This window comes from Syngnathus acus, chromosome 1 (assembly GCF_901709675.1).
Source record: "Syngnathus acus chromosome 1, fSynAcu1.2, whole genome shotgun sequence".
NCBI classification, from domain to species: Eukaryota; Metazoa; Chordata; class Actinopteri; order Syngnathiformes; family Syngnathidae; genus Syngnathus; species Syngnathus acus.
Window position 1 is genome coordinate 14912302 of NC_051087.1, and position 53670 is coordinate 14965971.

A 53670-nucleotide genomic window follows, 5' to 3' on the forward strand; every position below is an offset into this window, starting at 1 on the left:
ACCGAGGCCTCCTCCTGAACCCGAGATTCGACCTCCCGACGGACCCTCCTCTCCAGCACCCCTGAATAGACCTTACCAGGGAGGCTGAGGAGTGTGATTCCTCCGTAGTTGGAAAACAGCCCTTCTTAAAGAGGGGAACCGCCACCCCAGTCTACCAATCCAGAGGCACCGTCCCCGATTTCCACGCAATGCTGTAGAGGCGTGTGAGCCATGACAGGCCCACAACATCCAGAGCCTTCAAAAACTCCGGGCGGATCTCATCCACCCCTGGGGGCTTGCCTTTGAGGAGTTTTTTTTAACTACCTCAGTGACTTTGACCCCAGAGATTGGAGGGTCCGGCTCAGAGTCTCCAGGCCCTGTTTCCACAATGGAAGGCGTGTCGGTGGAATTGAGGAAGTCTTCGAAGTATTCTCTCCACCGACTCACGAAGTCTCGAGTCGAGGTCAGCAGCGCGCCATCTCCACTGTAAACAGTGTTGACGGTGCACTGCTTCGCCCTCCTGAGACGCCGGACAGTAGACCAGAATTTCCTCGGAGCCGTCCGGAAGTCGTTCTCCATGGCCTCGCTGTACTCCTTCCACGCCCGGGTTTTTGCAGAGAGAGGCATGTCTTTCATTTTCTGAATGATCTCGGTTTTGTTTTTGACGTACGAAAATAGGCTCTCTGATATTTTAACGAATGAATCCTTCATGTACTCGCCATCAGTGAATGGTTTTCCGCGCTTTATTATCTCCCGGGCTGCAACAAAACTTGCCGCACACTCTACAGTGTGGAGATGCAATCCACTTATTGAAACTGTTTTTTCGTTCCTCAAATTGCACCTTTCCTCTCAGTTCCAACTGGGTGATCGGCAGCAAATTTAGCATGCTTTAGCTGGAAATGTCGCTCCAAATTGCTCTTCTTGTTATATTTGACAACTTCTCATTGCAAATCAAACATTCAGGCAATCCTTCAGCATTGGCGATGAAAGCAAATAGTTGAGTCCATTCTTTCTTAAAGCCTCTGTTCTCATCAGCAATCTTCCTCTTTTTGCCTTTTGAATCCATGGCCCGTCACTCACACACCTGTTTGTTTACAACTCGCCTGTGCTGTGTCGCTTGCTATGACGCAATTTTGCGCCATTCTGAAATTCGGTATTTTTAATATATTTACAACTACATACATTTTCTACAGCATAAGAATGTTTGTGTCATGATTACCATCTAAAAACCATATTTTAAAAAACTAAACAAAACAACATCTTTTTCCATTTTCACACATTTTTGCAAGAGCTCCAGGGAGCCGCAAGGGGTGTGCTAAAGAGCCGCATGCGGCTCTGGAGCCGCGGGTCGCCGACCCCTGGGCTAACCAGTCGACCAATGTGCTACCCAATTTGAAGCCATTTAGCTCATTTTCACTGCTTTTTTGCTAACGTTTTAAGTGGTATTGTTCCTTTTCTTTTTTAATCTAAAGTTATAGAACAGGGGTTGAAAATTGGGAAATTTGAAAATCTTGTCTTTTGAGATGCGTGGACATAAGCGTTGGCGTTCATCATGCCAGCATTGAGTTCTACGAGGCCAGTGTGTCTTATTTAAGACACTAGCTGCCAGTGATCATGCAAATCTTTCCCACTGAGGTGTTTTGGATGCTGTTTTATCTGCAGATTTCTTACCTATTTAGCAAACAATGTTTGCACTTTAATTTCCATGTTGAAACTTGAATTTTTTAATGGAATTGTTTGTATCCTACGGTTTTGGGTTGTTTGCCAAAAGGTTTGTTTGTTTGCACAAAGTCGTACTGCTTTGGCAGCCGCTGCTTGTTGCACAAAAATATGTTTCAGTATAATATTTTGTAAATCTATCCTCCAAATTGTAAAACTATTGTAAATGTATCCTCTTACAATATTTTGAGGACGTATATGATCTGATTGGTTGTGATCCCTGATTGGTGCCCCTCGTACCCAGCCGACCCATCAGTGCAGGGGGAGTGGCTTCATCAGTGATTGGTTTCAGATGTGCCACCAGGTGCACTGATTGAACCTCCTATTTAGAAAGGACTCTGTGCATTCAGGCTGGCTGTTTGTGTCGTGTGAGTTATGTTGCGGAGTCAATCTGTCTCCATAATTGCTTGGGTGTGTTTGTGCTGGTGCCCTTACTTTGTGTCAGGGTCCATTCACCTTGTGATGATAAGATAACCTTCTTAACACAATAAAGCATTCCAATCTAATGATGGCAAAATGAAGCTTAAGCCATGAACCATTTCAGAAAAATGTATGAAGAAGTTGTGATTCATGTCTTGAGACATCGTATGCTCATTAGGGACAGCTATTTCTAGCAATCGTGTGGAAATCTTTGATAGCCAAAAAAGGAACAGGCTAACCGCGGCTGTACCGCAGGGATTGCTTTTATGGCAGACAGTCGTTCCCTATGCTCATCTAGAATAAAAATGCTTCTCTTTGCTCTTACTTGTCTGTAAAGAGCCACACAGGCAACTCAGTCACAGGCCACTCAATTTTAACAATGGCAAATTTACCAGCCTTTTTGTCTGCTTTTTGAAGCGTTTACAATGTCATAAGTTCCTTTAGTCTTAACATTATTGGCAAAATTTCATGACAGTTTTGTTCCTTCATTTTAGCTTTTTCCGATGTAATTGATCTTGATAGAAATTTAGAAAAAAATAAAGACATCATAAAAACACGTCCCAAACTCGCATGAGTGGGGAATTCAGTTGGATTCTGTCAGAATGTGAATTATGCTGGGGTGAAAATATGAATATTTTGCTGTGGGAATATTGAAACTATGTCCCTAGGTAAATCGAATGACCTTATCATGTATATAGATCATTCCTTGAATGATTATTATATACATTGTTTATCGCAGGCCACTGAACAGGCGTGCCGTGGACCAATCGGAATGCTCATCTCCCTGGTTCCACTGTTTTATATGTATTTGGCGCCAGCCATGATGTTCAGTTGAAATAAACTACAGTAACGGCAACCCTGGTGTGATCATTGACTCACTCGAGAGCAAACTTTTACATGGTGTCAGGAATAAGATGAGCCATCTCGCCGGCGAGTTTTTATCTTTTCTTTACCGTGTACGTGTAGTGCTTGTTTATTACGTTACGTTTTGTTCGCGTTGGCTACCATAACGCCAACAAGCTGCTCTTCTTCCCTGTAATGGCGGACGTATTTTGCAGACCCGACCCCCTAATTTTCAACAAGAACATCGGAGAAAATTGGCGTGTTTTTGAAAGGAAATATGATGTCTTCATTGCCGCGGCACAGCCAAGACCAGGCTTACATCCTCCTCAACATCGCTGAAACAGTGGCCATCGAGCGGGAGCGTTCATTTGTCTATGCCCCAAAGGTGCGGGTTTCTGACAGTGAAGGATGGTTCAGGATTGTCACTACCGACGAGTCCAGAGAGGATCCGGTGTGCCTTAAAAGAAAGTTCGCTGAAATCGGCAACCCACAAAATAACAGGATGATGACAAACACAAGTTTCAGAAGAAACCAGAAGCAAGATGAGACAATCGAATAGTTTATTAGCAATTTGAGGATCAAACTCATTGAAATGAAAGTTGATACAGGGGCAAAATGCAATTTGATACCACTGAAGAATCACAGAAGAGTGACAAATGGATGACAACTAATCAAGCAAGGGAAAACAGTCAACCTCGTCTTTTGTGCAGGCACCAGACATCAAATGTAGCCTTGATGTCCACCAGGTCACCATGGAAAGCAACACTGACTTCAGCTTACAAGTACTAGCTCAGTACAAGGACCTTCTCAGCAATGAGCAGGGAGAACTTCCTGTCACGTACTCCATGAAGCTGGATCCCAATGTGCAGCCTGTGGTCCGCCCTGCCCGCCGCGTCCCTATTGCAATGCGCGAGAGAGTAAGGGGCGAGCATGAGCTTATGCAGTGCATTGACGTCATAACACCAGTCACAGTGCCAACCGACTGGGTCTCATCCATGGTAGCGACACACTAGAAGGACAAGAACAAAATCAGGCTGTGTCAATTCTGAAAGTGCTGAGAAAGATGAGGGATTTGTCACTATGGACATAAACGACAAACACGTTGAAATGAAAGTAGACACGGGTGCAAAATGCAATGTGATATCACTAAAGACTCACAGAAGAGCCGTGTTGAGGTCTTTTGGACCTGAGGTCTTGTTGAAGATGCTCCACCACCCAATGCGCAGCGTGGAAGAAGTTGCAGCACAGATGTTGAGAGCGACAGTATTCTCTGTTTTTGGATGCCAAGAATTCTTTCTGGCAGATAATAATAATAATAATAATAATAATAACTATAAAATGCAATTCCTGGAGAAATTGCATGTGAAGGCAAAGAAGTTGAATAAATACTTGGGGAATGCTGCAGAATGATGTTTAAAGTTGGAATGGGTTGAATCGGTTGAAAAATGTAGAAATTAGAAGTGAAATATGAAATTTTGTGAAATTTTGCGCAAATTTTAAATGTTAAAACGTGACATTTTTGAATTTGGCAATTTTGGGAATGTCCTCAGTATGATTTGAATGTGCTGAATGATGTCAATTTCAAACTGGAAGGATGTAAATGAGTTAGAATGGGTTGAATCGGTTGAAAAATGTAGAAATGAGAAGTGAAAAAGGAAATTTTGCAAAGTTTTGCGCAAATTTTAAACGTGAAAACGTGACATTTGCTAGTGGGACGTCCAACGCTGCGCGTTCCCTTCTCTTCCGGCGGGGGTGGGGGTGCTAGTGGGACGTCCAACGCTGCGCGTTCCCTTCTCTTCCGGGGGGTGGGGGTAATCGGACGTCAAGCGCAGCGCGTTCGCTTCTCTCCCGGGGTGGGGGGGCGTCTAGTGTGACGTCAAATCAAACGCTGCGCGTTCGCTTCTCTTCCGGGGGTAATCGGACGTCAAGCGCTTTGTGTGGCGGGCTCCATCTAGTGTGGAAACTGAGAAGTGCTCAAGCTGTTGTGCGGGCCACATTCAATTATGTTTTCAGAATTTGCTGCGGGCCAATAAAAACTGGACCGCGGGCCGCAGTTGGCCCGCGGGCCGTAGTTTGGACACCCCTACTCTAGACTTTCTTGCTAAGTATCACACAATAATAAGGAGTAAATAATCAGATACCTCTCATGCATACACTAACAAATGTTAAGTAGATGTGAGATAACTTGCATGAAATCTACTTAAACATTGAGTAAATATGGGATAACTTAAAAACTGTCCCGGTCAACAACAATTTATGAATAGAAACTACAAGGTATAAAAGAGAAAGAACTTCTCTTGAACTAAACAAAGAACAAAGGTGTTCTGTTCATAACTAGTGAGGGCCTCTCACAGATAAGAAAAGGAAGGGAGTCTAAGAACTCCCCGGAGCCAGACAGATATGTTTGCTTGAGCGAACATATGAGGCCTCCGATTCAGGCCGACCAGCGCTTCTACAACAATAATTATTCCAACATGAATTTCAAACTGGAACGACATAAATGTGAAATGTTGTATGTGCCATTAAGAATGAATGGGGAAAAATGTCCTGGAAATTTGTGAATTTTGTGAAAACGGAAAATTTTTTGAATGAAAAAAAGGAGAACAATGGTGTCAATATTTGGAATAAGTTAAAAGTGGAACGGTGTGAATCGGTTGAAGTGTGTAGAACTAGCTAAACGTCAAAAATGTGGACAGAATAAGTAGAATAACTAGAAAAGAGATTCCTGGAGAAATTGCGTGTGAAGGCGAAGAAGCTGAAAAAATCTTAGGGAATGCTTTTTGCGTTAAGCGCGAAAAATGAAAAACGGGTCGCGCGAAAAACGGTAAGCGGGAAAGCAATAAGCGCGAAAAACGGTAAGCGGGAAAACGGTAAGCGCAACAAATGGTAAGCGCAAAAAACGGTAGGCGAGAGAACGATAAACGCGAAAAATGGTAAGCTGGAAAGCAATAAGCGCGAATTTGGTTAAGTGCGAAAAACGGTAAGCGACAAAACGGTTAACGCGAGAAACGGTAAGCGGGAAAAATGGTACGCGAAAAACAGTAAGCGCGAAAAACGGAAAGCGAGAAAATGGTAAATGCGAAAAAACGGTAAGCAGGATAAGCGCAAAAAACGATAAGCCCAAAAAAACGATAAGTGCAAAAAACGGTTATTGTGAAAAATGGTAAGATAAAGTTGGAACATGTCGAAAAAAAAGGATTCCTCTCCAAAAATCCAGTGGAAAATGAGGATGCTGAGGACAAAGGATACTGCTGCTGGGACGTTGGGGAGTTCTGGATATCCATCCATTCTACCATCCATCCATTTCCTATACCACTTGCCCCCCCTCAAACACACATACAGGGGTCACGGGCTTGCTGGAGCCTCTTCCAGCAGTCATCAGGCAATAGGTGGGAGACACCCTGAATCGGTTGCCAGCCAAACACAGGGCACACAGAGGTCTGAATAATCTGCATGCAGCAAAATCAACTGCATGTACAAATAATATGCATATGCCTTTGAACTTGTTACAAATGTAAGGCTGTTTGTGCAATTGTAAAACAGACAGAAATGATGGGCCAGCTCATCCGTTATGCGACATATTTCTCTTCCGCGCCCTCTGCTGGCAAAAATACATATTGCATCTTGACATAAAGTACACAGGTTTCTTCCTCTAAGTCAGGGGTGCTCAAACTTTTTCAGCTTACGAGCTACGTACTTTTAAAATGACCAAGTCACAAAGATCTACCCACTACAATAAATAAAATAAATAAATTAATAAATAAATAAAATAATATAGTGCATGTATTTTTGTAACGCACTTAGAAAATGACATTGTGAGAAATAAGTCCAACTCCCATTCCGTATGAAAGTGATACGTTTTTGGCTTCTTACTTGGTCCAGCAACCCCACTCATTTTTGATGGTCATAAACTTTCTTTTGTTTAAAAGAAAAAAGCGAGTGCGTGCGTTGATTAGCTTATAAACTTTGGCGCTTTGTGTGCGCGGCGGTTAAACTTGCTGCGGTGAGGGGTTGTAGTCACTGTCTATTGCGCATGTGCGGTTCACTGTGATTGCCTCCCGACAGGCCTACCTGTATGTCAATCAAGCGATGGGCTGGATTCTAGCATACAGCAATTTATTTATTTTTTTTTAAACGTCATGCGATCAACCAGTAGTAGCTTGGCGATCGACTGGTCGATCGCGATCGACGTATTGAGCACCCCTGCTGTACTGTATACAATGTACTAACAGACCACCCCCCAGGCTGAAATTACAGTTGTAATTGTGCATTTCAGGCTACGATGCCTGTACGTTGCAATGTGCGCCTCTCAAAGAATCAAATTAATTCAGCATTAACTACCTACCTCATTATTCTGAATTGGACCCTCCAGAGATTCACTTTACACTTTGCTGCAAATTTGTCCTAAAAGTTGGTCTTCATTACTTTGATGCATCTGACAAAATATAGCAGTCAAATATTTAAGTAGCACGAAGAGCTATGCTTTCAAACAGAAAATTTAAACTCTTCCCAATAAAAAGTGCAACTGCACCCCATCCAACCCCAAACTCTGGCAGAAATCAATGTAGGCAAATGGACAGCATTGGCTAAATAAAATGTTTATTTACATATTTCCACCACTTCGCCCTGTGAGTACACCACTTTTAGTGGGAGTCTACCACGTGGTATAGTGGGTGGCTCAGTGAAGGTCTTGCTCCACACAGTCAATGGAATAATCTTTTCTTCCCCCTCCCCATCCACCAACTTGACCTCATCTTCAATCATCAGTCCAATAGCAAAGAATTCTAGAGTTGACTCGCAGACCTAGTGAATAAAAACACAATTAGGTTTGCTCAGGTGAAAACTGAGAACAATTATATAAATTAAAGGTCCCAAATAAGTCTATAAAGTTAAAGATCAATTCATCACAGTCACATCACATGCCATTACTAGCCGGCATTCGTAGTTCGATTTGTTTGGGGAACAAGGCCAAACCAAAGCAAATGAATTGCAATGTTCTATTTACTGTTTGTGTTTCAGTTTTTTCCTCATTCATTCAAAAAACTCATTCATTCAAAACAACCTAAACTGATATGAAATTCCGTTTCCATTTTACAGCCTTTTCTTTACTCACCGATATCTTTGAGTACTGTGTCATGTTCAGAGACGGCCCAAATTCATTCGTCACGGCGTTCAGGTGACTGAATGTATACAAGGCCCCGACCTTGATTGGGGTCAAGTTGGTCTCCCTCTAAATCGCCACTCTTACCACAGCTTTGTTCTGCAATAGTTTAAAACCAAATATTACTTCAGTATGCATGTGTGAAGTGCAATAACAGTAAATCGACCGATTGCTTACTTGTTTTACGTAGACGTTGCTCAATGGCACCAACCGGGCCCCACGCACCGACACCATTCTGCTTGGCTGGTTCTAATTTGGAACAAACAGACATATGATTGTGTTATCCTGCAATGTTAAATGTAAGGGAACACTTTTTTATTTTCAGCAGCAGTGTCCTTCTGGGCCAACATCTACAAAAGCAAAACTAGCATCCGACCTTGTCACTCATTTAGAAACTTATGCCAATTTGTTGAAGTGTCCAAATTTCCGGTGAGCATAAATCTAGGGCGCACACGATGCACTTGGCCATCAATACTCCCTCAAAAGTTGAGAATGTACCGCAATATCAGGAAAACACTATGGCGCAAACAAAGATTCCACACTGATGCAACAACCATACACTGGGAATAATAAAATAATATGTCCAAGAAAGCTCATAACATACAATTCAAAATATATATTTAAACATGCATGTGTGCGTGAAGTAAACTTACGCTTTGTACATGGCCTTCAATGGTCACCAGGTCCTCAGGAGGGTTCCTGATGACTTCAGTGACAGACGATGGCAATGACGGCGGTAAAATGAGCACATAGTGCCTCAGCCTTTAAGGCTTCACTGCACTCTACCTCTGCCCCCATGTAGAGTTTGCTGCTCTTTTGCATAAGGAGCACTTTGGGGGTTCCCGCCTCAGTCATGAAATTGACGAAAACGTAACTGCTGCCCTCTGTGACTTGGCTAGCCAGATGACTAAAGAGCGTCATCTTGTAAACGCTGGTACCGTCACAGAGGGCAACAGTTACATTCTCGTAGTGGCCGTCCATTTCATAGCTAGAAACACCATAATGCTTCCACCCTCTGGCCCGAATCTCCCTCCTCAACGCCACCACCTTCGCTGTCATCACTTTTCTCTCCATTCTGAAAGAGAAAGTGACAATCAATAAAGATCCGGAATTTTTTTGATCTTTTTTTTTTTTATTTCCATGTGATTCCAAGTATGAGAAGAGAATTTCTAAAAATGTGCAAAGTACTTCTCAATCTGCCATATGCATATCCCACTGCAGCATTTGGGGACAAGGTGAAGCACTTTGCCTTCACTCGAACGAATTGCAAAAGGGATGACCGAAAGCGGCCAAAGCAACTTTAAATGTTGCTTGTTTTTGTAGCATGTGATTCTACTAATTTTCCTTTGTTTGTTTGTGTATCCAATTTGATTTTAAACCAGCAATGTTGTTCCTCGTTAACTCTAATTGCAAGCACATGGGTGTGGCGGTGTGCATTTTGTCCCATTGTGCACACGCGGACAGCAAAAGCCTTGCTCGCGGACTTCGAACGGCCTTTTTACGATATAGCATTAATTTCCACGGGTAAAACAATATAGCAGATTTAGAAGTGCCCGTTTATGCTTGTTTTAGAACTTATTTTCTGATCACCTGTTCACTTTCATGCATCTGATGGAGTTAATTCATACCAAATTCATCAGGATGTACCTCCGAAAAAAGACCGTTTTGAGAACAGGACAATATTTTTTCGGAGTATAGTAAATGAAACGAGAGGATTTTGGAATACTTGATTAACTTCCTCCCAGTTGGGAAATGCTAATTTCCATGCCAACACAACAGTCCAGGTTAAAATAATTGATTAATAAATGAACTAACCACATGCCTCACAATGTTTATTGAAAATCAAATTTCGAGTTGGAGGGGAGATAGCTGAGAAACCACTTACCTCTGTCGTCAGGTTTGCTCTAATGAGTACAGCTTGGAGTCTCCACCCAATTTTATGCGTGGTGGAGTCTAAAAAAAAAGATGTTTTGTCGTAGCGTCAAAACTTTATTAGTTACACAGATAACACTGACAACTCAACACATCCCTATAAATTCATCTGAAATGTGATTATACCATTGGGGGAACATGCTACAGCAGGGGTGGGCAAACTTTTTGACTCGCGGGCCAGAATGGGTTCAAAAATTTGACAGAGGGGCTGGGCCAGGAGCATTTGAACACGCAATGTAATTGATTAAACCTGGGGATTGAAATGTGTGAAAAACAGACACAATTGAAGGTGCACATTTAAAGAACTCAAACGGAAACTGGAAAAAGATCAACATTCAGAGCATATTATTACCCAACGAAAGAAAGGGGTCTTTAAATTGAGAGCGATGTGCAGCACGTTAATTAAGCTACTGTAATAATAATAATATTATTATATTATTTTTTATTTTACTGGTTCTTTTCGCTGTACTGTACTTGTGTTGTACATTGACAATAAATTTGAATCTAATCTAATCTTTTATCACAGACAAATTATTTAGGTTGATTTACCTGTCATGTTTCAGTGTGTACTTCCGCCTTCATCAGAGTGTCACTGGTGAAGTTGTGACGCGCCTTTATCAGCTGATGAATGAAGGTGTGGCTCACCTGTCAGATTTGACAGGTGAGTCACGCCCTCTGCTGTCCGTTCACCCCTCCAGAATGCTGCTCCAGGTGGTAGAGAGCATGAAAGCTCCCTCGTCTCTGTTGATGGTCCTCGGGCCCCGCTTGCGGAACTCGATGGCCTCCCTGATCCAACGCTGATGTTTGTTTTCTTCGGTGCGGATGACTCTGGCCTTTTCCCAGTCCATGATGTGATTCTCTCTTTTGCAGTGGTCGGTGATGGCTGACTTGTAGTGTTCTTGTTCTACTTGTTGTTTTATTGCTCTTGTTTGTCTTGTTGCTGTCTCCTTGTCACACTCCTTGTGTTCTGTTTTTCTTGTAATGAAGTTCCTCCCTGTCTCCCCGATGTATGATTTATTGCATGATCTGCATGGGATCTCGTATATGGAGTTGCATTTGTTTTCCGGGTGGATTCTGTCCTTTGGGTGAACCAGTATCTGACGGAGTATTGTGTGTGGTTTGACAGGTGTGTTAATGTTGTATTTTCTCATGGTTCTTTGGATGCGTTCCGTAATCCCTCTCACGTACGGCAACGTCACCATTCCTCTGTGTTCTTGTTTATTTGTTTGTTTTTTCTTTCCTCCCTGTGTTGTTTTTGTTTTTGACCTTTCCTGCACCTTTAGTTATTGCCCATTGTGGATACTGACATCTTTTAAGTGCATGTTGTATGAGTTTTTCTTCCTGTGCTCTTTCCTCCGGGTCCGTGATTATTGTGCGTTCGTGTAATGTTCTGACTACAGACAGTTTATGTATAGTGGGGTGTTCAGATGTCCAGAGGAGGTATTGGTCGGTGTGTGTGGGTTTTCTGTGTACTTTTATTTTGATATCTCCGTTGTCTGTGTGGTGTATGTTGATGTCTAGAAAGGCTATGGATCGATCTGTTTCCTCTTCGTGAGTGAATTTGATATTGCCGGTGGTGTCTATGGTGTTGAGATGGTCTGTGAGGTGTTGTGTATGTCCTGTTTTTACTTTTTCCAGAATGTCATCTACGTAGCGTTTCCATAATGTGGGTTTGTATATGTCCGGGGCTGTTGAGAGTGCTTTCTGTTCCAAGTCCTCCATGAAAAAGCTGCACAGGATGGCAGAAAGTGGGTCTCCCATGGGGAATCCTTCTTTTTGTCTGTAAATTGTGTTCCTGTATTGGAAGTATGTGGAAGTGGCGATGAAATCGAGGAGTTGAGTGATGACCTGTACACTTAAATTTGTGCGTTTCTTGAGTGTCCTGTCTGCTAATGATCTGTCGTGTACTATGTGTATGGTGGCCTGTGTGGGTGTTTTTGTGAAGAATGAAATGACATCATGTGATATGAACATTTCATCTTTCTGTACTTTTATGTGGGTGAGTTCTGTGGCGAGTTGTTTTGAGTTTTTGCAGTGTTGATCTGTGAGTCCTAGTAGTGGTTTTATTATTTCTGTGAGTGCTTTTGAAAGGTTGTAGGTAACTGATCCTATGCTGTCTACAATGGGGCGGAGAGGTGTACCTGGTTTATGGATTTTTGGCGTGCCATAGATCCTGGGGATGATGTTTGCTGTGGGTACTAAGTGATTGTATGACTGTTTGTCTATTATTTTCAATAAGTAGTGGTTTAAGTAATGCTTTGAGTTTTTTTTCTTGTCTTCTGTTGGGTCTTTTTTTAACCACTTCATAGGTGTCGTCCTGTAGTAACTGTCGCATCTCTTCTTCGTAAGTGTCTGTGTCCATGATTACTGTTGTTCTGTCTTTGTCTGCTGGGAGGATTGTGATGTCTTTATTTTTTGCTAGTGTATTCATCGCTCTTGCTTTCTGTTTGGTAACATTGCCGGGTGGTGATTTAGCCATTTTTAGTATACCTGCAATTTCATTACGTAGTGCTGCTTTCTGTCCTGGATTGTGTATTTTTTCGCATGCCAACTCCGTGGCTAAAATGAAATCCTCGTGGGGTATGTTTTTGGGTGTGATCGCGGAGTTGAGTCCTTAGCCAGTATGCTGCGTTCTGCCTGTGTGAGTTTGTGACGTGACATTTTGTGAATCCATTTGTCGATGTGTGTGCGGTCCGGTTGTGTCTTCTTTTTTTGTGCGATGAGTCTGTCTAATTTTCGGATGTGTCATTTTTTTGGGGCGGTAAATTCCTGTTTGTGTATGCTATCCAAGTGTCCGTGTAGTGTTGTTGCCGTGTTATGGTCCAGGGAATACCGGTGTTTGAACTGCTCAGTCAGTCGCTGTAGATGTTGTTGAGTTTGTTGGTTGTGCATCGTATCCGTTCTTTGACCAGAGTCATCCGCACTCTCCTGATAATCCTCTCCGCGTTCCTGGTTGGTATCGGGTTCTTGACTGTCAGGCTGGCCGGCGTTACCTCTTCATCCCGGCAGCGTTGGTTGAACCTCAGGTGGTTCCAGTAGCGAGCCCGTTTCTTCGTCAGCTTTTCCAGGAGGTGAAATTCCTTGACGCATTTCTCTCCGTAACTTTCTCGTAATAGCTGTACTACGTTCACTACTTCACTGGTTCTTTTATATCAAAAAATTATTTTAGGTGTATTTACCTGACATGTTTCGGCGGGCTCTTCCGCCTTCATCAGAGTCTACGTTCATTTTGTCTTCACTTATAGATTATTTTACTGGTTCTTTTATCACAGACAAATTATGTAGGTTGATTTACCTGACATGTTTCGGCGTGTACTTCCGCCTTCATCAGAGTGTCACTGGTGTAGTTGTGACACGTCTTTATCAGCTGATGAATGAAGGCGTGGCTCACCTGTCAGATTTGACAGGTGAGTCAAATCTCAGCATTCTGGAGGGGTGAACGGACAGCAGAGGGCGTGACTCACCTGTCAAATCTTTTTTCCCCTCATCTTTATTGTTTGGGAACATAAGTGTCGTTGTTCGTTTCATTCACAAGTCCAATTTGTCAGGCGGCTTTGTCACCCGACCAAATCTGGTAACAGTCCCTGTAGGTCAGAGGTGACTTCTGTTTCTTCTGAGTAGACGCCTGTCGGTCTCTGCCACATAATACCTCGGCGTGTTGGCTGATCTGATGACAGCTCCTGTGGTTCTCTCAGTGGTAATCCAAACATTTTGACCAGCAGTCAGTTGTGGGAGGGGTCTTGAACGGTGTCTCAGGATGTAGTTTGTGGCCTGCCTAATCCTCTTTTTTTTTCTCCTTTATGCGAAAGGCCTGCAGGTCTGGCCACTTAGGATCCAGCTTGGCTGCTGATTGTGGTAGAGATGTACGTAGGTTTCTTCCCATCAGCAGCTGTGCTGGTGAGAATCTGTGTGCCAACGGGGTGGACCTGTAGGCCAGTAGCGCTCTGCTGTGGTCGCTGTCTTTTTTCCACAAGTCTTTGATGGTCCGTACCGTGCCTTCCGCCTCCCCTTTTTGCCTGAGAGTAGCGGGGGCTGCTTGTGATATGTGTGAAGTTGTTCTCTTTCGCAAACTCCCTGAACACTGATGATGAAAACTGGGGCCCGTTGTCCGATACCACAATCTCTGCAGTCCCATGCCTGGCGAAGACCTCTTTAATAGCTCTGATCGTCACTTCAGCCGAAATGCTTTTGAACTCTGCTATTTCAATGTATCTTGAGAAATAGTCTCTGATCAACAAGTTGGACCACTCGAACAGATCCATTCCAATCCTTTGCCACGGGCGGTCCGGCAGGGGAGTAGGCAGCAGTGGTTCTTTGAGCTATGATCTGTGTGTATGACGTATTCCACAACTTTCCACCAGGTGCCCTGTCTGGGCGGAGATGCCCGGTCACCAGACCGTTCTCGGGGTAGTCCTCATATTTAATGTGATAGATGACGTCCTCTTCAGTGTAGTCCGTCTGCGATGTGGAGGCTTCGTTGCTCTCTGAGTCAGGGATGAGAATTTTCCGCGGATTATCGTGTTTTTTTCCGTCGAAAGTATTTTCATGAATGGTCGCCCCACCTTGTTCTTGATGGGTCCTTTTGGGGTGCGCGTCACGTTTTCTACACAGGCTTCAAACCAGGCGCCCACGGTCACGTCCCTGCAGTCTACTAGCTGATTAATTTTGTATTTCCCGATTCCCGGATCCACTAGCGTGTTCTTGCTGGATGTCAGCGGTTGGGTGTCGCACATGGGACTCTAAGGCTTGATGCCATTTTTTGTGCTAGCTGAGTTATTAGGGGCAATGGCGTCCGGCTTGCTCTCGTCGGCAGTCTGTGTCGTTGCGATCATTGTCTTTATCGGGGGTCCTTGGCCAGAGGCCTGTCCGGAGGATCTGTTTGGGAGCAAATCAGCAGCTGGACAATGTCATTGAGACCCACATTATAATCTAATATTGTGTGGCCATCTTCCATCCGCTTGCCCCGGTAGAAGAGGCGCTGTTCCTGTGGGCTCACATTGAAGATGTCCCGTATTTTCACGCGGAGGGTCTCGATGTTGGTCAGCCTGGAGAGATCGTCCACGGTTCGGGTCTCCTTGCGGACCTGGATCACACATCGTTGCGCCGCCCCTGTTTTTAATACGTCTCAACAAAAATGAGCGGTTGAATGTTATTCTGTGGAGAATGTTGAGTCCTGAAAAAGGGGGTGCGGTGGTTCAGACTGACACAATCCGAGTCTCTATCGCGCTTTTTCCGCAGCAGAGGCAAAAAACATCGGCCATCGGTGTGTGCTTTCCGACGTAGTGCTGCTCAAATGCTGCTTTAACAGTCGCATATTTCTTTTTATTAGCCTCAGTTAATGGCAAAACTGCGAGCGCATTATCCGCTGCATCTGCCATTGCATACAGGAGTGAAATCACCTGGTATTCTTCCTCCCTGTTGTCAAGAGCCGTTGCGATGCGGAACCTCTCGAATCTGCGGATCCACCGCGGCCATTCTGGAGGGGTTGAAAAGTCAAATGGGTCTGGGGGTGGCAGTTAGGTTGATTTATTTCAAAGGCCGTTTTCAGGCGATACCACTTCCTGTTTTACGTTCGTGTACATATGTCTGTTACAGTGGGTCTCCGAACAAGAGAAATGAACGATCACGTGTACAACCTTTAGGACAATGTAGTATTGCTCCAAATGTTTGTTTACATTCCTTTAGAGGTCCATTTTCGTGTGTTAGCACGATGGCGAATTAGCATATTTTCGTTGACTCGTTAGCCTGCCCACTACTTCTTGTTAACATGACCGTACTTCGCATATTTCACTTATCGCGGGTGGTTTATGGAACCAATCAGCCGCGATAAATGATTGATAATATATATATATATATATATATATATATATATATATACACAGACAGACAGACAGATAGATATAGATATACTCTGACGTATTTCTATGCTTACGTATATGTACATATATCCTCTTCCGGGGGGGGGGGGGGGGTTGCTAATGGGACGTCAAACGCTGCGCGTTCGCTTCTCTTCCGGGGGGGGGGGGGGTGCTAAGGGGACGTCAAACGCTGCGCGTTCGCTTCTCTTCCGGGGGGGGGGGGGGGGGGGGTGCTAATGGGACTAAATATTACCCCTATTTAAAAATAGATGTAAACAAACATCTCACATATAATCAAGGTTAGCAATGACCTGTAACTCACATGAGAAAGGATGGGTTAATTTTCATTTTATCACAAAATTCAAAAGTTTAGACCTTACATGTCTAAGAAAAAAAGTCAAGTGGTGTTTAATGTATCTTGCTTGGGTCATCTAAATCTTAGTAAGCAGCATATGTGAGGATAATTAGATACTGATACAGTAGTAACAATTGGACAATTTAAAAGCAACCGTGATAAAGTTATATATTGAAAAGGATTACTCCAAACTCACCTCTCTTTTTGGTAGACTTTTCATTACTTGGGCCACGAGATGTGGAGGTACAAGAGGTCACTTCTATGACTTCTAGCATCAGCCCATCTGAAATGATGATTTTTAAGTACAGAAAAAAAACATGTTAAACTTATCTTATTAGGACAGCAAACACACTGATCAAGGGTACAGTTTCTAACAGCAAACTAAAGAGAAAAAAAAAAACTATTTACACTTGTGCTCATAAGGAGTTATTTATTATAATAATGTCCTGTAGAACCAATCTTGTTGGAACCAAATTTGGATTTTGGTAAATACTAGACAGGAGCAGATATAAATGTAATGGACTTGTAATATTTAAAAGTGGTGGAATTAAAAAAAATAAAAATCAATATTGAAAACGAGTACTGACCTTAAACTGAGAGCCTGTCACCTGGAAGTAAAACCACAAATAACTTACCAACATCATACAGACACCACAAATGACAGACTCAAGACCTGTATAGTTAAATCATGTGAAGTTAGTCCCCAAAACCAAACAAGCCCTTCTAACTAAAGTGTTCCAGTCAGTTCTGGATGTCTCATCGGGTCCTATAACAGCATCTTTCAGACAGTGAAAGTGTGATCGTCAATGGTAAAAGCAGTCGTCTCGAACTCGTCCACTTCTTCCACGGTGGAGAGGAGGCATCGTCCGGGGGACTGGACCTTGAAGGTCGTGTTCATTTTTTTCTCTGACGCAGTCTCCAAAGACTCTTTGGACTACGGTTGGGGTCAGGACATCGACCCAGACAATAATTTCTTCTCCACCACAAACAACACATGTTATTATTACAGCAATGATCAGTACAATACGGACATCTTAACAAAAGATAAGCTATCTATTATCCATTTCAATAGCCGGAGTCTATATAAAAAATTTAGTAGCATTCGGGATTACTTAAACACATTCAAACAATCATTTAATATAATAACTATTTCTGAGACCTGGATTACGACTGAGAAGGGAATGCACTTTGAGATGGAAGGCTATGAATTCATATGCAACAACAGACAGAGCAAAGCGGGGGGTGGTGTTGCAATCTATGTTGATTTGAATATGAAATTCAAGATTGTAGAGGCTATGACACAGGTGGTGGACAATCTTCTTGAATGTCTCACGATACAGATTTGTGTTGAAAAGAAAAAGACATTATTATAAGTTGCGTCTATAGAGCTCCTGGTTCTAGCATTGAGACATTCACAGAATGGATAGAAAGTGTCATTATACAAAAAGGCAATAAAAATATTTTTATTTGCGGGGATTATAACATTGATCTATTAAACCCAAATAAGCAACAAAATATTGATGATTTTTTAAATTTAATGCATAGCCTGAGTCTCTTTCCTACAATCACTAGACCCACGAGAGTAACATCACAGAGTGCTACTCTGATAGATAACATATTCACCAATATAATAGAAAACAGGACAACAAGCGGGTTATTAATTACTGATATTACTGACCACCTTCCAGTGTTTACAGTATATGACAATAATTTCAAATCTGAAATTGGGGTGTATAAACAACAAAGAAGAATTAGGACAGATGAGACAATTGCTACTCTAAAACATGAATTAATGGAACAGAACTGGGATGCAATATATAAAGAAAAAGATGTAAATAATGCATACCATAAATTGATGACTATATTCACTTCATTATATAATAAGCATTGTCCAATCAAGGAATATAATAAAAAAACTAAATATAAGGACAGTCCATGGTTGACGAAAGGCTTAAGAAATGCCTGTAAAAAGAAGAATTTACTCTATAGGAACTTCATAAAACAGAGAACAGAAGGCGCTGAAGATAAATATAAGAGATATAAGAATAAATTAACTAATATTATAAGATTAAGTAAGAAAGAATATTATAAGAATAAATTAGAGGATAACAAAAATAATATTAAGGGGATATGGACTCTCCTAAACACCATTATTAGAGAAGGTACCGAACAACATAAATTACCTAAATATTTTGTTATAAATGATACTGAAAATTATAATATGGAAGAAGTGGCAAACAGTTTTAATCAGTTCTTTGTAAATGTTGGGCCTCAAATAGCAAAAAACATACCGATTCCAGCGCCAGATGTAGGCAACAGAGATAAATTAATAGAAAGTAATCCTCACTCAATGTTTTTGAAGGCAGTTGATGAAAATGAAATCATTAACATTGTGCAACAATGTAAAAATAAAACATCTACCGACTGCAATGGGATTGATAGGATGTTAGTTAAGCAAATCATTGAGGGGATTTCAAAGCCACTTGTGTACATCTGTAACTTGTCATTTTTAACTGGTACATTCCCAAAGAAGATGAAAATTGCTAAGGTCATTCCTCTTTATAAAACTGGGAGCAAACACAACTTTACAAACTACAGACCTATCTCAATATTGCCACAACTCTCAAAAATATTGGAAAAGCTTTTTAACAGTAGAATGGATGGATTTTTGGAAAAACATAAATTATTTGCAGAGAACCAATATGGTTTTAGAGTAAACAGATCAACAGTTCAGGCATTAATGGAATCAATCGAGGAAATCACAGATGCAATAGACAACAAACAACATGCAGTAGGAGTTTTCATTGACCTCAAAAAAGCTTTTGACACAATTAATCATAATATACTATTCAATAAATTAGAAAAATATGGGATAAGGGGATTAGTATTAGACTGGATAAAGGATTATCTGCGAGAACGGCAACAGTATGTAAAGTTGGGTAATCACTGTTCTGGATATCTGGAAATAGCTTGTGGTGTTCCACAAGGGTCAGTTTTAGGCCCTAAATTATTTATTTTGTATATAAATGACATGTGCAAAGTCTCTAAAGAACTAAAACTCGTCAACTTTGCAGATGACACAAATATTTTTTGTTCAGGTGATGACATCCAACAAGTAGAATCAATGCTGAATGAGGAAATGAAAAAAATAAAAAAGTGGTTCGACAAATTATCATTAAATGTAAGTAAGACCAAGTTTATGGTATTTGGCAAAGCGAATATAAAGATACGAATAGAAATAGATGGAAATGAAATTGAAAGGGTGCAGGAAAACAAATTTCTTGGGGTTATAATAGATGACAGGCTTACCGTTTTTTTCCGTGTATAATACGCCCCCATGTATAATACGCACCCTAACAATGGCATGTTGATGCTGGAAAAAAGCCTGTACCCATGTATAATACGCACCCAATTTTTTTTTTTTTTAATTTTTTTTTTTTTTTTTTTTTTTTAAGTCCCAATGATCGTCACACACGCAGGGAGGCAATGGGTCCCATTTTTATAGTCTTTGGTATGGTCTTAACTAGGCTGGATGTATTTTTTTTGTTGGCGTTGATTTCTCCGACTGCCCGTAAAGGCACCACCGCGATCAGATGAAAAGAGAGGAAAGTGACGTGCGGACATGTGAAAAAGGCGGCTCTGTATGGGAGAGACGTTGAAGAGGAATAAAAACACCCTTGGAAACCAAAACTTGCCCCTCGTCGTGACTCGGAGCCGCAACAAATGTTTCGGATTTGTGTAGGGTACATTGTGACAGCAAACGAGCAGGTGATCGAGCAAGCGTCTGATACGAGAGCATTGCGTTCGTATGGAGCGTGTTTGAAGTGAACAGCAGAGACGAAAGGAACAAGGCAAAGTGTTGTGAAATAAAATATTACCTGTAATACGCATTTTGTTATTTGCTGATTGTATTAAACTATCACATTCATTGTCAGTCAAGAAGAGAAGAGGACTATTATCCCTTCTTTGACGAAATGACCAGAGCACAGTACAAACACACTATTGTTCTTTCGGTATTTATTCAACCCACATTCTTTCACAACATGACAAGAAGAGAACAATACATAAATCAATACTCGTACCAGTACCATGATTTTCTTAAAAAAAAAAAAAAAAAAAAATTAAATTAAAAAAAAAATTAAAAAAAAATTGTACCCATGTATAATGCGCACCCCAGATTTTAGGACAATAAATTAGTTAAATTTTGCGTATTATACACGGAAAAAAACGGTAGTTGGAAGCCACACATCAAAAACATAAAGTCTAAAATTTCAAGAAGCATGGCAGTCATATACAAAGCAAAAGAATTACTGGATTATCATTCACTTCGTACACTTTATTGTTCTCTAGTCTTGCCCTATTTGCATTACTGTGCTGAGGTTTGGGGGAATACTTATAAAACTTCACTACAGCCACTTATCATTCAGCAGAAAAGAGCAATAAGGACTATTCATAAAGTCAACTACTTGGAACACACAAATCCACTTTTCATACAATCCAAACTATTGAAATTCACTGACATAGTATCTTATCAAACAGCAATCATCATAGGGCAAAAGCAAAACAACTACCAGATAATATCCAAAACTTATTTAGGTATCGGGAGGGAGGTTATAAGTTAAGAGGGAATCACAACTTCAAAATCTTAAACATAAGAACAACCTTAAAAAGTTTCTGTATAACTATAACTGGGGTCAATCTAAGTGAGGAACTCAAGCAAAGTCCAAATATCCACCAGTTTAAAAAAATGTATAAAAATATGTTGTTTAGCGGGTACAAAGGCTAAGAGTGCCAAAGGGCTACACACAAGTAAAAATGAAACAGAACAATAAGTGTGCAAGTTTGTCTACTTGTGTTATATTGTAGAATTACAGTATAGTATGTTGAATCGTTGGTTTAATGGATGAAGTGAGAAAGGGCTAGGAATCTAAAAAGCTATGCTTCCTCCTACTCCTTTTCGAGCATTCTTTATTTTTTTTATTTACTTATGTATTATTATTATTAATTAATTAATTTATTTAATGTATTTACTTCTATTTGTTGGTTTATTTTTTTGTTGTTGTTGTATGGACTTATGTGGCACTTTAGAGTGTTATTTGTTTTGTTTTTTGTTTTTTTGTTTTTGTTTTTTGTTTTGGATGTTCGAAATAAAGATATCAATCAATCAATCAATCAATCCTTAAGCATGACACTTTAGCCGTTTAGCTGTTGAGGATGTGTGGAACTATAGCTGTAATATAATCAGCCTCCATAATGTCCGTAACCAAAAGTAGGATCTAAAAACACAAGACAACCTTCGATCCATACGGAGGGCCCCACAAGTAGCCATATTTCAGAGATCTGTTATTATGTGTGTGTGAATGATTGGCTTGGTTGGAATGACCAAGACAACCTTAGATCCATACGGAGGGCCCCACAAGTACCCATATTTCAGAAGTCTATTATGTGTGTGTGAATGATTGGCTTGGTTGGACCCCACATGGAAGCATGTTTCAACAATCCCATCTATAGGTGTGTGTGCCACTGGTTCGTTTGGGCTCCATGAGGAGAACCACTAAAACCGTGTGATCCAATGGTTGGCTGAATGCTGTTAAAGGTACCTTCTGACTAAAGAACAGCTTTCCAACTAAAAGCTGTAAACTAAGAGAACAAGAAAAGGTCTACAAAGTTTATTTCTTACAACAAAGTCTAACTGAATGTTACCTGTAGGCTGGCATCTTGTTTGATGCTATCATCAGGGTAAGAGTCCTGCAAAGTTCTGGCTGGTTCAAGCAGCACACCATCAACAAGAGCCTGAGAGCCTGTCACCTGGAATTAAAACCACAAATAACTTACCAACATCATACAGACAACATAAATGACAGACTCAAGACCTGCATAGTTAAATCATGTGAAGTTAGTCCCCAAAACCAAACAAGCCCGTCTAACTAAAGTGTTCCAGTCAGTTCTGGATGTCTCATCAGGTCCTATAACAGCAACTTTATGGATGTAGTGGAGCATCATTCAGCATGACACTTTAGCCGTTTAGCTGTTGAGGATGTGTGGAACTAGACTTTCTCCTTTGCGAATCCAAGCCAGTGCTTGCGCAGAGGAGGTCACCAGTTCCTCAGTCAGGTCAGCAACATAGACGGTTTTCTGCACAGTGTCGATAAGAAATATGAAGATTCAAAATTACAAATGAAAAGCTAACAAGTGTCTCGGGATTGTTGCCTTCATCGATGGGACTGTCTCAAAATCTGATTAAAAATAGCAAAATGCATGCTAAAGGATTATGTTGTACCTTTTTGACCTTGAAAATAAATACATTTTAAAGCTTTGCTCTTTACCACCTGGTACCAGCAGAAAATGACATGATCAGCCCCCAATTTCCAAGAATATAATATCATTCATTGAGTGTCACAAAGGTGACATGTAAAATAAATAAAAGACAACTTACATTTGAACTCCCTCGGACTTCCAGAGGTTTTCTTTTCCAGCTATCTACTAGCAAATCAGTCACGGTTTCATTGTATATTTCCATGTAAGACACCCTGAGAAGAAACTCCTTCTCTGGACACTGTAGACCAAACAGAACATTGTTGATAAAATGATATTGACCACAAAAAAAAAACATAACCTATCACAAAACATGAAATAAATTTACAATATTTTGGACCTTTTTAATGGTTTCAAAGACACCATCAATAGCAAGTGGTATGACACAAAGACATCCTTCTTGTCAAGCCTTTGTGGTTTGCGTGACGTGATGCCGCCGCCTTTGTGTGTTTGCAGGCCTGCAAAACATCCACGCTCTGACGGCCTCGGGCGCTTACCAGTTGCGGATCGACTTCACCATATTCGACGGCCGCAATTACTACGCTCTCTACAATGACTTCTCGGTGGGCCGGAACTCGCTGGACCCCGAGAAGGACGGCTACCCGCTGCTTGTGAGCGGCTACTCTGGAAACGCAGGTAGCGCCTCCCGCCGGGGGGGGGGCACACTCGAGAGCCTGCGCCGCCTGCGTGTGCTCAAAAGAAAGTTTGTGTGCTTTGCAGGCGATATGCTCACCCAGCATTCTGGGATGAAGTTCACCACCAAAGACCGCGACCAAGACAAGGCAACGATTGAAAATTGCGCCAATCTCTGGAAGGGCGCTTGGTGGTACAAAGGCTGTCACTGGTCCAACCTGAACGGGCTGTACAAGGCAACCGGCACCTGCGACGGTAGCAATGCAGTCTGGGGTCATTTGGCGTCATCATGGCATACCTGCCTGAGATTCGTGGAGATGAAGATCCGGCCCAGAAAGTGAGCGGTCAGCCGGCGGAGCCTGGGAACGGCATCCCCGTGGGATCACGTGGGCGCTGCCCTACGTCACCCATTTGTGCAGCGCTCGTCAAGTAAGATGGCGGTGCGCAAATGTGTGTCGGATTTGGCCCGGACAAATTGGCTCAAGTGCAATCCCGAATTTCACCAGGAGCTTGACACGAGAGAGACCTGACAAACGCTTAGTTGGAAGTTAGTTCCTCAAAATGAACTCTTATTAAAGGGCAGTTTGGCGCTGTTGCAGTTCCAAATTTAGACTGACGTGACATAGTAAATCCACTCACTCACTTTTGGATCATTTTAGAATGTTTTACTTTGCTGTCATAAAATGCCTTACATCTGTTAACATAAGGAGTACCCATAAGCATAGGGTTAGCTACGATTGTGTGTTGTTGAGTTAATGATTGTTCGATGAAGTTGTGTTTTACGTTCTTTCGCTTTGCCATGACGTAAGTGCGACAGCTTCAGCGAAACAATGACCCCTGTTAAAGTAAGGCTGGTACATTCTGTGACAGCTGACGCATTCCAATGACATCTGTTAAAGTAAGGGTACCCACCCATAACCATCGTTTCGTTAGGTTGCGTTGAATATTGAGTTAGGTTTCATTTTCTTCCTTTTTGCGTCGTTTCAGTTGAATATTTTCAAACATGGTTTATTGCTGTTGATGTCACAAGGTTGGTTGGATGGATGGATCATCAACATGTATTCAATATGGATGTTTTATTCATACATGAATGTATTCTCACGTGAGTAAGGACTGTTAAAGTAATCATCGTTTAGTTATGTTGCGTGGAATATTTCATTAAAAGTGTTTATTTTTATTATTATTATTTATACCTTCAGTCTCCTTTTTGTCCCCTCCCTTTACGAAGGTTGAGTTTTACAATCCAAAGAGGTTTGCGACGGCATCATTCTCGCTTGAATGAGAAATGGCGAGTGGAATTGTCGTCGTTTGTACAAACAATGGAGATGTGTCACTTTTTTCCCTTATTCATTAAACTTTCTCTTGATAATCCTTTGATTGATCTCCCCCCCCCCCCCCCCCCCACGTATATTTTACTATGTGGTGCGAATCGGAATTCAAACAAAAAATTCGAGATGGTTTTTTGTTTTTGTTTTTTGCTTCGGTTGTCGAACAAAATTCATCACTCTTATTATTCATTGTTTGTGCCTTCTTGTTTTTATTTTGGGTTGTTTGCTTGTATGTATGTCGTGTACTATGTCTAGTCACCGTGGGATAGTGGAAACGTAATTCCGATTTCTTTGTGTGTCTTGGCATGTGAAGAGGTTGACAATAAAGCAGACTTTGACTTTGACTTTGAAAATTCGGAGGTTGAATTTTTTTTGCTGCTAAATTTAAAAACAAAAGGCACCTTTTTAAAATGAACTCTCAATGGATTTGGTTGAATGACATTTTTTGAACACTGAAGTGGGAGAAACAGCAATGTGTACATATTCTGTTAGACCAGTGCTTCGCAATCATTTTCTGTGATGCGCCCCCTCCCCCCCAATGTTATTAACATTAAAGAAAAACAAAAAAGAAATAAAAAAGAAAGATCAACTTACAATCAAGAATAACTTTATTATTAACGTTGTTTTTTAGTCTGTAACAGAACAGTGCATCACTTTGCCTGAAATTAAAAAATAAATTATAATTTTTCAAACTATAAACATTCTTGACCAACTGCCATTTTATGGTGAAAAAAATACAACAAAATAATAATAAACATACATAATATTAAATTAAATAACAGCAATAAATAATATTCAATTCAAAGTAATCAGCAACATTAACTCAGGAGCACAATATAGAAAACATTTTAATTAAAATTGTACACATTCATTGTTGACTTACTTTGAAGTAATATACTATATATATATATATATATATATATACACTATATATATATATATATATATATATATATATATATATATATATATAGGTCCTTTGCGCTCCTGCTGTTCACTACCTGTGCGACTCTTTTTTTATTTGGTCACACACACACACACACACACACACACACACACACACACACACACAGGGCAGTGACTCTAAATACCAAATGATCAGGCGACTAGTGTTGGCTCGTGGGTGAACGATTTGTTCAAAATAAATCATTTCAGTGAACGTGAGTGAACAGATCACTTCCTGCTTCCCGTTCACGAATGAATCAGTGAATTGCATTTCTTGTTCACCAACTGAATAGAATAGAATAGAATAGATCTTTGTCACTGTCACACATGTACAACGAAATTTAAAAAGTGCCAACCGATCAGTGCATGAAAATAAACAAATAAATAGAATAAATAGAATAAAAAGATTAAAAAATACAAGCTGAAGAACATACACAGACATAATCATTTTCTTTTAGCGGCATTCAATGTGACTACCGCTGTAGGGTAAAAACCGTTGGCGAATCTGCTAGTCCTTGACCTAATTGATCTGTAGCGTCTGCCTGATGGCAACAGTTCGAAAAGGGAGTGGCCAGGGTGGGAAGTGTCCTTCAGAATGTTCTGTGTTTTTTTGAGACAGCGGGTTCTGTGTAGGTCTTCCAGTGTGGGGAGAGGGCAGCCAATGATCTTCTGTGCTGTGTTGATGACCCCTTGGAGCTTTTTCCTCTGAGCAGCAGTGCAGCTGGAGTACCAAACACATATACAGTACGTTAAAGTGCTTTCTATGGAGCAGCGATAGAAGGACACCAGCAGTCTTTGTGTAATGCTGTGCCTCCTCAGCACTCTTAGGAAGTAGAGTCTCTGCTGGGCCTTTTTAAGCATCTCAGAGGTGTTCACGCCCCAGGTGAAGTCCTCCTCGATGTGGACTCCCAGGTAGCGGAAGGAGGACACCCTCTCCACACAGACCCCGTTGATGATAACTGGTGGAATGTCCGTTTTATTTTTCCTCCTAAAATCAATGACCAGTTCTTGGGTTTTAGCCGTGTTTAGGAGCAGATTGTTCTCTCCGCACCACTTCGTCCCTGTAGGCAGACTCAGCCCCCTTTGAGATGAGCCCCACCACGGTTGTGTCATCCGCAAATTTCACGATGGTGTTGCTGCGGTGGGCAGATCTGTGAGTGAACGAGTCAGTGAGTGTGATTCGCATTTTGCGTTCACCGTTCATGGTGACATTCCCAATAGCGAACGAGTCAGTGCATCAACGGATCAGTCAGTGATCGTGTCCTCTCCTGGCGTGAACAATTCAGTGAACGAACGTGAACTATGTAAGCCACAATGTAGATTTATGATTTGCCAAGGAAAGAAAGAACCACTCACTGAAACACCACTTCTTTTGTGCTCGTTTTTCTCCAAGCTAATGGCTAACTTTATTGCAGGAAGGGATGCGCCGGTATGCAACAATGGGGAAATTGTCAGGCTTGGAGCAGGAAGAGGACTCGAATGCAGAGTGCCAACAAAAGGTGTTTTATTCTCTCAGGCGGAAGACAGCACAAAAAACAAAAGGGGCCTCAAAATGAGGGACAAAAGGCTGGGAACAGCAAAAACCAAAAGCGCCTCAAAACGAGGGAAAAAGGCTGGAGACAGCAAACAAAAGCGCCTCAAAACGAGGGAAATACGAGGGCAAAAACCTAACTAAACAAAAACACAGAGCTCAGGCTGGACAAAAGGTATCTTCTAACTATGATCTCTCAGGGGAATTCTGTGACTTACGTGATCGCTAGTGTTCATGACGGGACAAGACGCACTGGCACAAGACAAGGGGAAGACGCAGGCTATATGCACACACAGAAGGAGGAGGACACAGGTGCAGACAATTAGGGCCAACGACACAGGTGCACACAATTGGGATCAGGGAAGTCAAGTGGCCTGACGCGCAGAGGAAGGACCCACGAACTGAAACGAGAGGAGAGTTACCAAAACAAAACAGGAAGTGACAATACGAAGAACAGGACAAGACAAAAACAACCCACAAAACACGACAGCATGACACCTGGTATAACCAGCTCAGTGGCCTAGTGGTAGGGTGTCCGCCCTGAGACTGGAAGGTTGTGGGTTCAAACCCCGGCCGGGTCATACCAAAGACTATAAAAATGGGACCCATTGCCTCCCTGCTTGGCACTCAGCATTAAGGGTTGGAATTGGGGGGTTTGATCACCAAATGATTCCCGAGCGCAGCACCGCTGCTGCTCACTGCTCCCCTCTCCCCCAGGGGATGGATTAGAATCACACGGGGATGGGTTAAATGCAGAGGACAAATTTCACCACACCCAGATGTGTGTGTGACAATCATTGGGACTTTAACTTTAACTTTATTCCCAGGCAGTCTCCCATCGAATTACTAACCAGGCCCGACCCTGCTTAGCGTTCGAGATAGGGCGTTCTCAGGGTAGTATGGCCGTAAGCCGTGACGTGACTCAGAATTGTGCATTTTATAGACACAATCGCCCCTGAAACCATGCCAAGCAGCGGCGGTACTTGATGGCTGTTTTAAAAGTTTCCTTTCACAATTGACGTGGAAAAAAAAAAGGCTTTCAGCACCTGGTATTCCCTGACGGTCTCCCTTCCCTTTTTTTTACAACCAGGTCCCAAACAGGCTTTCTTCCAAGACTTTTGGTGTTTTATGGAAACATGGCTATCGTGAAAAGTTATTGACAGCTTTTTATGCGGTAGCACGAATTTGCCGTTGCGACCTGCATTTTGCTGTATCAAAATAAATGTCTTGAAAAAGGTAAAAACACGACATGGAAGCGCAATGTGTTGTGTTGGGTTCTTTTACAAGTAAAGACTGCTGCTTTGAGTTCACAGGGAGCCATGCTCTTTATTCACTGTACATAGTCTTCTCTCTAGCGGTAAAAACGTGAACTACAATGCTATGGATGTCACCACATAATATAGGTTTCAAACTCGTGTTATAGTTTCAATGTCGGAGTTTAAACTAGGCTTGCTGTTTCCGAATGCCATTCGTGATGGGTGTTGTAAAAATTTTTTGCTGAAACGACTGAAGTGCACATAAGAAAGAAAAAGCTTACAGAACCTGGTATTCCCAGGCGGTCTCCCATCCAAGTACTAACCAGGCCCGACCCTGCTTAGCTTCCGAGATCGGACGAGATCGGGCGTTCTCAGGGTAGTATGGCCGTAAGCCGTGAGTTGACTCCGAATTGTGCATTTTATAGACACAATCGCCCCTGAAACCCTGCCAAGCAGCGGCGGTACTTGATGGCTGTTGTAAAAGTTTCCTTTCACAATTGACGTGGAAAAAAAAAAAAAAAAGGCTTTCAGCACCTGGTATTCCCTGACGGTCTCCCTTCCCTTTTTTTTACAACCAGGTCCCAAACAGGCTTTCTTCCAAGAATTTTGGTGTTTTATGGAAACATGGCTATCGTGAAAAGTTATTGACAGCTTTTTATGCGGTAGCACGAATTTGCTGTTTCGACCTGCATTTTTCATCCATCCATCTTCTTCCGCTTATCCGGGGTCGGGTCGCGGGGGCAGCATCTTCAGGAGGGACTCCCAGACTTCCCTCTCCCCAGCCACTTCATCCAGCTCATCCCTGGAGATCCTAAGGCGTTCCCAGGCCAGCTGAGAGACATAGTCTCTCCAGCGCGTCCTGGGTCGTCCCCGGGGTCTCCTACCGGTGGGACATGCCCGGAACACCTCCCCAGGGAGGCGTCCAGGAGGCATCCTGATGAGATGCCCGACCCACCTCATCTGGCTCCTCTCAACGTGGAGGAGTAGCGACTCTACTCCGAGTCTCTCCCGGATGACAGAGATTCTCACCCTATCTCTAAGCGAAAGCCCGGACATCCTGCGGAGAAAACTCATTTCGGCCGCTTGTATCCGGGATCTCGTTCTTTCGGTCACGACCCATAGCTCGTGACCATAGGTGAGGGTAGGAGCGTAAATCGACCGGTAAATTGAGAGCTTTGCCTTTTGGCTCAGCTCTCTCTTTACCACGACGGACTGGTACAGAGTCCGCATTACTGCCGACGCTGCACCGATCCGCCTGTCGATCTCGCGGTCCATCCTCCCCTCACTCGTGAACAAGACCCCAAGATACTTAAACTCCTCCACTTGGGGCAGGATCTCATCCCCGATCCGGAGAGGGCATTCCACCCTTTTCCGACCGAGGACAATGGACTCGGATTTGGAGGTGCTGACCCTCATCCCGACCACTTCACACTCGGCTGCGAACCGCTCCAGTGAGAGCTGGAGATCACGGCCTGAAGAAGCCAACAGCACCACGTCGTCTGCAAAAAGCAGAGACGCGATGCTGAGGTCCCCAAACCGGACCCCCTCAATGCCTCGGCTGCGCCTAGAAATTCTGTCCATAAAAATTATGAACAGAATCGGTGACAAAAGGCAGCCTTGGCGGAGTCCAACCCTCACTGGGAACGAATCTGACTTACTGCCGGAAATGCGGTCCAAACTCTGGCATCGGTGATACAGGGACCGAACCGCCCTTATCAGTTGGCTCGGTACCCCGTACTCCCGAAGCACCCCCTACAGAACCTCCCGAGGGACACGGTCGAACGCCTTCTCCAAGTCCACAAAACACATGTGGACTGGTTGGGCGAACTCCCATGCACCCTCGAGGATCCTGCTGAGGGTGAAGAGCTGATCCACTGTTCCACGGCCAGGACGAAAGCCACACTGCTCTTCCTGAATCAGAGGTTCGACATCCCGACGGACCCTCCTCTCCAGCACCCCTGAATAGATCTTACCAGGGAGGCTGAGGAGTGTGATTCCTCTGTAGTTGGAACACACCCTCCAGTCCCCCTTCTTAAAGAGGGGAACCACCACCCCACTCTGCCATTCCAGAGGTACCGTCCCCGATGTCCACGCGATGTTGCAGAGGCGTGTGAACCAGGACAGCCCCACAACATCCAGAGCCTTTAAAAATTCTCATCCACCCCTGGGGCCTTGCCCCCGAGGAGTTTTCTAACTACCTCAGTGACTTCGACCCCAGAGATTGCAGAGTCCACCTCAGAGTCTCCAGGCCCTGCTTCCACAATGGAAGGCATGTCGGTAGAATTGAGGTCTTCGAAGTATTCTCCCCACCGACTCACGACGTCTCGAGTCGAGGTCAGCAGCACGCCATCGCCACTGTAAACAGTGTTGACGGTGCACTGCTTCCCCCTCCTGAGACGCCGGATGGTGGACCAGAATCTCCTCGAAGCCGTCTGGAAGTACCGTTTTTTTCCGTGTATAATGCGCCCCCATGTATAATACGCACCCTAAAAATGGCATGTTGATGCTGGAAAAAAGCCTGTACCCATGTATAGTACGCACCATATTTTTATTTTTATTTTTTATTTTTTTTTTGTCCCAATGATCGTCACACACGCAGGGAGGCAATGGGTCCCATTTTTATAGTCTTTGGTATGGTCTTAACTAGGCTGGATGTATTTTTTTTTGTTGGCGTTGATTTCTCCGACTGCCCATAAAGGCACCACCGCGATCAGATGAAAAGAGAGTAAAGTGACGTGCGGACATGTGAAAAAGGCGGCTCTGTATGGGAGAGACGTTGAAGAGGAATAAAAACACCCTTGGAAACCAAAACTTGCCCCTCGTCGTGACTCGGAGCCGCAACAAATGTTTCGGATTTGTGTAGGGTACATTGTGACTGCAAACGAGCAGGTGATCGAGCAAGCGTCTGATACGAGAGCATTGGTTCGTATGGAGCGTGTTTGAAGTGAACAGCAGAGACGAAAGGAAACAGGCAAAGTGTTGTGAAATAAAATATTACCTGTAATACGCATTTTGTTATTTGCTGATTGTATTAAACTATCACATTCATTGTCAGTCAAGAAGAGGACTATTATCCCTTCTTTGACGAAATGACCAGAGCACAGTACAAACACACTATTGTCGGTCAGTCCTGTTGTTGGTTTTGTTGTACCAAGATTTTCTTAAAAAAAAAAAAAAAAAGATTTAAAAAAAAAGAAAATTTAAAAAAATTTGTACCCATGTATAATGCGCACCCCAGATTTTAGGACAATAAATTAGTTAAATTTTGCGCATTATACACGGAAAAAACCGGTAATTCTCCATGGCCTCGCCAAACTCCTCCCACGCCCGGGTTTTTTCCTCAGCAACCGCCGAAGCCGTGTTCCGCTTGGCGAACCGGTACCTGTCGGCTGCCTCCGGAGTCCCGCAGGCCAAAATGGCCCGATAGGACTCCTTTTTCAGCTTGACGGCATCCCTTACCGCCGGTGTCCACCAGCAGGTTCGGGGATTGCCGCCACGACAGGCACCGACCACCTTACGGCCACAGCTCCGGTCAGCTGCCTCAACAATGGAGGCACGGAACATGGTCCACTCGGACTCAATGTCCCTGCCTCCCCCGGGACGTGGGAAATGCTCTGCCGGAGGTGGGAGTTGAAGCTCTTCCTGACAGGGAATTCTAATAGACGTTCCCAGCAGACCCTCACAGAGCGTTTGAGTCTGCCAGTTCGGAACGGCATCTTCCCCCACTGTTGGGAAAAATATATTTTTTATCATTGGATTCTATGTAAGTATCTACTTATGTGTGCAAGATCTTCCACAGTATGTGACAGTTTGACCTCGTGATAATGACTTGGGAGCATATGGCTGGCTAAGGAGCTCATGACTGGAGTCATGAGTCGCGCTATACAATAAACTCCTTAGTTAGCTATTCATGAACAGATCATGAGGTTGTTATGGGATGGCTGAAGCAGACAAACGTCTTATTTAAGTAGAAGTCATGAGTACGCCACAGAGGTATGCATCCCAGGGGCACTAAGACTACGTCTTTGTTAAGCTAAAGTCATGAGACGACCATACTGCTCTTTCCATAATAGTATCCCTGTTGTTCTGTGGTCATGAGATGTAATTATGGAATGTCCTTCCTGTCTATGAAACTATGCATTCATGTAGACTTGCCCCATTGTTGTTCCTCAATAAAAGGCACGACCAAACTGGAGCAAGAGCGCGAATCTCAGCCACACTTACTGTGTGTCTGATTTGCGCCCTTCTGCAGAAGTCGCTTGCCATCGAAGACATCTCCTGCCTCTGTGAGATTCTTTTCAGATAAATGTTGTGAACCCAACACCCACCATCGGAGCCAACCCACCACCAGGTGGTGATCACTTGACAGCTCCGCCCCTCTCTCCACCCGCGTGTCCAAAACACGCGGCCGCAAATCCGATGACACGACTACAAAGTCGATCATCGAACTGCGGCCTAGGGTGTCCTGGTGCCAAGTGCAAACATATTCCTTATGTTTGAACATGGTGTTCATTATTGAAAATCCGTGTCGAGCACAAAAGTCCAATAACAGAACACCACTCGGATTCAGATCGGGGGGGCCGTTCCTCCCAATCACACCCTTCCAGGTCTCACTTTCATTGCCCACGTGAGCAATGAAGTCGCCCAGTAGAACGAGAGTCCCCAGAAGGAGCGCTATCCAGCACTTCTTCTAAGGACCCCAAAAAGGGTGGGTATTCTGAGTTGCTGTTCGGTGCATAGGCACAAACAACAGTCAGGAGCCGTCCCCCCACCCGAAGGCGGAGAGAGGCTACCCTCTCGTTCACCGGGGTGAACCCCAATGTGCAGGCGCCCAGTCGGGGGGCAATAAGTATGCCCACACCTGCTGAAATAAACGAGTCCCCGCGGTCTTAACAAAAACAGCTAAATCTATTTCGAGCGATTAACAAAAGCCCCAAGTCTTATAAGAAAGAAAGCTGCTGAAACAGCCGCGATGAATTTGATCCCGGGTCTCGACACCGGGGTCTTTTTTATTTTAAAGGGACTGGCGTCCGGAAATGACGGAATTAATCTAACAATAGATTGATTACTTGAACAGCGGTTAGACTTGGAACGAATCTTCTTTCCGTACCGGCTTAAATAAATTCTTGTCTAAATTCTAGGAATGTTAGGTTTGCGAGCAATGCTCTTCCATCTTTCACCACTGTACTTACTGTTGGGTTTATTTTCCTAAACATCTCACAAACAATAAGGAGAGAAGACGTTTTCGGTTTCTTGCGAGGAGAATTAGGAGAGCTGTATGGTTCTCTCACAATTACCCCCGCAAGGAGAAATAGGAGAGACGTACGCTTGCCGTACGCTGGTCTCAACTACTCCCAATCAGCTCTCCCATCAACCTCCTTTTATTTGGTTTCTTCAGCTCTTGTTTACATGTTCTTGTTGCAGAGTCTCTGCAAGCAGACATTAACAGATAAGCTATTTTGCACGTCATTTCATCATATCTAACAGCAGAAAGGTCTTCTCCGGTGGTTTCCTCTTATCGCCGGCTTGATATCAACTGGGGCCAAGCCGAGGCAACAAGTTTTGGCCCCTCTGCTCCTGTTTGTCAGTCACAACAGACTTTCCACAGCGATCACAAATGTATAATAACACATAATAAATCATAATGAAATATTACTCCAACACTTACTTACTTACTTACTTAGGCCTATCGCTCCCCGTGGAGCATAGGCCACCGACGATAGTCAGGATAGTAGAGGGCTCCTCCGGCAGCCCTTCGCTCTGACTTGGACATCCACTTTTTTGATTTTCATATTATGTATTATTTGTGCCCTCTCTGCATCCATTACAACCTGGTGATCCTGAAAGGGGGATCCTTCCATCTGTGGTCCCTTCTCAAGGTTTCTCATTTTCCCCGGGCAGGGGTTTTGAGTTTTTCCTTGCCCTTTTGGGAGCTTAAGATCACGGGATGCTTTGAGAATAATTGTCAATTTTTGTCTATGTGAAGCCCTTTGAGACTGCTTGTGATTTAGGGCTATACAAATAAACTTGACTTGACTTGACTTGACGACTCTTCTCCATTTAACACGGTTTTGGGCAGTCCTTTCTGCCTCCCCGCCAGCTGATTCCAAGGCTCTTGAGTTCTGCCTCAGTGTCCCGTCTCCAGCTGTTTTTAAGCCGTCCTCTCTCTTTCTCTTCCCCTGGGGGTTCCAAGTCAGGGCCTGGCGTGTGGTAGTAGCTGCCGGTTTCCTCAGGGTGTTTCCGATCCATCCCCACTTTCGCCTCAGGATTTGTTTCTCTACTGGCTCCTGTCTTACTGTCTGCCACAGTTCTTCATTTATGATTTTGTCTGGCCATCTGATTCTGAAGATGCTCCTCAGACAGCAGTTTCAAGATTCAAGAATTTTTATTCGCCATGTTTGAGCGTGCCAAACAAGGAATTTGACTTCGGTACATCACAGCCTCTGTTCAACATTTAGGTGACTGACAACACTCAGCACGTGTGAAAAATGACAAATATTCTCAAACATCCCCTGATCTTAAACTCCCAGGAGGGCAAGGAAAAACTCAAAACCCCAACTAGGAGAAATGAGAAACCTTGAGAAGAGACCACAGATAGGAGGATCCCTCTTCCAGGATGACCAAGCTGCAATGGATGCAGAGAGGACACATAGTACAAATAATGTAGACAATTCAAAAAAGGTGTGGAGAGCAGGATGTTATTGCACAGCAATGACTCTAAGACTCTAAGAGTGGTGTGAGTTCATCAGAGCGACAGCCTGGGGGAAGAAGCTGTCTCTGTGTCTGCTGGTTTTGGCGTACACAGCTCTATAACGCTGTCCGGAGCGGAGTAGTTCGAACAGGCTGCAACCTGGGTGAGAAGGGTCTGTAGAGATGTTACTTGCACGTTTCCTGGTCCTGGACAGGTACCAGTCTTGGATAGATGGGAGGTTGATTCCAATTATCTTTTCTGCAGTCCTGATTGTCCGTTGCAGTCTGTGCTTGTCTTGTTTGGAGGCCGATCCAAACCAGACAGTGATGGAGGTGCAGAGGTGCAGCTCCCGCGGCAGGTTGAACTTCTTGAGCTGTCTCAGGAAGTTGGTGAAGGTTTGTATTTTCTGCCACGTCCTTTTCGTGCTTCTCCACGTCTCTGAACCATAGAGAAGGATGCTTTTCACGTTGGAGTATAAGATACACACTTTAGATGTTGTGGCTATTTCTTTGGAGGACCAGATGTTTTTTAGAATAATGAACGCTGCTCTGGCGTTGCCTACTCTCGCAGTGACATCACTGTCTGTGCCTCCCTGACTATCTATGATGCTGCCAAGGTAGGTGAAGGAGTCAACCTCCTGTATGGGATTGCCCTCTACTGTGACTGGGTTGTTGGTTGAGGTGTTTATCCTCATCAGTTTGGTCTTCTTATGGTTTATCCTTAACCCCGCCCCAAGGGATGTGGTTGCTAGTTTGGTAGTCTTGTCCTGCATCTGATTGTGGTTGTGTCCGCAAAGTCAAGGTCGTCTAGTTGTGTCCAGAGGTTCCACTGTATGCCGTTTTTCCTGTCCGTAGTAATGGTCTTCATGATCCAGTCTGTGACTAGGAGGAACATTAAGGGCGAAAGGAGGCATCCCTGTCTAACACTGGTCTTGACCTCAGAGCTTTCTGACAGTTGGCCTGCATATAGAACCTTGCATGACATTCCCTGTTAGGTGCTTTGGATCAGTGTGATGATCTTCTCTGGGATCCCATAATGTCTTAGTAGTTTCCACAGTGTTTCTCTGTCTACACTGTCAAATGCTTTTTCATAATCTATGAAGTTTACGTATAAGGGGGAGTTCCATTCTATTGACTGTTCTATAATTATGCGCAGGGTGGCAATCTGGTCCGTGCATGATCTGTTACTCCACTGTGCTCCTGTTTAAAAGAATTCGGGGGTTATTTATTAAAATTAAGTTAAAGTTAAAGTTAAAGTCCCAATGATCGTCACACACACCTGGGTGTGGTGAAATTTGTCCTCTGCATTTAACCCATCCCCGTGTGATTTTAATCCATCCCCTGGGGGAGAGGGGAGCAGTGAGCAGCAGCGGTGCCGCGCTCGGGAATCAGTTGGTGATCTAACCCCCCAATTCCAACCCTTAATGCTGAGTGCCAAGCAGGGAGGCAATGGGTCCCATTTTTATAGTCTTTGGTATGACCCGGCCGGGGTTTGAACCCACAACCTTCCAGTCTCAGGGCGGACACTCTACCACTAGGCCACTGAGATGGTAAATGGCCAATCCATCATTGCAGTTTTCATTTGACCCACTCCATAACGATGGATAGGGCCACATCTCCTTCCACTGTCTGTAATTTCTTAAAAAGGGTATGCCGCATTCTTGAATTAAAATCACATTGGCATTGAGGCTTTTTATGGCGACACTAGACACTTAGAGCTCTAAACTTTGATTTTACACTTCTAACATTCATGATTGATAGGGTTCGTGTCATTAGTATAATACTCCTATAGAGGGTCTCATATTTGCTATTCAAACCAATCAGTGAGTCCAACAGTTAGTTATTTCTTTTGAAAGTAATTCGTCCTTTATCACGGTACAACAGGCAGAACTTGGCCGCCGGCGACCTCTCCTGGTCAGAACTGAAACAGCGCAGAACAGAACTGCGCTCGGCGGCAACTCGGGGACAGAACCGTGCTCGGCGGAAACTCGGGGACAGAACCACAATCGGCGGAAACTCTGGGACAGAACTGCGCTCGGCGGAAACTCGGGGAACAGAACCGCGCTCGGCGGAAACTCAGCGACAGAACCACATTCAACAGATACTCGGGGAACAGAACCGCAATCGGCGGAAACTCGGGGACAGAACCACAATCAGCGGAAACTTGGGGACAAAACCGCAATCAGCAGAATCTCGGGAAGCAGAGTCGCGCTCTGCGGCAAACGGAGAGTCTGAACCGCAATCGACGGCATACGGGAAGTCAGAGACGCAATCGGCGTCATTTGGAAGTCAGCGCTGTGCGCAGCGGTAGGAGCCACCACGCGCTGCAGCAGTGGGAGCGGGGCCAGGGACTATCACGGGTCCCGCGCACCTGGCTCGAAGTCCGGCGACGGCCGCGGATCCGGCGACAGCCGCAGATCCGGCGGCGCAATGGTGGATCCCGATGGCGCACGTGCGTGCGGCGTCGCTGGAGCGAAGTCCGTCGGCGGCCGCGGAGCCGGTGGCGCTGGAACAAGCTCCGACGACGGACGTGGATCGGGCGTCACGAAGGGAGCGGGTGGAGGAGGTTGGTCCAGGCGCTGGTCGCTGAAGTGGTTGGATCGTTCTGTCAGGATCGGAATGGAGCAGGGCAACCAAATGCAGCTTGGACCAGGGTTTATTGAGGGAAAAGGTAGTTGGAAGGGAGGATCAGGGGAACGAGCCCAACAGAACCGGTAAACTAACATAACTTAACGGACCGACCGACAGACTGGCTAACGGAAACAGAACTGATAAAGACAGGAACTAAAAGAAACAAGGACGACATCAACGATCCGACAGGGAGTGACACGCAGACAGGACTTAAATAAGAGACAGGTAACGAGAGGCAGGTGACTGTGATTAGTACATTGATTGCGAGTAGACACAGGAAGGGAGGGGCGAGTACACAGACGTGGACAGAAACCATGACAAACTACACATAATGAAACAACCGGGGATAAGTCGTGACAGCTCCCAGGCTTTTCTCTCTTCTCCAACATCGACGGCAATTCAGAGGACCGTTCAGATGCGAGTCTTTTAGCTTTTTGCGCTCAAGGATGGGTGTCTGCACTCAACTCATCTGTGGCTATTTCTTGTGACATGTCACTTTCCATTTGTGTGCTTACCACATGCCCCTCCCTTTCCCTTTCCTCACTTGTTTCCTCTCCACTACTTGTAGGTATTTCTTCTACTCCATCAATTTCCTCTGCGTTCTCGGTTGGTGGGGGTGGCACATGCCCCTCCCTTTCCCTCTCCTCATCTATTCCCTCGTTACCTGTTCTCTCGTCACCTGTTCCCTCATCACCTGTTCCCTCGTCACCTGTTCCCTCCTCACCTGTTCCCTCCTCACCTGTTCCCTCCTCACCTGTTCCCTCCTCACCCGTTTCCTCTCCACCAATCACTGGCCTTGGCGGGAAATTTGAATTTCCAAAATGTTTGTTAGCTTCATTTTCCTTCACCTGTATCATTTCTCTCCAGGCGTTTAGTTTGTTGGGAAAAGACCTTGGGCACTTTCTGTAGAGATGATCAGTTTCTACACAGAGATGGCACTTTCTGCCATTGGTACACTCTTCAAAAGTGTGACCAATAACTCCACATTTCCGGCATATTATTTGCTCACACGCTTCTGCAAGGTGCCCATGCTGTCCACACTTGCGGCAGAGCTTGGGTTGGCCCTGACAATATATGTAGCCTCGGTTTTCTCCCAAAACTATCATTGATGGGAGATGTTTCAGGCCCTGGAACCCCTGAGGGTTCTCCCATTGTTGAATGGGGACCTGCCAGGAACAATTCCAGATGCCATCTTCATCTCTCACCTTCATGGCCTGGCCTTTAACCGTGCAATATCTTCCCAGAAAATTACGAATGTCCTCTGCATTCACTGTCTCATTAAACATTCTGACAATAACTGTTTTCGCAGTATTGTCGGTCAGCTTTTAAACAATAAACACAGAGAACTGGGATTTAACATTTCCATACCGATTCCAATACTCACGCAGGTTTGCCGCAGAGCAAAAGCTCACATCAAAGCCTTTGCTAAAAGGCAACGTTAGTGTTGGATTTGGTCCACAATTTAGGGAGCGCTATCTGCGCCTCACAGCAAAAGCCATTGCCAATCACCTGTTATCCAATTTACTCACTGCGTGCTCGTTTAATTTCTTCAGATTTAGGAAAATGCAAAGACACTGAAGCAGAAATTAGACTTACACAGGTTGGTTGAGTTCAATCACAATTCTTGTTAAGAAAGCTCTGTTTTCAGGAAAGTACAATACAGCGCTGGGCCTTTCAAGAGCAGAAAGTCTCCATTCAGAAAAGGCAACGTTCAAGGTTCTTTGGTCAGCTTATATTCAGTTGCACAGGCCGGTGTGGGGCGAGTTTGATGGGTGATGAGTCGTTGGGGTGGGGCGAGTTCGCAGTAGAGTTTGATTCCATGGGAGTGGGTGCTGGTTATGGACGATTCGGTGTGTGTGGGGGCTGTTGTCTTCCATCCCGTCTTTCGGCCTTGGTGATCATCTTTGGCCGAGTCCTTGGCTGTCTCCCTCTGGCACCAGCTGGTTTTTATCTCCAAGTGACCTTCCTGTAAACATTCTCCTCCATCCTTGCACATATACTGTCGTACCTCATTCTTTCAATTTTGTCATTTTGTACGAATTTATCAAAGTCAAAGTCAAAGTCAGCTTTATTGTCAATCCCTTCATATGTCAAGACACACAAAGAAACCGAAATTCCGTTTCCTCCATCCCACGGTGACGAGACATACAAGTAGGCGACACAAAACAAAAACAAGAAGGCACAAACCATAAATAATAAATAATAAATAAAATAAAATGAGCGATGAATAAAAACAGACCAATAACCCATTGAATATGAGGGGCAAAACCGAGCCAGTGAGCATACAGCAAGAACAGGACGCTACGCTGAAAGGGGGAGCGAGTTCAGGATCCTAACAGCCTGGAGTACGAAGCTGTTGGAAAGTCTGGTGGTGCGGGAGCGCAGGCTCCTGTACCGCCTCCCAGAGGGCAGAAGTTCAAACAAAGAGTGAGCGGGGTGACTCACATCACTCACAATCTTGGTCGCCTTGCGAGTGAGATGGGAGGTGTAAATGTCCTTCAAGGAGGGGAGAGAAGCACCAATAGTCTTACTAGCCGTTTTCACAATGCGCTGCAGGGCCTTCAAGTCTTGGTCAGTGCAGCTGCCACCCCAGACAGCAATACAGCTGGAGAGGACGCTCTCAATGGTGCCGCGGTAAAAAGTAGTCATGACGGCCGGAGGAGTCCCCGCTCGCCTGAGTTTCCGAAGGAAGTACAGGCGGCGCTGGGCCTTCTTCGCCAGCGACGCGGTGTTGGTGGACCAGGAGAGATCCTCACTGATGTGCACCCCCAGGAACCTGGCGCTGCTCACTCTCTCCACCACAGCACCGTCGATGGTCAGCGGCAGGTGTTGGGCGTGACCCTTCCGGAAGTCAACGACAATCTCCTTGGTCTTGTCGACGTTCAGCAGGAGGTTGTTGTCCCTGCACCACGCGGTCAGAAGGTCAACCTCCAGCCTGTATTGAGTCTCGTCTCCCTTGGTGATGAGACCCACCAGAGTCGTGTCGTCAGCAAACTTCACTATGCGGTTGCCGCTGCAGGTGGCAGCGCAGTCATGCGTCAGGAGGGTGAAGAGCAGCGGACTGAGCACGCAGCCTTGGGGGGCCCCTGTGCTCAGCGTGATGCTGGCGGAGATCTTGTCGCCAACACGTACCACCTGTGGCCTCAGACAGAGGAAGTCCAGTAGCCAGTTGCAGAGGCCGGTACTGAGGCCCAGCTTATTTATGTGAGCTTTCTGGCTGTCACATCATTAATCTATTACTGTTCCCTGACTATGCAAAGTCAGTTCTTTTGATACTCCATGTCTTTGCTCACATCATTATATTCTTAGTTTAATCATGCTTCCCACCATATCTTTTCTTTGTTAGGCAAAATATTTCGCTCTGTGCAGAGCGTTCAGTAGTAATCGAAAAGCTGGCGTCCCGCATCAGGCAACATATGACGTTTAATCAAAACACAAGATATAATCAAGTACTGAACGGTCAAGACGACTCTGGCCGTGTCCATGATTTAGAGAAAAAACATCAGGCATGCATTACACAGTTCCTTAAGGGTCATTAAGCTATTTAGGCAACATATCAAAAGACATTTATTTTGCAGTGCACAGAAATACATATTGAATCGTGAAGTTGTAGCAACCTCTGTTATTATCTTATATCAAAGAATGTCTAGTTATGTCTTCTTTATTGGTTGACTCCATGAATATACTTGTCTGCTTATATACTTTATCCAAAGAGATGTGAGCGTATCTGTTATTGTGGCTAGGCGGGTTTTGTGTCTTTTGACCCTATTCCTTCATTAGAATGCAGTTCAAATCATATGCTTTAAATTTCAGGGTTTGTTGGTTTAGCTTTCTGGAAAAGTCTAAACTTGACATTACCAGCGGCTCACCATTCATTTCCTTAAAATTGAAGCGTACACTATGGTGCCTCCGCATGGCCGCATGGGGAGCCGCCATAGTGGAAGCACCACCTAAAGACATTTAGACAAAAGGAAAGAAACACTTAAAGAATACCAAACAACTACAAAATAACACAAAGTAAATTAAAGTAACTTGCCACCGTAGATTCTGTCACAAAAGTACCAGGTTATTTGTAACACAATGCTATGACACTATTTCCTCCACAAAGTGAGTCAAGTTCACTGCCACGTCAGGGTGAGAACTTGCGACTCAGGAGAGGTGATCGCCTTCCTAGCCAGCTAAGAACAGATATTACACTTGATCTTAGCCAAAAGGCCGAGAAGCGATGGAGTATACGAGTGACGGACTCGCTTACAGGCTTCCCTGTCTACCCATTCTCACCGACAGTTACAGTACGCAACAGAGTGCTGCTCTTCTGGGCACTAATAAATCGGCAAACTCGTCTGCCGATTTATTTGTTCACTCTTCTTCACCCGCAGTAAAGCATGTGTCACGTGCCGTGCCAGAGAGACGCTCGGCCGGCAACTTCCCTCAGCCACACCCTTTCGTTGTACAGATCTGTCACCTGCTCCCTCTTGTTATCTGATGTATTTAAACCCTGCCCGTGTGTTTCTCCCTGTCGGTGTCTACTGTTGTCTCCCGTCTGTGGCCGCGCCTCGTGTTCCTGTCCTGCTCGTCCAGTTAATAATAATAATAATAATAATAAAATATATTTATAACACACTTTACATTCGGGGGAATCTCAAAGTGCTACATGGCAAGTAAAAACAAGAAAACAAAGCAAGGACAAATATAAAACAACTGGACGACAACCAGGATATGAGAGCAGGAATTACGGAAATGCTACAGTAAAGAGGTGAGTTTTAAGTCCGGTTTTGAAAGAGTCAGTGGATTGGGGTGCTCTTAGGTGGTCGGGGAGGGAGTTCCACAGTGTGGGGGCTGCATGGCAGAAGGCCCGGTCGCCCATGGTGCGTAACTTGGTTTTCGGGACGTGGAGAAGGTGTGAATTGGATGAGCGGAGGCTTCGGGTGGCAGGTTTTGGGGCAAGGAGTTCTTTGAGGTATGGGGGAGCATGTCCGAGGATACACTGGTGAGTGAGGAGGGCGATCTTATAATCAGTTCGGAATTTGATGGGGAGCCAGTGCAGAGAACGGAGGATGGGTGTGATGTGGTCGCTTTTCCGCACCCTCATCAGGATCCTAGCAGCGCTGTTTTGGATGTACTGAAGCCTCTGGAGGCTCTTGCTAGGGATCCCGATGAGTGCGTTACAATAGTCTAGCCTTGAGGAGATAAAGGCGTGGACAAGTTTCTCAGCATCCGTCAGGGTAAGTGTGGGGCGGAGTTTGGAAATATTCCTGAGGTGGAAGAAGGAGGTTTTGCAGATGTGTTTTATGTGTGACTCTAGGTTGAGTTGAGGGTCCAGTTTCACACCCAGGTTGGTGACAGTGGCTGAGAGGGGGATAGTGTGACCGGCGAATGAGATGCTTGTTATTGGGCAGGTATGGATCTGATGGGGAGTGCCATTTAACATGGCTTGGGTTTTGTCACTGTTGACTTGCAGGAAGCTGAGATTCATCCACGCCTTTATCTCCTCCAGACACAGGGAGAGGATGGATGAGGGAGATGGAGGAGGCTGGGTTGTGGAGGGCGGGGGGTCGAGTTTGAGGTATAGCTGGGTGTCGTCCGCATAACAATGATATGAGATGCCGAACTTCCTGATTATATTGCAGAGGGGTAGCATGTAGAGAGTGAAGAGGGTAGGACCGAGTACAGATCCCTGGGGGACACCGGAGGTGACAGTGTGAGTGTCAGATTTTTTCCCTCCGAGGGAAACGTACTCGGTTCGGTTCGAGAGGTAGGACTGAAGCCAGGTTAGAGCAGTGCCAGAGAATCCAGTGGAGTGAAGTTGGTTAAGGAGGATATTGTGGTGGACAGTGTCAAATGCAGCGGACAGATCCAACAGAATGAGGAGTAACGGGGAGCCTGCATCGGCAGCCATGAGAAGGTCGTTGGTGACCCTAACAAGGGCTGTTCCAGTGCTGTGGCCAGAGCGAAAACCGGATTGAAATTTCTCAGCAATGTTATTGCGGGTGAGATGAGTGTGAAGTTGGGCAGCTACCACTTTTTCCAGAACCTTGGAGAGGAACGGGAGCTTAGATATCGGTCTGTAGTTGGCTAGGTTGTGCGGGTCAAGTGAGGGTTTTTTGAGCAGGGGGGTAATGATGGCTGTCTTCAATGCAGGGGGTACAGAGCCAGACTGGAGTGAGAGGTTGATGACATTGGTTATTAGGGGACTAATGGCTGAGGTTTCTTGTTTAATGAGGGCTGTGGGGAAAGGGTACAGGGCACATGTGGAGGGTTTCATCTTTTTGATGATGTCCTCTACCTCCGACTGCAAGAAGCAGCGGAGAGGCTGGACTGTCCCGGGTGGAAGGAAGGGGGGTGGAGGTGAAGTGGAGGGGCCAGAAGAGGAGAGGAGCTGGGTGCGGATGTTGTCAACCTTAGCGGTAAAGAAGGTCATAAAGTTATTGCACACTACCTCTGAGGATTCTGTTGGAGTGGTGGGTTGGGGTTTGAGAAAGTGGTTGATGGTTGAAAAGAGCTGTTTTGAATTTCCAGGGGTATTGTTTATGATATTGGAGTAGACCTGGGCACGTGCAGTCCCAAGGGCTTTTGAGTAGGCCTTCTGTTCTTTGTAGGTCTGTTTGTGCACGGTCAGTCCTGAGGCTTTGAGACGTCGCTCCAGGATGCGTCCAGTTGACTTCATCAGACGCAGCTCACTGGTGTACCAGGGGGCTGAGCGTGAAAAAGTGACTGTTTTGTTTTTTTGGGGGGCGTGGATACCTAGAAGTTTGGCCAAAGAGTTATTGTAATGGTCCACTGCCTTGCTGACTGATGGAAAGGTTGCAGAGGAGGAGGAGAGAAGCTGGAGGTCCTGTGCTATAGTGTCTTGATTGATGTTTTTGAAATTTCTGAATGAGATTTGCCGCTTGGGTTTGGAGTGGGGGCATGGGAAAGGCAGTTCCATTTGAATAAGTTTGTGGTTAGACACAGCGACCTCGTGAACTTGTAGGTTGCTTATGGCCGATGAGGAGATGACAAGATCAAGTGTATGCCCTTTGTCATGAGTGTGGACATTTACATGTTGAGTGAGGTGTAAACAGTCCAATAGTTGCAACAGGTCAGAGGCAGGGGGGTGGGAGGGGGTGTCGACATGGATGTTAACATCACCTAGTATGATTAGATTAGAGGAAGTGGAGGTACAGAGGGTAGTGATTAGATCGTGTAGTTCTGGAATGAAAGCGGAGTTTGGTTTAGGAGGGCGGTAAAAAAGTAAAACTGTGATAGGATATGGAGGTTTACATTTGAATGCAAGAGATTCAAATGAGGAGTGATCAGGTAGAGGGAGGGGGGACAGCTCGTAGTAGGCAGCCGGCTAACTGTGGAGGTTCGCCGCGGTCCAGGCGACCGTGGGCCGACCGCGCCAGCCTCACCAACACCGTCCTCTCCTTCCTCGCCAGCTCCACCCGACAGGGCCTCTCCGCTCAACTTATGGCCCGTTGCGGTCCCGGCAACTGCGGCTCGACCGCTCCAGCCTGCTGACTAAAACTAGATGCTAAAAACTAAACTTTAATAATGGCTAAAACATAAATAAATAAAAACACTAAAACTAAACTAATTCTGGTGGAGAAGCGGCGAACAATCAGCGCCAGAGTCCTCTCCCCAGATTACCTCCTCCAAACACCTCAGTTGCACCTCGGTCTTGTCTGGAGGCTCACGGTCAGAATCTGTTCCGTGTCCGACTGGACTTCTGTATATCTGTTCGCTGGCCGAGAGTCTCTATCCTGTCTGTGTCTTCGTTTCCCCACCTACCTCCCTTCCAACTCCCTTTCCCTTCAATAACCCACAGACAGCATGTAGTCGTTCACGAGGCATATGTATGTGTCTCCTTTCAGCAGTCTCTATCCAAATACACAGTGCAGGTATTAAATGGGTAGTCCCGGTGAACATAAAAGGCAAAGACTGAGATTTTGCAAAGAACTTTCCAGGGTCATCATATGTACCAAACGGCTGCGCTGGAAAGAATTGGGCCAGAAGAATAGAACAAAACTGATGCAGAAGTGGCAGGATTGAACCCACGCCTCAGGAGAGACCGGAGCCTTAATTCAGCACCTTAGACTGCTCGGCCACACTATCAACCACTTGTGATTTCTACATTGTATTTTGTTGACAAATCTATTAAACCGTGAACTCGGAGGATAAAAAGTTGGTTTTTCCACCAGCATCCAGGTTAGTGCTGCCCGACTGAGCTTTGTTCATAATGTAATGAAGCCTGTACACCAGTGGTCCCCAACCACCGGGCCGCAGACCGGTACCGGTCCGCGGGTCACTTGGTACTGGGCCGCGGAGGAAAAAAAAAAAAGAAAATTTCTTTTTTTTTTTTTTCATTGACGATCAATTCATTCAGGTTAAGACGCTCGTCCCGGTCACGTGACATGTTTCCCCAGTCGAGCCCGCAAAGCTAGCAAAAATGAGTAAGAATTTATTTTGAAAAATATAAAAAATTTGGCGAATCTCTCCCAATTACATCTGTTGGTGCATCTGAAAAATAAGGACTCTTGACACAGGGCGCTCGTCTCGGTCACGTGACATGTCACCACAGTCAAGCCCGCGAGGCAAGCAAAAATGAGCAAGAAACAGAGAAGTTTGGAAAGCTTCTTCGGAAAGGGAAAAACGTCCAATGAGGACACTGAAGAAGAAGAGGCTACGACTTCTAAGAAAAGGAAAGCTGCATTTAAAAGAACATTTCTGGAGTCCTACTTAAAATATGGATTTATCGCCACAGGTGACTCTGACGCGCCAAGTGCACTCCGCATATGTGGCGAAAGGCTAGCTAACGAGGCAATGAAGCCTTCAAACCTGCTTCGGCACATGGAGACCAAGCATCCTGCATTTAAAGACAAACCTTAACCACTTCGGGTGTCATTGTCTCCGATTACGCCTAGATGGGAACGGCTCATTTCTGAGAAAAGAGCTCGGTGCTCCCACTAATTCAACGTTTTATTTTTATGTGGTTTATATTTGTTTTTATGCCAGTCGTATCATTTTATTTCATCCTATTTATATATATAAATATTTAAATAATAAATATATAAATATATTTATTTATATAAAGGCCGGTCCGCGAAAATATTTCTGACACGTAACCGGTCCGTGGTGCAAAAAAGGTTGGGGACCACTGATTTAGACCATTTAGGAAGTCAGCATCAACCTCACCCACCGGGGGGGAGGGTAAGTTGTAGTCCGTGATCGCCCGTATGCCTTGCCACATACTCCTGGTGTTATTGGCGTCGTGGAAAAAATCCTGAATTTTTCGACTGTGGCTTCGCTTCGCTAGCCTGATGGCACGGTTCAAGTTGGCTCTCGCTGTCCTCAGTGCCTCCTTGTCGCCAGACTTGAAGGCTGAGTTCCGTGCTCGTAGCGTATGACGTACATCCTCAGTCATCCAGGGTCGTTGGTTGGCTCGGGTGATGATGTTCTTAGTGGTGCTGACGTCCTCGGAGCATTTGTTGATGTAGGCTGACACAGTCATGGCGTACTCATCAATGTCGATCTGATTGTCATATGTTGCTGCTGATTTGAACATGTCCCAGTCAGAGCACTCAAAGCAGTCCTGGAGTGCCTCCATGGCCCCCTCAGACCACACCCTCACCTGCTTCACTGTGGGTTTTGCTCTGATCAGCAGGGGCCTGTATGCAGGGATTAGCATAACAGATAGGTGGTCTGAAGAGCCGAGGTGGGGGCGGGGGGCTGCTCTGAATGCATCCTTTATATTGGTGTAAACCAAGTCCAGAGTGTTCTCTCCCCGAGTTGGAAAATCCACGTGTTGGTAAAAATGAGGGAGAATAGTCTTCATGCTAGCCTGGTTGAAGTCCCCAGCAATGATGAAAACCCCCTCTGTGTGCGTGGATTGCAGCTCACTGATTGTCCGATAGAGAACCCTCATGGCCTCTTTAGTGTTAGCGCTAGGAGGCACGTACACAGCCGTGATGCTAACAACAGTAAACTCTCTGGGCAGGTAGAAGGGTCTGCAGTTAACAGTCAAAAGCTCGATGTCCGAAGAGCAGAAGCTGGCGACAGATCTAGCATTTTTGCACCAGTTGTTGTTGATGTAGACACACAGCCCACCTCCTCGGGATTTACCGCTTAGCTCGCTGTTTCTGTCGGCGCGGAATGTAGCGAGCCCCTCCAGGCTAACGGCGTTGTCCGGCATTGATGAGTTCAGCCATGTCTCCGTCAGGATGAGAGCGCAGCAGTTTCTAACTTCCCTCTTTGAAGAGAGTTCCAGTTTTAGATGGTCCATTTTATTATCCAGTGAGCGGACGTTGGAGAGGAAGATGGATGGAAGCGGCGGTTTGTAGGGGTTAGCTCTAAGCTTAGCCGTTAGCCCACCTCGACAGCCGCGCTTTCGCCGCCGGTCACACCGCCTACGCTTACTCCTCCTCCGGCGTGTGCTGCCCGGCGAGCCCGCTGCGTCATGAGCTTCTGGGGCTAGCGCCCTAAGCACTCCGAGGCTACGCAAACAGACTAGGGTAGTTGTGGCTACGAGTCCGAAAACACTTGATGACCGTACCTCCAGCAGGCGCTGGCGATCATACACTAATCTACTGGATGGATAAACTAAACTTTGTGTTGTTTGTAGTGTCCTAGGCGACATATTTTGTGAAAATCCTCCTCGATTGTTGAGACCCGTAGCGGCCGCGGCCAACTGCGGCGCCGCCATCTTGGTTTGTTTGAGTTCCTGCGCACACCAGTTTGGCTCAAAAATGCTGCTCAAACTTTCCAGCGACTCATTGACTACGTGTTACGGGATCTGCCTTTTGTGTTTGTGTACCTTGACAACATCCGGGTGGCCAGTCCATCGCCTTCAGAGCACCTTTTGCACCTTCGCACTCTGTTTGAGCACCTTACAGAGCACGGGCTCATCATCAATCCTGTCAAGTGCGAGTTCGACCTTTCCACCATGGACTTTCTGGGGCACAGAGTCACAAAGGACGGGATCGTTCCTCTCCCGTCAAAAGTAGAGGTCGTCACTACTTTCCCGCGCCCAGTCACTGTCAAAGCCTTATAGCAGTTCCTTGGCATGGTTACCTTTTACCACTGTTTTCTCCCCAGGGCTGCCCAAGCCATGTGACCCTTGTATGAAGCTCTGAAAGGTGGCAAGCCTAAACACCCTGTGGACTGGAACCCAGAAAGGGACAAGGCTTTTGCAGATACTAAGACTGCCCTGGCTAAGGCTGCCATGTTGGCCCATCCCGCCTCCTCTGTCCAATCGCACTTACCACAGATGCCTCAGACTACGCAGTTGGTGCGGTTCCCAAACTATGGGTGGGTAATGCTTGGCAGCCGCTCGCCTGTTTTAGAAGGCAGTTGTGTCCCAGTGAACGGAAGTATAGCACCTTCGACCGGGAGCTACTTGGTGTGTACCTCGCCATCCGACACTTTCATTCACTGCTGGAGGGACGCCGGTTCACCGTTTTTGTGGACCACGAGCCTTTGACTTTCGCAATGTCCAAAGTCGTTCAATCATGCTCTGGCAGGCAACAGCGGCAGCTGACTTGCATCTCGGAATTCACAATGGACATTTCACACCTTTCTGGAAAACACAACCAGGTTTCAGACTGCCTCTACCGTGCTGTTGCGGGAGCGGTCCACCTCGGCTTGGACTACTGAGGAGCAGTGTAATAGTTTAATAGATAGGAATCTGAGCTCAACGTTCCTCAAAGCAGCGGATGAGAAAGAAATTATAAAGATAGTTTCCCAATGCACAAACAAGACATCCAAAGACTGTGATGACATTGATATGATTACCGTAAAACGAGTGATTGAGGGGATCTCTAAACCATTAACATACATCTGTAACCTATCATTTCAGACCGGTATATTTCCAGATAAAATGAAAATAGCAAAAATCATACCTTTGTATAAAACCGGGAACAAACACCACTTCACAAACTACAGACCTGTATCATTACTATCACAATTTTCTAAAATACTGGAAAAACTTTTCAATAACCGACTGGACAAATTTATAGATAAATATAAAGTACTCACTGAAAGTCAATATGGATTTAGATCCAACAGAGCAACATCACTGGCACTAATTGACTCAGTGGAGGAAATTACTAACGCAATAGACCTAAAACAATATACAGTTGGGATATTCATTGATCTAAGAAAGGCATTTGACACAATAAATCATGAAATATTATTCAATAAATTACATCGGTATGGCATCAGGGGGAAACCATTAGAATGGATCAAGAGCTATTTAACAAAAAGGAAGCAGTTTGTGAAGTTGGGTGACACTTGTTCAACGTGTTTGGACATTAGTTGTGGCGTCTCTCAGGGGTCAGTGTTGGGCCCTAAACTTTTTATATTATATATAAATGATATATGCAAGGTATCACATATTTTGAAGATGGTTTTGTTTGCAGATGACACAAATATTTTTTGTTCTGGTAGTGATTTAGACATCTTAACAACACTAATAAATAATGAATTAAGCAAATTAAAGGTATGGTTGGACAGCAATAAATTGTCCTTAAACCTAAGCAAAACAAGAGTAATACTTTTTGGTAATCACAGAACTAATTTGAAACTAGAGATAAAGCTGGATGGGGTTATTATTGAAAGAGTGAATGAGATTAAATTTTTAGGGGTGACAATAGATGATAAGATCAGTTGGAAATCACAAGTTAAACATGTACAAACTAAAATCTCAAGGTGCATCGCAGTATTAAATAGAGCAAAACAGGCTCTGGATCATACAACACTTCGCATCCTTTATAATACACTAGTTCTTCCATATTTCATATATTGTGTAGAAATCTGGGGTAATAATTACATAAGCACAATATATCCACTTATTATTTTACAAAAAATACAGGGATCATACAAATTATTCTTAGAAAATACAAAGCAAAAAATAATCTGTTGCCAACTAATATTCAGAATCTTTTCATTGGGAGGGAAGGGGGTTATAATTTAAGGGGGACATTTAATTACAGGATAAGGAAGGCACGCACAACAAAAAAAACATTCTGTATTTCAATATGTGGAGTTAAGTTATGGAATACTTTGGAGGAAACGCTCAGGGAATGTTCAAACATCTATCAGTTTAAAAAAAGATATAAAGAAGAAATTATTTTTACAAGGTACAGAAATGAGGGTGTATGAGTATCATGGGGTGCTTAGTAATTATTGATTTACGTTTCTTTGTTGGTTTTGTTTGTCTGTTTGTCATTGTTTTGTTCAGGCTGTTTTTTATTTTTTGTTTATTTCTACCATTCAGGTATCTTTGTGTTGTATTTGAGGTATGTATGTATGTTAAGTGTCTGTGTGTGAAATATACGTATGTATTAATAGTGTGTAGGTACATGTTTAGTGTCTAGCGAGCAGCAGGTGGGAGATAATTTAGTAATTTAGTATTTTGTTGGGATAACTGAGGCAAAATGATTTGTGGCTGGGTATTTAGGGATTATTAAAAGGGGGTGGGATTAAATAAATTATACTTCTTCCTATTCCTTTTCAGACATGTGAATGTGATTTATGGTTCTTTAGCGGTTATATCTTTATTGCTACGCTTGTAGTTTGTGTGTATGGATGTGTATATGTATATATATGTATATGTATATTTTTATATGTATATATATATATATATATGTATATGTATGTATGTAGGTATGTCTGTATGTGTATATATGTATATGCATGTATTTTGTCATGTCTTTTCATTGTGTACAATAATCTTATTCTTTTTTCACGTTTTAAATAAACGAAACGAAACGAGACTACAGCAGCATGGCAGCAGAGCAGGCCACTGAGCCGGACGTGCAGGCTTGCTGTTCATCCACTGCTGGACTGCAGCTGCATGAGGTGGCATTCGACGACGCTGGCACCACTCTGCTTTGTGACATCTCTGTGGGCTCTTCTAGGCCTGTTTGCCTGTGAAGTGCAGGTGGCCTGATTCCGACGCCATCCATGGCCTCTCACACCCCGGTACCAAAGCCTCACAACGGCTGGTGGCAGCCAAGTATGTGTGGCACCGACTTAAAAAGGACGTGAAGCACTGGGCGACTGCACTGCAACCTACAGCAACAACCACATAGTGAAATTTCCTGACGACACGACTGGTGGGTCTCATCACCAAGGGCGACGAGACTCCGTAGAGGTTGGAGGTTGACCTTCTGGCCACGTGGTGCAGGGACAAAAACCTCCTGCTGAACGTCAACAAGACCAAGGAGATCGTTGTTGACTTCCGGAAGGGTCACACGCAACACCTGCTACTGACCATCGACGGTGCTGTGGTGAAGAGAGTGAGCAGCACCAGATTCCTGGGGGTGCACATCAGTGAGGATCTCTCCTGGTCCACCAACACCGCATCACTGGCGAAGAAAGCTCAGCGCGCCTGTACTTCCTGCGGAAACTCAGGCGAGCTAGTGCTCCTCCGGCCGTCATGACTACATTCTACCGTGGCACCATTGAGAGCGTCCTCTCCAGTTGTATCGCTGTTTGGGGTGGTAGCTGCACTGAATACAACATGAAGGCCCTGCAGCGCATAGTGAACACGGCTGGTAAGTTTATTGGTGCTTCACTCCCCTCCCTGAAGGACATTTACACCTCCCGTCTCACCCGCAAGGCGACCGCGATTGTGAGTGATGTGAGTCACCCCACTCACTCTTTGTTTGATATTCTGCCCTCTGGGAAGAGGTACAGGAGCCTGCGCTCCCGCACCACCAGACTCTCAAACAGCTTCATACTCCAGGCTGTTAGGATCCTGAACTCTCTCCGCTCTTCTGCGTAGCGTCCTGTACTTTTGGGCTATATTCTGACTGTCTGCTGTATGCACATTGCTCCATTTTTGCTCCTCTTATTTATTGTTATTTGTTTATTTATTATTTATTCATCACTCTTATTTATTCATTGTTTGTGCCTTCTTGTTTTTATTTTTTTTTGTGTTGTTTACTTGTATGTATATTGTATACTATGTCTTGTCACCGTGGGATAGTGGGAACGTAATTTCGATTTCTTTGTGTGTCTTGGCATGTGAAGAAATTGACAATAAAGCAGACTTTGACTTTGAACACCTGTGTCAAATGCCAACGTGGCAAAGTGCACCGCCACACCAAAGCGCCACTCGAATGGTTTCAAGTGCCAGAACGATGTTTCGACCACGTCAACATCGGCCTAGTAGGCCCACTTCCACCCTTGCAGGGGAACACTAACGTGCTCACCATGGTCGACAGGACACTACGGTAACTTATTTAATAATGAGGTCAACTGTCAATTACTACACTGATGACCAATTTAAAAGTAAATTTAATCTTGAACATGGAGTATCGATCATACACCGAAACAGCAGAAGCTTATATACAATTTTTCAAAATGTAAAAGATTACTTAGGACCATTCGCCACACCCTTTAGTGTCATAGCCATCTCAGAAACCTGGCTGAGCCTGGAGAAAGGGGTGGACTTTGATCTAGAAGGGTATGAACTAAACTTCATTAATAGGGCTGATAAAAGGGGAGGGGGGGCAGCCTTATATGTAGATAAAAGACTCAAATACAGGATTGTCAACCGTAAGACTGCTGCCATTAAGGATATATGTGAATGTATTACCATAGAGATCAACATGGAAAAAAAGAAAAATATCACTGTCAGCTGTGTTTATAGAGCTCCTAGCTCCAGTATAGATACATTTAAGGAAATAATGGAAAATATCTTTACAAACATTGAGCAGAAGGTCACTTTTATTTGGTGATTACAACATAGATCTATTAAATCCTAATAATTTACCAGCCATATGAAATTTGCAGTGGGTGTTTTTATTGATCTGAAAAAAGCCTTCGACACAATAAATCATGATATATTATTGCAAAAACTTGAAAGGTATGGGATCAGAGGGGTGGGGCTACACTGGATAAAAAGTTACATTGAAAACTGTCATGATGTCGGGTTTTTGTAGATTGTTTTGGTTTGTCCTGTCCCTCGTGTTTTCACTTCCTGTTTTATTTTGTACAGAGCATGGGCCCTTCCCCTGCACGACCGTCCGCTTGACCTCCCCGGGATGATAACTACGTGCACCTGTGTTGTCTGCCCTGATTGCCCGC

The 53670-nt window shown here is 44.4% G+C and overlaps 1 protein-coding gene, 2 long non-coding RNA genes, 1 other non-coding gene and 1 pseudogene across 4 annotated transcripts; 1 reads left to right on the forward strand and 4 right to left on the reverse strand.

Annotated features, from left to right (window-relative positions):
- Positions 1–446: 446 nt before the first annotated feature.
- LOC119124885 lies at positions 447–22124 on the reverse strand. The gene is made up of 5 exons (XR_005098351.1): positions 21971–22124; positions 16862–16875; positions 14413–14420; positions 7702–7704; positions 447–458 (listed from the first exon to the last, which is right to left on the reverse strand). It is a non-coding gene; the product is annotated as an uncharacterized LOC119124885 (long non-coding RNA).
- Positions 22125–22320: 196 nt separating this feature from the next.
- LOC119124942 lies at positions 22321–22969 on the reverse strand. Its single transcript, XR_005098371.1, has 3 exons — positions 22923–22969; positions 22704–22823; positions 22321–22402 (listed from the first exon to the last, which is right to left on the reverse strand). It is a non-coding gene; the product is annotated as an uncharacterized LOC119124942 (long non-coding RNA).
- A 62-nt stretch (positions 22970–23031) lies between these two features.
- LOC119124872 (fibrinogen C domain-containing protein 1-like) lies at positions 23032–23815 on the forward strand. Its single transcript, XM_037255213.1, has 2 exons — positions 23032–23218; positions 23303–23815. Exon 2 carries the CDS (start codon positions 23308–23310, stop codon positions 23554–23556), a length of 249 nt encoding a protein of 82 aa, XP_037111108.1. The 5' UTR covers positions 23032–23218; positions 23303–23307; the 3' UTR covers positions 23557–23815.
- A 4734-nt stretch (positions 23816–28549) lies between these two features.
- Positions 28550–28668, reverse strand: LOC119130249. The gene has a single exon (XR_005099389.1). It is a non-coding gene; the product is annotated as a 5S ribosomal RNA (ribosomal RNA).
- Positions 28669–41618: 12950 nt separating this feature from the next.
- LOC119130217 lies at positions 41619–41823 on the reverse strand (annotated as a pseudogene).
- Positions 41824–53670: the final 11847 nt, after the last annotated feature.

What these genes read in the sequence shown, in the direction of transcription:
- LOC119124872 (XM_037255213.1), top strand. Translation starts at nt 23,308, where the DNA reads ATGCTCACCCAGCATTCTGGGATGAAGTTCACCACCAAAGACCGCGAC.